The sequence below is a fragment of the Triturus cristatus genome, chromosome 1_2, assembly GCF_964204655.1.
Source record: "Triturus cristatus chromosome 1_2, aTriCri1.1, whole genome shotgun sequence".
NCBI classification, from domain to species: domain Eukaryota; kingdom Metazoa; phylum Chordata; class Amphibia; order Caudata; family Salamandridae; genus Triturus; species Triturus cristatus.
This window is the reverse complement of record NC_140580.1, coordinates 838,732,511-838,804,599: the sequence shown is the minus strand read 5'-3', so window position 1 is coordinate 838,804,599 and position 72,089 is coordinate 838,732,511.

Here is a 72,089-nt window from a genome sequence, read left to right as displayed (position 1 = left end):
GAGACATTACCTACTTCTAGTCCGTTTTCTCCCTCTATGCCTTCTCAGCCTCTTTAAAATCTCTGTAACGCAGGCACCCATGTCAATACCGGGTCCTAGGAGGCAGAGTCAGCACTGGTCACATACCGACGCCTAAGAGGTAACAGGAAGAAGAGAACACCATTGAAACCGTAACGTATTCCTTGTAGGCGCTTCTTTATGAACTTTCTTCTCTTTCCTCTTTATTATTGAAAGAGCGTGAAGCGACCCCCCTAGAGTACCCGCTGTAGCCCACAACCAGGGATACCAGGTATGGGTGTTTTTCCTTTCGCTGCCCGAGCAGACTTTGCTTTTTACATAACGCGGCTCTGCCTTTAAACAGCCATTAGTGCGTACTTCAATCCTTCCTTGGATATGCCTCAACTCTTCCCTGTGCATGCCTTATTTTCCACGCAATGCGCCCTTTAGCAGCTTCCTATGTACTTTCTAAAGAATCAACAGTAAAAGCTTCATTTACATTCTGAAACTCCTAGAAGACACGAGACACGAGACCTTCTAACTGCTCTAATACCTATGAGTTTCCATTTGTGAGTCTAACGCGCTTGTTGTCTTTTATTTAATTAATTTTTTCAGGACTAACACTGCACATTTACGCTAACGTAGCGCGCTTTGTCCGGAATGTTGCACCTGATTTTAAATGATTATATATAAAAATAAGAATTGATCAGATTGCACACTCTACTTTTTCGGGGCTAGCCACAAGCACGTATAATGAATTATGCTAATAACCATACAAATTGACGTTCTCTAATGACAATACCTTGGGGTAACACACGCACCATTGTGCACGTCTTGGTTCCTCCCCTTTTTTTGACTGTATCCCATTGAGTTGGTTTGAGAGATATATTTGAAATATATGACAAAATGGATTGTGTGTTGGTCGAGTTTTTGCTGGAAGGAGGGACGAATTTTGCCATAATGAGTGACTTTCTAGAAATTACTATCCACTCCAAAAGAATTGCCATTTTTTAGCTGTTATAATGTTTGATGCTATGATTACAATCTGTTTATACATAACAGATACTTATATCTAACATGGTTTGTCTTCTGTCATTTTCCCTCCCCCTTCCCCAACAAATTCTATTTGATTGACTAATATAGGTTCAAGTTGAACACACATACATGGGAAACATAATCATCCCATCCTGATTTCTTTCACCAGAGACCCCTTGAAATTAAGGGTACTCTACACTACTCTTCACTACGCTAGGTCCTGAAGAAAGCCCGCTTGACCCTTCGGGGCTAAAAGGGCTGAAACATGTCGACCTTTTTTATGGACACTTTTTTATAGTGCACTAGACCATAGCAAGTCTTAAACGTGCACACTTACAATATAATTTTTTTTAAAAAAACAATCTCGAACCCAGCTCTATTAAAAGACATTCGCTGGTTTTACGAGATTTTTATCAAGTACTCTTTCACCACACGTCACTTCACTTTTTTATTCACGATCACTACTGAGACTACCAGTGGTACAACCTCCGGGTGGAGGAAGCATTGGATTAACCCAATGATGATGCTGTCACATTTATAACAATTGAGCGGAGAATCAAGATATACCGCCTTATTCGATCTTTGCTAAACGTGAATGAGGGTTTCTTAAACAGTACCAAGTACTGACCTTGCATACCCTGGTTCTTTCAGGACTAGTGAGCCACTCTCCAATTGATTTTTGCTATAAATATACATATCAATAAATATGTATACACATATATAAAAAAAAGCAGATATATACATATCAAAAAGCATTAACAAAAAAATAAACCACCTTCAAAAACATAAAATACATTTGCTTTGCTATACAATACCATTAGCAAAGCAAATGGCTTTAATTAAAAGAGAGACCTATTGCATTTTCAATGCTTGTTCCTCTTTGTTTCTCTCCTTTATTCTTCATTTTGTTAGGACATGGGGAAGGCTCGCAATGAATTATTTTTAAGTTCTCAACATTGTACCCTGAGATTGCGATCACAGCAGAAGGAATTCACTTAAGGATCAAGAGGTAAAAGCCCATTCAGGGCGCAATGGATCAAGTATCAATAATTATGTATCAATACCTTAGGTATAGGCCCATCCAGGGCTTAAATGTGCTGTGTTACTAGTAGTGCACGGATGTCAACCCCATCTAGGGCGGAATATTAACATATGCATTTATCTTTGCCGTGAAACACTATGGATGAAATAATTGATTTTATTTGCAACATGAATTTAAATCTGTATTGATATTGATGCTGTATTATTCAAATCAGTTATTGTTAACAATGGGGACAAGTTGGAACCGATAGAATGCACACCATGCCAAGGTGGCGCTGATGTTCTTGAAGAGTCACTTATTTATGACTGCAATCGTGTCCACAAGACGTTCATGTCCATTTCCGGCACGCCTGATGATCTTGACGAAGGCCATAGCTGAAACATGTCTGTTTTCTGCAAGAGTTTAGATAATAAATTCTATTAACTCACCCCTGCGAATGCTTCTGATGTGCGCATTTGGTACGGAAATACTGAGCTATTATTTGTAATGTGCGTACACCCCCGCGAGAACCGCCCGCGAGTGCACGGGCAAAGGTGATCAGGAGCTTAAAAAAATATATATATATATATATATATATATATATATATATATATATATATATATATATATATATATATCCCACCAAATGCTGCAGCATTTGGTAGGATTCGTTGGGACTCGTGTCATCCAAGAGGCTCAGGTAATCTTGTATTGATATATATGTATATATCAATACAAGGTTACCCTCTCAAGGCTATCCTCCCAGAAAGTTAGCTTCAACTAATGAGGACCACAGCCAAATCAGGTTTGACACTTTTAATCCAAGTTCATCGGCTCAACGCGTTTCGAACAGGTCGTTCTTGATCACGAGCCCAGGACAAATGCAGCCTTAGTAGAAACACATGCTGATTAATATTTATAGTCCTGCCCCAGTGGGCGTGTCTTGACTTTGATAGGCGTGCCACTTAGCTTCTTGCCGCTTGGCATTCTGGTCACAGCAGTTTCTACAAACATTCTCAAGTGGTTTGCAACAGTGTCCTGCAATTAAAATAATAAAATCCAAGTGGAGTGATTCAAAGTTCAAAGAAACTGATTGCGCTGCTATTCATCGTCTCCCAATGTTGAACTTTCTGTTCCAACACGGCGCCTTTCTTTGAAGCGCCGCAGATCCGCTGTGTAGTGGCGGGCCGTCCTCGCGGCCGGGCATGGCCGCTTGCATCAATCAATACAAGGTTACCCTATCAAGGATGTCCTCCCAGAAAGTTAGCTTCAACTAATGAGGACCACAGCCAAATCCGGTTTGACACTTTTAATCCTAGTTGAACTTTATGTTCCAACACGGCGCCTTTGTTTGAAGCGCCGCAGTGGTGGTCCGTCCTGATTTAGCTGTGGTCCTCATTAGTTGAAGCTAACTTTCTGGGAGGACGTCCTCGAGAGGGTAACCTTGTATTGATTGATGTGAGCGGCCATGCCCGGCTGCGAGGACGGCCAGCCAAAGAACAGTGGATCTGCGGCGCTTCAAACAAATGCGCCGTGTTGGAACAGAAAGTTCAACTGAACATATATCGGAATATATTGATATGTTTCTAGCACCATTTGTTAAAACACTCGTGTCTTATATTAAATTCACCAAGGATTTTCTGCGACAAATGAGGAATATAAACTGGGAAGAAGGAATGATTTTAGTAACTATGCACGTTAATAGTCTATATACCAGTATCAAACATGACAAAGGGATTGAAGCTGTAAAATATTTTTTGTACACTAAGTCAGCCAGCTATCTACAGCATTCAAATATGTTATTAGATCTTTTAAACCTGGTTCTTACAAATAATGTCTTCTATTACAGAGATGACTTGTTCCACCAAATAACAGGAACAGCGATGGGGGCGAAATTCGCACCATCATATGCTAATTTATTTATGGGCCACTATGAAAGAGAAGATGCTTGGAGATTGGGTGAAATTTATGAGGAAAACATTATCTACTGGGGTAGATTTATTGACGACATGTTCATGATTTGGAAGGGTAGTGAAGACAAATTAAAACTTTTTCACAATCATCTAAATACTAATAACTATAACATAACCCTTACTCTAGAATATAGTTTGGAAACTGTTGTTTTTCTAGATGTGGAAATGTATGTCACACATGGACACATAGAGTCAAGACTCTTTAGGAAGTCAACATCAACAAATTCGATACTGCATGCCAGATCAGGACATCTAAAAAGGCAGATAGATAATATTCCCTATGGGGAATTTTTAAGAGCTAAAAGAAACTGTAGTGAAGATAAGGAATATGAGATTGCTAGCAAAGATATAACTGAGAGATTTCTTAGAAGAGGATATGACTAAATAATTGTAGATAAAGCTAGAATTAGAGCTCAGAAGGTGACAAGATATGAACTATTGAGCGATAGATATCGACCTAGAGAGAATCAAAAAGAAGTGATTAGATATATCACTACATACAGTGAAGGAAACAATAGAGTTTTCAAATCACTTTGCAAATATTGGGATATACTAACTTTAGACAAAGATATTGCACAATTTCTAGATAACAAATCGAAAATGGTTTATAAAAAGGCATCAACGTTCAGAAATCTATTAAGTTCCAGTGATACATGCGCATATGTAGTGCAGAATAAAGGCAATGAAAAATTTGTATGGATAAGAAACACACTATCGCCAGGATGCTATAGATGCAATCAATGTATCTTTTCCAAATATGTTGCAGACAAAATACAGATATTTCACGATCATACACATACGAACACATATAGAATCAATTCCTTTATTAATTGCAACACAAGTCATTTTGTATATACAATGACGTTCATTTGTGGTAAAATATATGTGGGCTTGTCAATGAGAAAACTGAAGATTAGATGGATGGAACATCTTAGCGCTATCAAAAACTGTGATCCTAAATATCCTATGGCAGTACATTTTAAGAAAACACACAAACTGACTGAAATAGGAGACATCCAATTTATGGGTAGAGAACAAATCAGTATTGACAGAAGAGGTGGAGATTTAGAAGCGAAACTAAGATGTAGAGAGAATTATTGGATAAATAGACTACAGGCAGTACAATATGGGTTGAATATTGACCGCGAAATATATACATTGTTAGGTTAATTTGTATCCAAGTAATATCTTTAAGAAGAAGGATACATATATCATTTATTGGAAATAACTAATCATAATTCTTATAACGACTATGGGTGACTTACGCTGGAGAAATTATCAAATATACTTACATACATATAATATTAATCTGATAACATATCGATCTCAAACTCTTGAATAACTTTAGTAGTTAGAGTTAGAGACAAGGGCACATTGTTTCCAGTTCAATCAAGGGAATAGGAATGCTAGTTTGGAAAATAATCCAAAAAATCAGTAACTATCTGAGCTCATTAAATTTCTGGTTGTACCTTCATATATCAAGTCGATTGACTATGAATAAGTATCTACTGGGTTTTGTACAAGGAAGAACGGTGATTTACTACTTAGATGGAACTAGGAACCAATAAGTTATAAGATACAGTACAAGAGAAGTAGAAAATGCAGTAGTTTTGCACACTAAACATATCATTTGGTATGACTGGATGTGCAGGTTTGAGACAGACCTATAGGTACTGGTTCAATTTTGTAAATATACACAGACCTATTCCTCCTGAGGCGAAATAGCCGGGAGACGCTTCATATTTTAAAATAATTGTATATTTGTGTGCACCTGTGTTGTGTTCCTTTTTAAAAGCACTTCACTCGCGTTGACCCAGCACCTCGCACAGCTGATTGGAAGCTGTCGCGGAGGGAGGGACGCCCACCCTACAGGCCACGCCCCCTTCGACCTCTACAAAAGCGCGCGCTGATTGAAAGCGGCGCTTAGACAGACATAATCCTCCTGAGGCGAAATAGCCGGGAGACGCTTCATATTTTAAAATAATTGTATATTTGTGTGCACCTGTGTTGTGTTCCTTTTTAAAAGCACTTCACTCGCGTTGACCCAGCACCTCGCACAGCTGATTGGAAGCTGTCGCGGAGGGAGGGACGCCCACCCTACAGGCCACGCCCCCTTCGACCTCTACAAAAGCGCGCGCTGATTGAAAGCGGCGCTTAGACAGACATAATCCTCCTGAGGCGAAATAGCCGGGAGACGCTTCATATTTTAAAATAATTGTATATTTGTGTGCACCTGTGTTGTGTTCCTTTTTAACCCCTTCGGTGCTCATGACGGAACGGTTCCGTCATGAGCCACGGTTGAGCTGTGCTCATGACGGAACCGTTCCGTCATGACCACGCCCGCGCAAGATTCCGTCAGCACAGCGGCGGAATCTGCGCAGCATGGAAGGGGTTAAAAGCACTTCACTCGCGTTGACCCAGCACCTCGCACAGCTGATTGGAAGCTGTCGCGGAGGGAGGGACGCCCACCCTACAGGCCACGCCCCCTTCGACCTCTACAAAAGCGCGCGCTGATTGAAAGCGGCGCTTAGACAGACATAATCCTCCTGAGGCGAAATAGCCGGGAGACGCTTCATATTTTAAAATAATTGTATATTTGTGTGCACCTGTGTTGTGTTCCTTTTTAAAAGCACTTCACTCGCGTTGACCCAGCACCTCGCACAGCTGATTGGAAGCTGTCGCGGAGGGAGGGACGCCCACCCTACAGGCCACACCCCCTTCGACTCCTCCTCTCCTCTATAGATATGTGCAACCATAGGACGCGCAGCGGACGAGCGCAGCGGGCGCGCCGATTGCGCGCCGAAGGCGCGCTTAAGGCAGGCTCGTCTGCGCTCGTCCGCGCCTGGCCGGGCCCAGGGGCCACGCCCTCTGGTTTCCCCAGAGGCGACAGACTGGTATACAGCCGAGACCTTTTATGCCAGCTACGGCCACCTATCTCTCCTAAATGCGCTATCCCATTACACCCTTTGGAGATTCCTCGACGCTGTAAGTACTGTAATCTACACCTATGCACTCCAACCACCAAACCATCAGGCGAGCTAATGACCTACTCCATGTTTCTTCTAAACTGCAGGTCCCTCGTAAAACATTGTCTAGAGATCTCCCTATTACTAGAGGAATACTCCCCAGATGCTATGTTCCTGACTGAGACTTGGCTGAACCAAGACTCTCAGCCAGACCTGGCACAAGCTATCATCCCAGGGTACCAGATAGCACGCGCAGACCGACCTAAGGGCAGAGGTGGCGGCCTCGCAATTATATACAAAGAAAGCTTCATCTGTCGTCACTTATCGGAAGATATTGAGGACTGCGAAAACCTCTCTTTTGCCATCGAATTCTCTCCCAATGCCTGCTTCACCGGCATTCTCATTTACCGCCCTCCCGGTCCTATAGGACAATTCAATACTTCCTTGCTCTCTGTGACCTCTCAGTCGGTTGTCTCCCCGTCCAACTTCTCCCTACTTGGAGATTTTAATATTCACTTTGACAACTCACTAGACCTGTCGGCACAAGAGACCAAGTCAAGCCTGGCTGCATATCAACTCGAGCAACGAGTTCCATCTGCCACACATGAAAAAGGACATCTGCTGGATCCTATTTTCAGCAACTGTGACCAGCTTGAAGTGGGAAATATAACCAGACTCCCCTGGTCAGACCACTTCTTAATAGCCTTCAACTGGACCACAAGCAAACTACCCTCCTCCTCATTTACTATTAGGAAAACCCGTAACTGGTCCAAACTCCCCATTGACAACTGGGTACAAGCTCTAGGCACCATGAAACCCTCCCTTTCCCAAGACCCAACTGTTAATAACAAAAAATATGAAGAATGGATAACCACCTCTCTGGACCAGGTCCTCCCAGAACACGCACCCAAATCTAAGAGACATAGTAAAACAGCTCCCTGGTACACAGAAGAGCTCAGGAACCACAAACGTCTCTGCAAAAAACAGGAGAGAAAGTGGCGCACCTCATACAACCCTGAAGTAAAGGCCACATACAGGGAAATGATCAGGAACTATAAACTGGCTATTAAATCCTCGCAAGCTGCCTTCTACAACTTTAAAATAACCACGGCAAAATCTAAATCCAAAGAAATCTACTGCATAGTTAACTCCCTGATCAAACCCCCGCCCCCAGTCACAGATAACAACAACTCACCAACCAAATGCAATGATCTGGCGGAATTCTTCTTCCAAAAAATTAATAAAATCTATCTTTCCTTCCCCAATCCCCCATCTGACTCCCCTGGCCAGAACCTGCACCTGACTTTCAATTCACCCAAGTGCCTAGAGTCTTTCCCCTTGATAACTTTGGAAACCGTACAGACACTGGCACAAAAAATAAAATCCGGCTCCCCGTGCGACCCTGCCCCCCCAGGCTCACTGAATCTTGCCAGCACTGCTATTCTCCCCACGCTCCTGGAGCTCACGAACTCCTCCATAATCAGTGGGATAGTCCCTCCAACATGGAAGCATGCTATGGTGCGGGCCCTGCTGAAAAAGCCTTCTTTAGACCCAGCTAATCCTAGTAATTATCGTCCGATCTCGTTACTCCCCTGGGCATCGAAAATTCTGGAGAAACATGTCAATACCACTCTGACATTGTTTTTTGAAGAAAACCATCTCCTCGACTCCTCCCAAACAGGTTTCCGTACCAAACATGGGACTGAGACGGCCTTACTGGCTGTGACTGAGGAGGCAAGACGGCTCCTGGATCGAGGAGGATCAGTGGCAGTGATCCTCCTCGACCTAAGTGCCGCATTTGACACGGTGCATCACAAGATCTTGCTAACTCGTCTTGCCAACCTAGGAGTGACCGGAGATGCCCTGACATGGTTCAACTCTTTTTTGTCCAACAGAACCTTTCAGGTCTTCGATGGCACATCACGCTCATCCATTCGTCCCTTGGGATGTGGAGTCCCCCAGGGCTCCTCCTTAAGCCCTACGCTCTTCAACGCTTACATGAGGCCACTGGCTGAGGTTGTCCGTCCGCATGGTGTAAAGATCATTTCCTATGCGGACGACACCCAGCTGGTGGTCTCCCTGGCAGAGAAGAGCGGCCTCCAGGCACCACCAGACCTAGCGGCTTGTCTGGAGGACGTAAAGAAGTGGATGATGAGCTCCTGCCTAAAGTTGAATGACGACAAAACTGAGCTGATGATCCTGGGCACAGCCTCCCCCGTCTCCATAGAGCCGAGCTGGCCATCAAGCATGGGAGTGGCCCCACCCTCCAGAGACAACATCAAAAGCTTAGGGGTCTGGCTCGACAAGTCTCTGAGCTTTAACACACAAGCCACTAAGATCTCAGCCACCTGTTTTGGCCTCCTCAGAGTGATCAAGAAAGTCCTTCCCCTCCTCTGCTTCGAGGCCAAACAGATAATTATACAGGGCCTTATCCAATCCCGTTTGGATTTTAATAACGCCCTATACCTGGGAGCCCCGGATTACACCCTACAGAAGCTCCAACGCACCCAAAACTGTGCTGCCAGAGCACTGTTGGGCATCCCCCGGAGGACCTCAGTGAGAACCAGCTTGAGGACCTTGCACTGGCTACCTATCAGGGACAGAGTAAGATTCAAATCGCTCTGCATTGCCCACCAGACTTTCTGGGAAACGGGCCCAGACATCAATCGACCCTTGATTTCTCCCTATAGGCCGAATAAATCCCTCCGCTCTTCTACAGCATTCCTGGCCGAGATCCCCAGAACTCGTAGAGCTAGAGCAGGAGGACGCTCCTTCTCGTATAACGTTTCCAGACTCTGGAACTCACTCCCTTTGCAGCTAAGAAACAACCCCAACCTGACCACTTTTCGTAAACAGCTAAAAACCTTGCTGTTTAATGCCTAGCTAGTAACCTCAAGAGGGCTCCATCTGTTTCCAGCGCCTGGACGCCTCAGGGCAACTGTAGCGCTTTATAAGTCACATTTTCATTTCATTTCAATGTATATAATATGGCAGCCAATCAAATTTAAAATCTAACATTAGGCAGAAGATTTGAGCAGTAAAAGGGAATACTCATGAATAATAAAAGGGCCTATCAATACAATAAATTCAACATAGAGAAGGAATAGGGGCGAGTGTGCTTTGCAGGAAACACTGTATTATAGATCTTTTGAATGCAATATCTAACACATAAGTAAGATAGCACAACACATAAGAAAGTGAAACTAGAAAGAATAAGAGTTTCCCTACAGCGAAAGTCTCAAATTATCTTTTTTGTCCACAATAGCCCCATTTTGGCCTACCTGGGGTGGAGTATTCAAAGCGGGTGTAGCTAATAGTACACTACCCTGCAGAAAACATTGGACTATAAACCTTTCCAGCAACAGTATTTATCATGCAAGAAAGATAGCACAACGCTTAAGAATGCGTAGGTTACAATGATCAGGCACCGGGGGTTCGATCCCGATCTGGGAAAGTATATAAAAAATAACATTTATTTTATGAAACATAATTGTACTTTGAAAACTGTTTTCCGTTTTAATACCTTCAAGACGTTAAATCTTTGTTTAATTTATAATTTATACAATGTGACTTTGTAGAGATATTGAAATACCTGAGAAATATGCAATGAAAATAGAAGCAATACGATACTCTTTACGGCAGAAGGCTCCAATTATTTTTCCCGCCAACAACAGCCTAATTAGACCTATTAGGGGTGGAGTATATAAAGCGGAAGTAGCCAACAATGCACTATCCGCTCTATTTTGATGGTGAAACGGTCGGACGAACGCTGAAATGCCTAGCGGTAAGGAGATTGCCTAAGAACTAGGATACTTAACTCGGTTAGAATAGTTCACCGTATTTGGTGCTTGATTCTTCTGTTTAAAAATATGGATAGATATTCTTTTATCTATGGGGCACTCGCTATGGGCTCTGACAGCCAATGAGTGTCCAAATTGTGATTGCTCAAAAAATGTGTCTTTGTACTCGATCTTTAACTCTACATATCAGTACCTTTAATGCAGATAGATAGCGTGAGGAATTCATGAACAAATCCAAATTTTGGGGTCAGGAGCATAAGACTATTGACTTGAAAAACAGGTATCCAGCAAATATTAAGGGCTTTGTTTTTCTCATCTTTCTGGTTACTTTAGATCGTATCAAGGAGCGCTAGACCAAGGATATACTATGAACAAACACATATTCTGAAGATTCGTTTTGCATCTAGTAATATAACTGTAATAACTGGTAAGGTGATAATACAATCTAAATACTAATAGTAAAAACCTTTAAAAAACTAGCTAAAGCAATATGGTTAAAATTGGTGTGTGTTATTTTAGGAACCTAGGACTACAAATGAGATTCAACAATTTTATGGAAGATTTTCTTAAAGATATATTTCAAGAACTGGGATAAGCGAGTGATTAGAGGTAAAAAATGCTCCAGCGGTAATAATAATTGTGATTTCAATTTGAGGCACAAGTGTGAAAAAATAGAAGGGGTATAATAACCAATTATTCTTCATATTACAATAATGTTGCTTTCTTTGTTTAACAAGATGATATCTGTATTAACTTGCAGTGGTTATGAGGAGCCTAAGTTTGGTGATAATAGCCAGTAACATAATAGTAGTATTCATCAATGTAACTATATTAATTTGTTGATTTTTTTTTTTTTTCTGATTCTAAAGTGTACTAATTTTGTTTATGTAACAGCCCTGAAGAAGCACAGTGTGCGCGAAACATGTGTTGGCATTTCTGTGTAATTTTGACTTCAAAGAAAAAGAGAATAAAACTTCTAAAAAGAAATGGAAAAAGAAGACTCACTTCATTATTAATGGCTAGAATACGATAATGTGGATATCTCAGTTTTGTTTGTGTTATATATATATATATATTTATGATCCCGTTCCCCCAAGCAAATTCCGGAGGAGAAAGGGACAGCACAAATAAAAGTCTTTTTGTGCTGTTTCCTGGTGTGCTGTCCCTTTCTCCTCCGGAATTTGCTTGGGGGAACGGGATCATAATTATTTGAAGTGGTTACTGCTACCACTGACGGCACCAGCGTCGCAGGCCTGGGGGAAGCTTTGGCAGTAAGATGATGAAAAATATATATATATATATATATATTCAGTGAAAAAACCATAGGTTTCACACATGTTATAGTTAGCTGGACATTTTACTGATAAAAAACCAATGAAATTCCCCCGTTATAGTTAGTGCAGGCAACTATAACTCACGCGACCGCAATCCTCTGCTGATGCTAATACTGTATTTAGACACTTATTACATCACTCATGACATGGTCAGTGACATTACTCATGACATCACTGATGACATCTCAAATGACATCACTGATGACATCATCCAGTGAATGTGTGTTTTTCTGAAAATTACATATGTTTTATATATGTATATCTCAAGGTCGATGGAAGAATAAATGGGTATATAAGTGTCTAAATGGATGATTTGTTTTTGAAAAATTGAATAACTGACTGATTAAGTGTATCTTAGTGAATACATGGCTTAGTGAGTAATGTTTAAATGTGTAAATATCTGTATCAGTCTCTCACTTTGTGTATAAGTGGCTGCATGGGTTGGTGAGTAGCTACATGAGTGTCTATATAGGTTATTAGTTGGTTTTTTGAGTATCAGTCTGAGTGTCTGAGTGTCTGTATGGTTCGGTGGGGGGTATTACGTAGTGCATAGGTGTATGAATGAGTGACTCACTGTTTGTATGTGTTGAAGACAGCATGTGTGCAGGACTGTATGGGTGGATGAGTGTGTGCATGGGTGTGTTAGTGAGTTATAGACTGTCTCAATAGTGTCTTTATGAGTAACTACATATGTTTTAAACTAGTATATGTGACTATTGGTGTATATAAGTGAGTATATGTGAGAGTGAGAGATTGGAAGAGTTCCTGTATGAATAAGTATGTGTTTCTATAAGTGATTGTTTAAAAGACTAAGTATGTGTAAGTTTCTGTAGAAGTAAGTGTGGTGGTGTGTGTATAACTGCATATGCAAGTAAATGGATGTTTGATTCTTTATTAGCATGATTGACTATGTGTGTGAGTACCTCTATGGATGAGTGGTGTTGTGTAACAGGATGTATAGGTGTGTGAGTACATATGATGAGTGAGTACATGTATGAGTGACTGTATAGGACTGTTGGTGAATGAGTGGATGTCTATGTGGATCTTAGAATTACTGAATAGGTTGTTGTAACTGGTATTGGTACGTCCATTGTTTTGAACATTGTAGTTTCTATTTTTGAATGTGTGTATCAAAGGTTATATTAGGGGAAAAGGAGGTCTGCCACTCTATCACAAGGATGATGTCATCAGTGATGTCATCAGTGATGTCATTTGAGATGTCATCAGTGATGTCATGAGTGATGTCACTGACCATGTCATGAGTGATGTAATATGTGACGTCATCAGCAGTGCATTGCGGGCGCGCGAGTTATAGTTAGCTGACCTAATTATAACGGGGGAATTTCAATGGTTTTGTACAAGTGAAAAGTCCAGCTAACTATAACGCCCCTGAAACCTATGTTTTTTGCAGTGAATTTCTAAGGTTTTTTAAATGCTAATTCCTAACTATAACATGCCTGAAACCTATGGTTTTTTCAGTGAATTCCAAAGGTTTTTTAAATGCTAATTTCTAACTATGCCTACAGAGATAGGACATGTGAAGAAAGAAAAAAAAACGCACAGAAAGAAAAAAAAGAAATGCAGAAAGAAGCAACAGAAGTCCTCAAAGACGAAGAAAAGTGCAGGGAGAAGGATAACGTGCAGAAAGAACAAACAGAAGAGCAGAAAGAAGCCTTGTTGCAAAATCATCCTGTACCCTCAACTTTTTCAGACGGATACTGGTGGTAACTGAGTCTGACTAACCAGTCCTAGAGCCAGTGCTATGTTAAAAGACACTCAGAATACAGTGAAAACACCTACATACACTAGGGAACACTATGCGTTGGGGTCCCCCTGTGATCAGCATGACCTCCTCTGTAAGCCCCTAGTATATAATAGGGCAGGGGATTAAAACTACCTCTTAAAACGCGCCACAGGGCGTGTTTGCACACGTCACCTCAGGCCCCATCTCCTCACTTCCCCACTGTGTAAACACGCCCTATGGCCGTTTTAAGTTGGGAGATTAAGTCGCCTTGAATCCTGAGGGTCCCTAGGGTCCAACTAGACCACTAGGTACCTCCAGTAAGCACCACAGAGCTGCGTTGCAGAGAGATGTAATAAGGGGCACGGCCTAGACCACCTCTCTGCAACGCAGCGGAGTGGTGCTTACTGGAAGCACTTGGTGGGCTAGTTGGCCCCCAAGGTCCCTCAGGATTGATGGGGAATTATTTCCCCAACTTAAAACGCGCCATGGGGCTTGTTTGCACACGTTAACTCAGGCCCCGTCCCCTCCCTTCACCACTGTGTTAACACGCCCTGTGGCCATTTTTAGTTGGGAGATTAAGTTAATTTGAATCCTGAGGGTCCCTAGGGTCCAACTAGCCCCCTAGGTACCTCCAGTATGCGCCACAGAGCTGCGTTGCAGAGAGGTGTAAAAAGTGGCACGGCCTGGACCACCTCTCTGCAACGCAGCTCAGTGGCTCTTACTGGAAGCACCTGGTGGGCTAGTTAGCCCCCAGGGGCCCTCAGGATTCAAGGGGAATTATTTCCCCAACTTAAAACGCGCCATAGGGCGTGTTTGCACACGTCACCTCAGGCCCCGTCCCCTTCCTTCCCCACTGTGTAAACATGCCCTGTGGCCGTTTTTTAAGTTGGGAGATTAAGTCCCCTTGAATCCCGAGGATCCCTAGGGGCAAAATAGCCCACTAGGTACGTCCAGTAAGCACCATTGCAGAGAGGTGTAAAAAGGGGCACGGCCTCCACCACCTCTCTGCAACGCAGAGCAGTGGCACTTACTGGAAGCACCTGGTGGGCTAGTTGGCCCCCAGGGTCCCTCAGGATTGAAAGGGAATTATTGCCCCAACTTAAAACGCGCCACAGGGCGTGTTTGTACACGTCACCTCAGGCCCCGTCCCCTCCCTTCACCACTCTGTAAACGCGCCCTGTGGCCGTTCTAAGTTGAAAGATTAAGTCCCCTTGAATCCTAAGGGTCCCTAGGGTCAAACTAGCCCACTAGGTACCTCCAGTAAGCGCCACAGAGCTGCGTTGCATAGAGGTGTAAAAAGGGGCGTGGCCTCAGAACACCTGTCTGCAACGCAGCTCCCTGTCGCACACTGGAGATACCTGTTGGGCTAGTTGGCCCTCAGGGACCCTCAGTATTGAAGGGGAATTAATTCCCCAACTTAAAACTGGCCAGGGGGCGCGTTTGCAGAGTGCTGCAAGGAGGGGGCGTGGCCTCCAGCACGATGCCGGTCTTTTTTTTTTTTTTAAGAAAGAGGGCTGTGTGGCCCCCCCTTCTTTTTCTAATTTACTGGCCCTGGGGACCCCATTCCCCAGGGCCTGCACCCTAATTTTTTTTGTTGAAAAAAATAAATTTGGCCCTCCCAAGGCCTTAATCGGCCCCGGGGACCCCAACCCCCGGGTCATGGCCTTTTTTTAATTTACATTCTTTAGGAGGGGGCTGCGTTGCCCCCCTCCTCAGGCCACTTATGGCTCCAGGGACCCCATCCCCCGGGGCCGGCCTTTGTTTTTTAATATTTTAAAAATATATATATTTATAGAAACACCTAGGACATGCTGGACAAACCGTATGTACCTATCACCATGATGATTTGCGTGATATTCATTAAAAGGCGACTATGCATAGAATGAATCCACATGGAATGTATTTACACCGCTAGTGAAGCTCTGACGTGTCTGACGCCCTACCGTGCCTAATCCCGGCGCCCCCGCCGGTGGGTACTCTCCAAGTAGACACCCTTGTCGTTTATTTATACAAACATGGGTAGCTATTGACGGGCACATTTTATATACACGCACACCAAGCCATTCAAAGGGGATTCGACAAAAATTCGACCAAACTATGCAAGAAACCCACCTCACGGTTAATAAAAAACACATCCACCGCCGGATGTGTAATACTTTTTATTTTATTCTCTGGAAAGGAGACGAACCTCACTTGAGAGTCACAGCGTGCTCCTGGCTGAGCCCAATGCTGTGTTACACCCACCAGTGCCCGCCGATTGCCTCACACCTCTGTGTTGTATTCCACCAGCTAGTGCGTATGCTATGACACTATCTAACCCATGTGCACTGTAACACCACCCCGTGAATATGTCATGCCACACTTGCCTTCGCACGGGTTATATTGCCCCATCTAACGTGCCTTCCTCGATGTGTATGTTATAACGCACAGCGCTATGCCATACATATTACAATCTGGGATCCACATCTTTGTCACAGTGCATATGCAATGTTACACTCCCCAGCACGTATTTTATATTACAACTTTAGAGACTAGTTATTTTACACAACACTGCCCTGTGCATATTACACTCCAAGGCGCATATCGCATAGCACGCGCTAGTGCCTGTGCTATCTCGCGCTCTCCAATGAATCTGTCATTGCGCACAATGTATTGCATATTATATTTCACGCCCCGGTTCATCTTATATCACACTTTTTGGTGCATAGTTTATACCATATACTACATCTAGTTTTCATTTTCAATCGTGCTCTCAGGACTATGTTCTATATAACACTGCGTCCACCTACCCTTTTCACGGGCATTACATTTTGCGATGGGGGTGGAGGGTCAGGGGGTGTTTCTGCCAAGTGAGCCCGGAGTCACAGTCACAAACGTTCTCTTCTTCCTGAATAAAAGTGAGATTATGCTGCATACTTGTTCATATTTTAAGTAGTTCACACAGACACACATTTTAAAAACAATAAAGTTCCTAATACCCACCTTCTCTGAACAGTTAGCTTGTTGCCCCATCCACCTCCTCCCTATCCTCTGTTGTCTGAATCCATGGACTAGCCTCCTCCCTCCTGCCATGCATGGTCTGATGTGCTGCCACTGCCCTCCATTTAGCATGATGTACCAGTCCACTCCTCCTGCCCTCCATTGCCCAATTCTATGGCCCATCATTGACCTCCTGCTTAGCCTCTGTGCTTGGCTAGCTGCCCCTATTCTCCTTCCCCCTGCCCTCCGATGTCTTTGTGCATGCCCCTGCTCCATCCTTTTTGCCCACCATGTTCCATGGACCTGCCACTCCTATCTACTCTGAGTATTCTGTTGAGCTGCCACTCCCCTCCCACCTGCCTAGCATTGTCAGATGACTGTAAACTGTCCCTGCCACCTCCACCCTGCCTGTTCACATGCCATGCCCCTATCCCTTTCCTCCTGTCATCCATGGTCCATTCTACTGCCACACCCTTCTGCCCTCCCTGATCTGTTGTGCTGCAACTGCTCCTCCTGCCTGCCCGCACGGTCTGTTGTGAGGCCCCTTCCCCTGAACTCTCTTGTCTGTGCCCAGGTCCTGACCCTCCCTTCTATCCTCCATGGTCCTTTGTGCATGCCCCTGCACCCTCCTTCTTGCCCATCATAGCCATTGTGCTGCCACTAACCCTTCCGCTTGCCATGCATGGTCTTCTGTGCTGCCATGGCCCCTCCCACCTTCCCTGTGTGGTCAGCTAGCTGCCCCTGACCCCCTCCCACCTTCCCTCCATGGTCTGTGTCTATGCCATCACAGTCTCACTGTTGCTCTTTATGGTGTGTCTTGCTTCTAGTGCCCATCCTGCCTGACCTCCATGGTCATCTTGCTGCTCCTGCCCTGCCACCTTGCCCCCAGCCCTCTGTTTCCATGTGCAGACCCCCTATTCCCTCCCTCCTGGCTTGTCTGTTCCATTGTAATGCCCCTGATCCGTCCCTCCTGCCCTTTATGGTCTGTTATGCTGCAGCTTTCTCTCCTGTCTGTCCATTATGGTCAGCTAGCTACCATTGCCTCCCATCTGTTCTCTGTTGTCCATGTGCATGGTCCTGTCCCCTCCCTATTGCTTTCTATGGATTGTTGTGCTGCACTCCCGTCCCGCATGCGATGTGTGGTGTATTGTGCTGCTGCAAACCCTGATGCCTGCCCTGTAGGGTCAGTTTGGTGCACCTCTCCATGTCCCTCCTGTCCTCTGTTATCCGAGTCCATGTCCCTACCCCAATTCCTCCTGCCTACCATGATTCAATGTACCATACTTGCGAACATTTTGAACTTGGTAATAGGGAGATTTTGAAAAAAAACTGGGGTATTGATTTTCCCCTTTGAGTTACATTGAAAAAGAGGAGATTGTAGACAGGAGACAGATCAAATAAAGCCCATTTGAGCTTAAAAACATTGGACGTTTCCTGGCTGAAACGGGTCTGTTGGCATGTATGGTTGTACTACCACTGCCTCTTCCTTCTGCCCACAATGGTCTATTATATTGCCACAGCCTCTCTTGCCAGTCCTGCATTGTTGGTTTGTTGCCCCTGCCCCCCTTTCCACTGCCCTCCATAGTCTGTTGTGCTGCCACTGCCCTTCCTGCCTGCCCAGTGTGGTCAAATTGTTGCCTCTGCACTCTCCTACCTGCCTTCAATTTTCAGAGTCTGTGCCCCTGGCCTCTGCCTCTCAACAGTATCCCAATGAACAACTAGATTGCTAACGTTCTATATTTATTACAAAAGTGTGGAACGCCTGACGTCATCTTGATGTAATCAAAACTGTAATACCTAGAGTATTTCCTTTAGAAATTACATATATGAGAGGGTCTTATTTGCATCAAAATTATGGTTAGTGCTCTAAAAAACTAAAATGAGGACATATTTTCTGAGTTTTCAAATAGCGACAAAGAACTTTTAAATTATTTGTAATCTTTATGTTTTTTTATCCAGTTGACCACTTGATCAAATGTTGCACCTTGGCGAGAGGATGTGGTGTTACTTCCAGAGCTGCAGACTTTGCAACTGGGGAACCATGTTGGAATTTCTGCTTCAGCTCAACATTCTGTGATTGTGGTCAAATCACTTAATCTCCCTATGTCTACAACCAAAATGAATTTGATCTTGTGTGATGTAACCAATGCTCATGTAAAGCATTCCAATACCTGACAAGTCTGCACTATCTAAAACTGCAAATACACAAAAAATAAGTGTTTTGCACACTTCTGTCATTGGGCTACATGTGGGCTGCATCTGGGTGATATTTGTGCTGCATTTAGGCTCTTTTGTGTCTGGTGGCCATCTTGGGAGATTTATTTGTTATGAAATTTCCTCATTTACTGCAGTCTCCTCAGTAGGAAATGCTTTCTGTTTTTTACTTTGATTCCATCAAGAAGGTATTCAGATATGTCACACATTTGCCATAAATTCTGAATGTTAGCACTCTAGTTGCTCATTAGATCACTGTAGTAAAGCTACTGCTCACCACGGAAGTCTGCTGCTGGTATTAAAAGTGCATGTTTCAGTCTGCATATCAGAATTTTTTAATGAAATAGAAGAGGATTTGAGAAGTCACTCAAAATGTGCCCTAATTTTTCTTTCTTCAGTACTAATCATAATTTATATGGCAAAATGAACCCCCTCATTGTGTTCCTTTTTAAATTAAATGTTTTAAGTGTTACCAGTTTATTCCAATCAAGATGGCTTCAAGTTTGCCATATTTTTGTCATAAGTAAGACAGTAAGCGCTCTAGTTGTTCTTAAGAACACTCTGGGACATTCTGTCATTAGGCTATACTTGGGCTACATCTGTGTGATATTTGGGCTACATTTGGGCTCTTTTGTCTCTGGTGGCCATCTTGGGAGATTTATTTGTTATGAAGTTTCCTAATTTCCTCATTTACTGCAGTCTCCTCAGTGGGAATACTTTCAGTTTTTTATTTTGGTTCCATCAAGAAGGCATTCAGATGTGTCACACATTTGCCATAAATTCTGAATGTTAGCACTCTAGTTGCTCATTAGATCACTGTAGTAAAACTACTGCTCACCAGGGAAGTCTGCTGCTGGTATTCAAAGTAGAGTAGAGAGTGAGTAGTAGAGAATAGTAGAGAGTTAGTAGAGAGAGTAGTAGAGAGTAGTAGAGTAGTAGAGAGTAAGTAGTAGAGAGTGAGTAGTAGAGAGCAAGTAGTAGAGAGTGAGTAGTGGAGAGTGAGTAGTAGAGACTAGTAGAGAGCGAGTAGTAGAGAGTGAATAGTAGAGAGTGAGTAGTAGAGAGAGAGTAGTAGAGAGTGAGTAGTCAAGTGGGTAGTAGTGAGTGAGTAGTAGAGAGAGAGTAGTGGAGAGTGAGTAGTAGAGAGTGAGTGGTAGAGAGTAGTAGAGAGTAGTAGAGAGTAGTAGAGAGAGAGTAATAGAGAGTAGTAGCAAGTGAGTAGTAGAGAGTAGTAAAGAGTAGTAGAGTGAGTAGTAGAGAGTGAGTAGTAGAGAGTAGTAGAGTAGTAGAGAGTGAGTAGTAGAGAGAGAGTAGTAGAGAGTGAGTAGTAATATAGCAGAGAGTGAGTGGTAGAGAGTAGTACAGAGTGAGTAGTAGAGAGTAGTAGAGAGTGAGGAGTAGAGAGTGAGTAGTATAGAGTAGTAGAGAGTAGTAGAGAGAGTAGCAGAGAGTGAGTAGTAGAGAGTAGTAGAGTGAGTAGTAGAGAGTGAGTAGTAGAGAGTGAATAGTAGAAAGTAGTAGTAGAGAGTAGTAGTAGAGAGTAGTAGCAAGTGAGTAGTAGAGTGAGTAGTAGAGAGTAGTAGAGAGAGAGTAGTAGAGAGTGAGTAGTAGACTGAGTAGTAAAGAGTGAGCAGTAGAGTGAGTAGTAGAGAGTGAGTAGTAGAGAGTAGTAGAGAGAGAGAGTAGAGAGTGAGTAGTAGAGAGTGAGTAGTAGAGAGTGAATAGTAGAGAGAGAGTAGTAGAGTAGTAGAGAGTGAATAGTAGAGAGAGAGAGAGCAGTAGAGAGTAGTGGAGTAGTAGAGAGTGAGTAGTAGATAGTAGTAGAGAGTGAGTAGTAGAGTGCATACTAGAGAGTGTAGTAGAGAGTGAGTAGTAGAGAGCAAGTAGTAGAGAGTGTGTAGCAGAGAGTGAGTAGTAGAGAGAGCAGTAGAGAGTGAGAAGTAGAGAGAGTAAGAGAAAGTAGTAGAGTAGTAGAGAGTGAGTAGTAGGGAAAGAGTAGTAGAAAGAGAGTAGTAGAGAGTGAGTAGTAGAGAGCAGTAGAGAGTGAGTGGTAGAGTAGTAGAGAGTGAGTGGTAGAGAGTATTAGAGAGTAGTAGAGTGAGTAGAAGAGAATAGTAGAGAGTGAGTAGTAGAGAGAGTAGTAGAGAGTAGTAGAGTAGTAGAGAGTGAGTAGTAGAGAGTGAGTAGTAGAGAGAGTATTAGAGAGTAGTAGAGTAGTAGAGAGTGAGTAGTGGAGAGTGAGTAGTGGAGAGTGAGTAGTAGAGAGTAGTAGAGAGCGAGTAGTAGAGAGTGAATACTAGAGAGTGAGTTGTAGAGAGTAGTAGAGAGCGAGTAGTATAGAGTGAATAGTAGAGAGTGAGTAGTAGAGAGAGAGTAGTAGAAAGTGAGTAGTAGAGAGTAGTAGAGTGAGTAGTAGAGAGAGAGTAGTAGAGAGTAGTAGAGAGTGAGTAGTAGAGAATAGTAGAGAGTGAGTAGTAGAGAGAGTAGTAGAGACTAAGTAGTAGAGAGTGAGTAGTTGAGAGAGTATTAGAGAGTGAGTAGTACAGAGTGAGTAGTAGAGAGCAAGTAGTAGAGAGTGAGTAGAGGAGAGTGAGTAGTAGAGAGCGAGTAGTAAAGAGTGAATAGTAGAGTGAGTAGTAGTGAGTGAGTAGTAGAGAGTGAGTAGTAGAGAGTAGTAGAGTGAGTAGTAGAGAGTGAGTAGTAGAGAGAGAGTAGTAGAGAGTAGTAGAGAGTGAGTAGTAGAGAGTGAGTGGTAGAGAGTAGTAGAGTGAGTAGTAGAGAGTAGTAGAGAGTGAGTAGTAGAGAGTGAATAGTAGAGAGTAGTAGAGAGAGAGTAGTAGAGAGTAGTAGCAAGTGAGTAGTAGAGAATGAGTAGTAGAGAGTAGTAAAGAGTAGTAGAGAGTGAGTAGTAGAGAGTAGTAGAGTAGTAGAGAGTGAGTAGTAGAGAGAGAGTAGTAGAGATTAGTAGACAGTGAGTAGTAGAGTAGTAGAGAGTGAGTGGTAGAGAGTAGTAGAGAGTGAGTAGTAGATAGAGAGTAGTAGAGAGTGAGTAGTAGAGAGTAGTCAGTCAGTCAGTGTCAGTCAGTCAGTGTCAGTCAGTCAGTGTCAGTCAATCAGTGTCAGTCAGTGTCAGTCAGTCAGTGCCAGCTAGAGCGGCTCTGCTGACCTGGTTCTCTGGCTCTAAAGTAGCTCTGCTGACCTGGTTCTCTCCCTCTAAAGCAGCTCTGCTGACCCGGTTTCTCTGGCTCTACAGCAGGTCTGCTGACCTGATTCTCTGGCTCTAGACCAGCTCTACTGACCTAGTTCTTAGGCTACAGAGCGGCTCTGCTGATCTGGTTCTCTGGCTCTACAACAGCTCTGCTGACCGGGTTCTATTGCTCTAAAGCAGTTCTGCTGACATGGTTCTCTGGCTCTAGAGCAGCTCTGCTGACCTGGTTCTCTCCCTCTAGAGCAGCTCTACTGACCTAGTTCTTAGGTTACAGAGCAGCTCTACTAACCTGGTTTCTCTGGCTCTAAAGCAGCTCTACTGACCTGGTTCTCTGGCTCTAGAGCAGCTCTGCCGACCTGGTTCTTAGGCTCTAGAGCAGCTCTGCTGACCTGGTTATTTGGCTCTAAAGCAGCTCTGCTGACCTGGTTCTATGGCTCTAAAGCAGCTCTGCTGACCTGGTTCTCTGGCTCTAAAGCAGCTCTGCTGACCTGGTGTTCTGGCTCTAAAGCAGCTCTGCTGGCCTGGTTCTCTGGCTCTAAAGCAGCTCTGCTGACCTGGTTCTCTCCCTCTAAAGCAGCTCTGCTGAACTGGTTTCTCTGGCTCTACAGTAGCTCTGCTGACCTGGTTCTCTGGCTCTAGAGCAGCGCTGCTGACCTGGTTCTCTGGCTCTAAAGCAGCTCTGCTGACCTGGTTCTATGGCTCTAAAGCAGCTCTGCTGACCTGGCTCTCTGGCTCTAGAGCAGCTCTGCTGACCTGGTTCTATCGCTCTAAAGCAGCTCTGCTGACTTGGTTCTCTGGCTCTAGAGCAGCTCTGCTGACCTGGTTCTCTGGCTCTAGAGCAGTTCTGCTGACCTGGTTCTCTCCCTCTAAAGCAGCTCTGCTGACCTGGTTTCTCTGGCTGTTCAGCAGCTCTGCTGACCTGGTTCTCGGCCTCTAGAGCAGCTCTGCTGACCTGGGTTTCTGGTTCTAGAGCAGCTCTGCTGACCTGCTTCTTAGGCTCTAGAGCAGCTCTGCTGACCTGATTCTCTGGCTCTACAACAGCTCTGCTGACCTGGTTCTCTGCACTCACGATGCACGCACCCGACGTCGCGAAAATATATTTAAAAATAATATAAGTTTATTATAAGTACAAATATATTATTTTTATGAATATCTTAGATAATCTCTTGCCCTAATATGTATATTAAAGACACATAGATATCATTTTGGAACATAATTTTTTTTTGTGGGAGTCGCGCACCCAGCGCGCCCCAGCACGTATATGACGTCACGCGGGACCCGCAACCGCGCTAGCATCTCGTACCGTAATGCACATGTTCACGAATGCGCGGGAGCAGGAGTCGCAGACTGGTCGCATACCAATCGCGCACATCACGTAATATTAAATGTATATGATGTAACTGAAAAACACGCAGCCATCGCACAGCGTAAGCAGATCCTTCACGACTTTTCTAAAATGGAGGCTAGAATGCGCGCACCCACCGTGATGTGTACGCTTTGAGTGCGTGACTTCAAAAATAAATTGGATTTTTTTTTAAAGAAAAAAATATAAATATATTCCAATTAAAAATGAAAACAAGAAAATTAATCAATATTTCAGTTTGAATTTAAAAATTATTATTTTTTTGCAATTTTCAGAAAGATATATAATGTTATTTAATGAATAAAATATTTATAAATAAACTGTTAAAAACTGTAGAAAATCAGTACAAAAAAATAGGTATAACTACTATCATACTTAAAAATTAGCATTTAAAAAACCTTGGAAATTCACTTTAAAAAAACATAGGTTTCAGAGACGTTATAGTTAGAAATTAGCATTTAAAAAAGCTTTGAAATTCACTGAAAAAACCATAGGTTTCAGAGACGTTATAGTTAGAAATTAGCATTTAAAAAACCTTAGAAATTCACAGAAAAAACCATAGGTTTCAGGGGCGTTATAGTTAGCTGGCCATTTCACTCGTACAAAACCATAGAAATTTCTCCGTTATAGTTAGTTCTGCTAGCTATAACTCGCGCGCCCGTAATGCACTGCTGATGATGTCACATATTGCATCATTCATGACATGGTCAGTGACATCACTGATGACATCTCAAATGACATCATCCACGTAACAATCTGATACACCTCATCATACACTAGTATAACCTTTCATCACTCACTGTAAAATACAGAGTACCATATTTGAAACCATTGACACACCAATACCAGTTACTACATACCCACTCACTGATTCCTAAGTCTACACACACAACTACACATTCAACAACAGAATCATTTATACATGCAGTCACTAATTAATAGAACACTATCAAATGCACTTATACACATATATAGACATTGACACATCAGCAGTCATCTTAGTCGGTTATGCAGTCATCCTGATCACTCATGAAAAAAATTAATCACACTTACATTTACTCACTTACACAATTATCCAACAACACCTCATTTATTCAAACACAAGTAACTCATAGTTAATATTAAAAAATCACCATTACAATTATACACTCATTCATATAGTTTCTCTCACAATCACTGACTCTTACACATACTTATTTATATACACCAACTCTAACATACAATGCCTTTTATTTTTTTACTTTGTTGAAGATGTACAACTAAAACATATATTCGCGTTTCCGGTGTGTTGTCCATGATGCCATTCCCGTGATCAAGGGCGGACAACACGCCAGAAACGCGTAGGGGAACTTTTAGCCGAATCTTCTTTGCCCATGAAGTTGTTTTCTGTGCTGCCTGGCGGAATAAAGAATTGTGTATGCTGTGCGTGGGCCTCCAACTGTGGGTGTTTTCTTTTGGAATTTGTAGCGGCCGTACCCGGGTCGCGGAGTGCCCCCCCTGCGGATGAGCAGGTTCAGCGCCGGCACTTTTCCGACGCATTGGAAACATCGTACAATTCCCCCAGGGTGAGAAGAAAAGCATGGCAGCAATGTAAATGGGACAGAGAAACCCACTGGGTATTTTAAATCTATATTAGGAGCATGGCGGCATAACCTACTAAAGGAGTATATTGGACTAAAACTTCAAGTACCATGCTGCACTATGCAGACACGCCCTGTAGGCGGGACTTTGCTACAGCGATTAAAACTCACCTGAAATGCCGCTTCTCCATGATGCCATTCCCGTGATCAAGGGCGGACAACATGCCAGTAACGTGTAGAGGAACTTTTGGGCGAATCTTCTTTGCCTATGAAGTTGTTTTCTGTGCTACCTGGTGGAATAAAGAATTGTGTACGCTGTGCGTGGGCCTTCAACTGTGGGTCTTTTCTTTTGGAATTTGTAGCGGCCGTACCCGGGTCGCGGAGTGCCCCCCTTGCGGATGAGCAGGTTCAGCGCCGGCACTTTTCTGATGCATTGGAAACATCGTACAATTCCCCCAGGGTGAGAAGAAAAGCATGGCAGCAATGTAAATGGGACAGAGAAACCCACTTGGTATTTTAAAACTATATTAGGAGCATGGCGGCATAACCTACTAAAGGAGTATATTGGACTAAAACTTCAAGTACCATGCTGCACTATGCAGACACGCCCTGTAGGCGGGACTTTGCTACAGCGATTAAAACTCACCTGAAATGCCGCTTCTCCATGATGCCATTCCCGTGATCAAGGGCGGACAACACGCCAGAAACGCGTAGGGGAACTGTTGGACGAATCTTCTTTGCCCATGAAGTTGTTTTCTGTGCTGCCTGGCGGAATAAAGAATTGTGTACGCTGTGCGTGGGCCTCCAACTGTGGGTCTTTTCTTTTGGAATTTGTAGCGGCCGTACCCGGGTCGCGGAGTGCCCCCCCTGCGGATGAGCAGGTTCAGCCCCGGCACTTTTCCGACACATTGGAAACATCGTACAATTCCCCCAGGGTGAGATGAAAAGCATGGCAGCAATGTAAATGGGACAGAGAAACCCACTGGGTATTTTAAAACTATATTAGGAGCATGGCGGCATAACCTACTAAAGGAGTATATTGGACTAAAACTTCAAGTACCATGCTGCACTATGCAGACACGCCCTGTAGGCGGGACTTTGCTACAGCGATTAAAACTCACCTGAAATGCCGCTTCTCCATGATGCCATTCCCGTGATCAAGGGCGGACAACACGCCAGAAACGCGTAGGGGAACTGTTGGACGAATCTTCTTTGCCCATGTAGTTGTTTTCTGTGCTGCCTGGTGGAATAAAGATTTGTGTACGCTGTGCGTGGGCCTCCAACTGTGGGTCTTTTCTTTTGGAATTTGTAGCGGCCGTACCCGGATCGCGGAGTGCCCCCCCTGCGGATGAGCAGGTTCAGCGCCGGCACTTTTCCGACTCATTGGAAACATCGTACAATTCCCCCAGGGTAAGAGTAAAAGCATGGCAGCAATGTAAATGGTACAGAGAAACCCACTGGGTATTTTAAAACTATATTAGGAGCATGGCGGCATAACCTACTAAAGGAGTATATTGGACTAAAACTTCAAGTACCATGCTGCACTATGCAGACACGCCCTGTAGGCGGGACTTTGCTACAGCGATTAAAACTCACCTGAAATGCCGCTTCTCCATGATGCCATTCCCGTGATCAAGGGCGGACAACACGCCAGAAACGCGTAGGGGAGCTTTTGGCCGAATCTTCTTTGCCCATGAAGTTGTTTTCTGTGCTGCCTGGCGGAATAAAGAATTGTGTACGCTGTGCGTGGGCCTCCAACTGTGGGTCTTTTCTTTTGGAATTTGTAGCGGCCGTACCCGGGTCGCGGAGTGCCCCCCCTGCGGATGAGCAGGTTCAGCGCCGGCACTTTTCTGACGCATTGGAAACATCATACAATTCCCCCAGGGTGAGAAGAAAAGCATGGCAGCAATGTAAATGGGACAGAGAAACCCACTAGGTATTTTAAAACTATATTAGGAGCATGGCGGCTTAACCTACTAAAGGAGTATATTGGACTAAAACTTCAAGTAGCATGCTGCACTATGCAGACACGCCCTGTAGGCGGGACTTTGCTACAGCGATTAAAACTCACCTGAAATGCCGCTTCTCCATGATGCCATTCCCGTGATCAAGGGCGGACAACACGCCAGAAACGCGTAGGGGAACTTTTGGCCGAATCTTCTTTGCCCATGAAGTTGTTTTCTGTGCTGCCTGGCGGAATAAAGAATTGTGTACGCTGTGCGTGGGCCTCCAACTGTGGGTCTTTTCTTTTGGAATTTGTAGCGGCCGTACCCGGATCGCGGAGTGCCCCCCCTGCGGATGAGCAGGTTCAGCGCCGGCACTTTTCCGACTCATTGGAAACATCGTACAATTCCCCCAGGGTAAGAGTAAAAGCATGGCAGCAATGTAAATGGTACAGAGAAACCCACTGGGTATTTTAAAACTATATTAGGAGCATGGCGGCATAACCTACTAAAGGAGTATATTGGACTAAAACTTCAAGTACCATGCTGCACTATGCAGACACGCCCTGTAGGCGGGACTTTGCTACAGCGATTAAAACTCACCTGAAATGCCGCTTCTCCATGATGCCATTCCCGTGATCAAGGGCGGACAACACGCCAGAAACGCGTAGGGGAGCTTTTGGCCGAATCTTCTTTGCCCATGAAGTTGTTTTCTGTGCTGCCTGGCGGAATAAAGAATTGTGTACACTGTGCGTGGGCCTCCAACTGTGGGTCTTTTCTTTTGGAATTTGTAGCGGCCGTACCCGGGTCGCGGAGTGCCCCCCCTGCGGATGAGCAGGTTCAGCGCCGGCACTTTTCTGACGCATTGGAAACATCATACAATTCCCCCAGGGTGAGAAGAAAAGCATGGCAGCAATGTAAATGGGACAGAGAAACCCACTAGGTATTTTAAAACTATATTAGGAGCATGGCGGCTTAACCTACTAAAGGAGTATATTGGACTAAAACTTCAAGTAGCATGCTGCACTATGCAGACACGCCCTGTAGGCGGGACTTTGCTACAGCGATTAAAACTCACCTGAAATGCCGCTTCTCCATGATGCCATTCCCGTGATCAAGGGCGGACAACACGCCAGAAACGCGTAGGGGAACTTTTGGCCGAATCTTCTTTGCCCATGAAGTTGTTTTCTGTGCTGCCTGGCGGAATAAAGAATTGTGTATGCTGTGCATGGGCCTCCAACTGTGGGTCTTTTCTTTTGGAATATATATATATATATATATATTTATATATATATAACCTACTGGTGTTCTCCAGTAGGTAGTTATAGTTAGGACCTATTTTCCATAGGAAACTCGTTTTTTGTTTTCCCAATAACTTTGGCGCCGGTTGATGAATCTTTATGAAATTTTCAAAACGTATGGCCCGCTCCGGTCAGCTCCTATCCTGAAAGTTTCGGGGTGATTCGCCAAGTGGGGGCTGAGAAAAAAGGGTGGTCCCAAAACGCGTTTTCCCCATGTTAATTCCCGTAGGAAACTTTAGACACGACTACAGCCCGAACTGCTGAACGGAATTACACCAAATTTGGCAAAAAGGTAGCTCTTCGATATCTATGGCCGCGGATGATCCGCGGACCCTCCCGTTCACGAGCTTCATTCTAATTGGCTGTCAACACTCCAAACCAGGAAGTGTTGGCAGCCATCTTGTGCCTCGGTCTCGGTGTCTTACAAACACAGCAGAATGCGTGCTGGGTGCGCGGATACGGAGGAATTTTTTTTAAAAAAAGGAAGCAAGGGCTTCCTCGCTTCGTTACTTTTAACCCCCTGGGTGGGCCAGGTCCCGGGGGGATTTGTGTAATGTAAGGTGGTGGCCCGCGGAGGCCCCCGCTGCCCCGGGGACCGCCACCTCCCAGGGCTCTATTTTTTAATTTAAAAAAAAGTGTGAGGGGGCTGCAGCCCCACCCACATGCCCCGGGGACCACCACCTCCCCAGGGAATTATCTGTTAAAATGCAGGGGTCCTTTTTGGACCCCCGTGCCCTGGGGATAACCAACTCCCCGGAGCTTTGGAATTGTTGTGAGGGGGGCTGCGCGGCCCCTGTCCTGGAGCCTGTGATGGCCCTGGGGACCGCCACCCGCCGGGCCGGCTCCTACAGTGTCCCGGGGTGCTCACCCCTGGGACACTGTTGTTTGCTATGGTAGGGTGGGAGCATGGTCTCCCGCCCTATCGTAGCAAACTCTGGTTTGGATTTTGGAAGAGAGAGCAGGGAAACCTGCTTTCTCTTCTAAAATCCAAAGCAGAATTGCTTTTCCACACGGGGAGCTGCATGTCAGCAGCTCCCCATGTGGAAAAGCAATGCCGGCTCCCGTAGGATGCGTGGAGCAGGCGGGACCGTGGGGGCATTGGGGCTCCCCCCACAGTCTCCAATGAAGTGCATAGGCCCAGGGGGACGGGGTCCCCGGGGAGAATATAAATTACTGGTAGGAGTCGGTTTTTCTTTTCTGAAAAATTTGCGGCCCTAGAACGTGTGAACGTGAGGGGTGCGTAACTCCCAGCGCGGCCCCCTGGTGTGAACGTGAGGGATACGTGACTCCCAGCACGGCCCTCTGTTGAGAACGTGAGTGGTGCGCGACTCCCAGCGTTGCCCCTGGTGTGAACGCGAGGGGTGCGCGACTCCTGGCCGCGCTGGGTGCGCGACTCCCAGGAAAAAAAACTGTAAGATTTTTTTATGATACATCTAGGGTGTATGTTTGGATCTTGGGTGGCTCTAAAAAGACCCCTTGTGTTTATTGTGAGAAGATGGTGGCTACATGTAAGTGCCGATGCAGAATCTGAAGTTGTTGAGAAAGACTCTGTTTCCCTCATCTGTGAAATGTACACCATCTCTCCTGTATATGCCATCCATATTAAAACGCAGATTGTTGTTGTATATGGACCCCATACTATGGTTGCTGAGATAAGCAGAAACAGCTTTATTGACATTTTTTCTAGCTTTCTCAATCTGTGGACAAAATTGATTGGACCACTTCCTTTTCTGTCTTTGGCACATGTTAGAGTAGACAAAGGCAGTTTGGAGGAAAATCAGCTCTGCAAAGGCGTCCTTCATTAGCATTTCCAGACCTACCCCAGTCAATGTGCCTAGGTCATTGCCACCACAGTGCACAATCATGAGGTCAGGAGGTTGGAGGTGCATAAAGGTTTTAGCCAATGGCATCAATTGGTGCCACTTCAATCCTCTCTGTCCAATCCATTTAATATCTACATTTTGCAAAGCTAGGTCTTTGTCACTACCTCTGCTTTCAGCGTACCTTTTGCACCAAAAAACATAGCTGTGCCCAACAATCCACACTGGAAGCATCGTGACGGGATCTCTGTAGGTAATCAGAAGATGTCTGTAGCTGAGGTAGGCAGGTGGTAGAATGAAATCTATCTAAAATGGTGGACAACATGCTGTTTTTAAGAAAGTAGAGATTTGATTGGCTGTTTAAGAACACTCTACTTTCAGATATAGGGTGCATTTTACTGTGTTTAGAAAGCATGTTCCCTATTGGTTATTAAGAAAAGTTTGAAAGGTACAGCAGAAAGGATAAGGGCATGCTTAGCAAAGCCAACCACACCTGCTGTTGTCATTTGCAACATTGTGTGGTGAACTTGTGGCCTGGCAGCTAAGTTGAATGTTGCATGACCTGTTGCTATGGAAACTGATATTAAGGACAAGGGGTGAAGATGTCAGTTGAAAAGTAATATTCTGTATGACCAATGGAAATTCGTTTTTCAATTTCATAAACACTGGGAAGCAATGTTATTTGTGGGTTATGTGTATATGTATGGAAAATTAGAGGGAAAGTTTGCCATTACTGGTTTTACATTGGAGAGTGTGCTCATCTACATTCTCTGTGTGAAAAAGAAAATCCTGACTGGACTGAGTGTGTGAGAATTTTCATTCAACAGATTTAATTAAAAGGTGAGTTATATTTTTAAGAGAGTTATGTAATATAGCTTTGACATTTTTATGAAACTCTGCTGGTTAAATTAATTTATTAAATGTACAGATATATATTGGGATAATTTCTATTGTATTTGAACTTTGTTTAAAAAATAGTATGTGCACTAATATATATATTATTAAGTGTCTTCAAAGGTATAGTTGAATGATGCTTCTTATTTATTATTAATTGGTTAAATATGCACGAAGAATGTGTATTTTCAAAAATATTTATTTAAGGTGCTGTTTATTAGGCATGCATACATATTTCTTCTCAGTAAAAAGGTATAGTTTAATAAAATGGCATTATTATATATAGTTTGGTGAAATGAGGTACAACTGTGCTGTTTGCAAGATGATCATATTAGGTGTTAATGATTACAATTCTGTTATTTGTGTGGTTTTAGAAATCCTCATAAAAAAGGTGTTGTTGATTACTCTTCTTAATTAAGTCTGTTGAGAGGTACAGTTTGATGATGTTGCATATTTCTAGATTTAATTGGCAATATGTAGTTCAAAAGAAAACCACTGCATTTTACTCTTTCTGGTATGTAGTAATTGTCTCCTTAAGTAGATAGTATGTCATGAGTCATATATTTGTTTAGATTGTATTTATATAATTGTATCTATATTTACTGAATTAATGAGAGGTACCTGATAGATTACAGGATTGCAAAGGTAGTGAATATGTGATTTTATAAGTGCATGAGAAGTTTTTTTGTGGTTCTATAATGTCTAATTTCGTACTTAGTATGTAGGTAAATGTGCACAATCTATACGGTCCCATAACCCCCTGCAGTCTACTGATTCACTCCTGCAAAAATCCAAGTAGTAGCAATGCACTTCAGTAATCACAGTGTCAGTCTCTGCCCACTCCTCCTATCATCCAGACAGAAATATATCCTTATGTAATCTCTGTGCCAAAACAGAAGCACTTAGAAACTCACCCTGCTGTCAACTACCAGCACTCTATCTACCCAGTCACTGTCGATGCACTTGTACAATAACTCAGGCATTAAGACACACAGTGCTACAGCCAAATGTGCACAATCTATGCGGTCCCCTAACCCCCTGCAGACTACTGATTCACTCCTGAAATAATCCAGATAGTACTCATGCAGTGCCCCAATCACACTGTCACTCTCTGTCCACTTTTGCAATCATCCACACAGAACCATGTCCTTATCTAATCTCTGTGCCGAAACACAAGCACTTATAAAGTCATCCTGCTGTGAACTACCAGCACTCTATCTACCCAGTCACTGTCTATGCACTTGTAGAATAACTCAGGCATGAAGAGACACCGTGCTACAGTCAAATGTGCACAATCTATGCAGGCCCCTAACCTCCTGTGGACTACTGATTCTGTCCTGTAATAATCTAGGTAGTACTCATGCAGTGCCCCAATCACACTATCCGTCTCTGACCACTCTTGCAATCATGCTGACAGAAGCATGTCCTTATCTAATCTCTGTGCTGACACACAAGCACTGATAAACTCACCCTGCTGTCAACTACCAGCACTCTACCTATCAAGTCCCTGTCCATGCACTTGTACAATGACTCAGGCATTAACACACACAGTGCTACAGTCACGTGCACAATCTATGCGGTCCCTTAACCCCCTGCAGACTACAGATTCTATCCTGCAATAATCCAGATAGTACTTATGCACTGCCACAATCACACTGTCACTCTCTGTTCAGTCTTGAAATCATTCTGACAGAACCATGTCCTTATCTAATCTCTGTGCCAAAACACTAGCACTTATAAAGTCACCCTGCTGTGAACTACCAGCACTCTATCTACCCAGTCACTGTCCATGCACTTGTACAATGACTCAGGGGACGCGTTTGAAGGGGGCCTGAGACCGGATTTCTCCCTGGCGCCGTGAGGGCAACGGCAGCTGATCCCAGAAGGGCTCCAACAGCAGGGAGCACTCACCTGCTAACAGACCTCCAGGTCCGCCGTGAGGGCAACGGCTCCTCAAGAACTACAACCCCCAGGTTCTCCAGATCGGCGCTAGCAGGTGATGTCAGTGGCAGGCGTCACCTGCCTACATCTACGCTGTATGCCTCCCGCAGCGCGGGACGTGTTTGAAGGGGGCCTGAGACCGGATTTCTCCCTGGCACCGTGAGGGCAACGGCAGCTTCGCAACTGATCCCAGAAGGGCTCCAACAGCAGGGAGCACTCACCTGCTAACAGACCTCCAGGTCCGCCGTGAGGGCAACAGCTCCTCAAGAACTATAACCCCCAGGTTCTCCAGATCGGCTCTAGCAGGTGATGTCAGTGGCAGGCGTCACCTGCCTACATCTACGCTGTACGCCTCCCGCAGCGCGGGACGCGTTTGAAGGGGGCCTGAGACCGGATTTCTCCCTGGCACCGTGAGGGCAACGGCAGCTTCGCAACTGATCCCAGAAGGGCTCCAACAGCAGGGAGCACTCACCTGCTAACAGACCTCCAGGTCCGCCGTGAGGGCAACGGCTCCTCAAGAACTACAACCCCCAGGTTCTCCAATGGGCGCTAGCAGGTGACGTCAGTGGCAGGCGTCACCTGCCTACATCTATGCTGTACGCCTCCCACAGCGCGGGACGCGCACGGGCGGCGCACGGGCGAAGCCCGGGCCAAGGGCGGGCCCGTCCTTGCCCGTCATCACCAGGAAGAGGCAGGGCTGGGCCGCCCCCTTAACGTTGACCCCGTGCCAGCGACCATAAGGACAAGTGGAGTCTGCTCATTTTCTCTGTGAGTAAGCACTGATTTGAAAATTACTCTGTGAATAGAACAGCACTAGCAGCAAGTGCATAAGGATTGAAGTCCACCTATGACTATTTGGGGTTACACGACTGTAGTATGAACTAGTCGTAAGGAGTTCGGACTGGCCCCCTTCTATGTTCAGCTATTGAGGTTTGGACTAAAGGAGAATTGTGATTGTGGTCGGAGCAACCCTGCAGGTGTGGGAGATATTGAGGGAGGTGGTGATCAACAGGGGTGTTGAAGACTTACACGGGTGCCACGGGAAATCCTGTAGGGGTCTGTCGAAGGATCGGTGGGAGTATAAGGTGCCACATACTGCCTGGAGATTTGAGGTTAAGTCAGGGATAGTATGGCAGGCACAGTTAGAACATGCTCAACCAAATCCAGGTTAGGGCTACCCACACCGTTAAAGCCGACCTCAATGGAAGACGGCATATTGCCCCTACAGGTTCAACCCACGGCAATTGACCGTATGTTACAAAAAGCTATTGGGGCGGTCTCTAGTGAAATCGAACGAACAGAGAGACGCCTATCCCTCACCCCATTACTCGAACAATCGATCCCAACACAGGCGATAGACTGCGAGAGGGGGGAAATTTCCCCTCCCCAAACTCAAGAGTCTAGTGTCCTGGACCTTCCATGTGCCCAGCAGATCCTTGAGGGGGATACGGGGGATCAAATCACGGGTATATTAACAGAGGCATGCAGGAAACGTAAAGCCGGCCCAATGAAAGTCAGATCAAAGAGACCCAAAATTGGCAACGCCCCGCCTACAACGAAAATTAAATCTGGGGCAGGGAGGGAGGTTGAACCTAAACAATATGCAATCCCACCCATCTGGATGTCGCAAATAGTGGCTGACTTACAAGCACAACTGGAAACTTTTATAGCCAGTCAGATTAAACCACTTGTAAGCAGACTGGACAAAATAATTAATGAAATAAAAACCAGGGATAGGGCATATAAGTCAGTGACTGATACCACCATTATTACCAACGTCACCGGCCCCAATCAAGCACCTGTGGAAGAGGGACATACCAGTAACTCAGAGGAGGGACAAGCACAAGCTATACAGACATCAGTACGAGAGGCTCATACAATGCAGCAGACTAAGCCTATTAGCCAAAAGGGGAAGGATCAGCAAAAGGGAGCGAAAGGGCAGGGTTTACGTGCTACACCAAGGGATCAATTAAGCCCCCAGAATACAGTTCAAATAAATCAAGTAACCTGTCAATTGACGAGTGCGCCTAGGTTAGCACCTATAGCCTCCCTCCCAACGATTAATCTACCCCCAGAGGCGTGCCCATTAGTGGTGATTCTTGCAGGGGTCCCAGAACTTAAGGGCGATCAGATGGAGTCCCATCAGGAATTAAAAAATAAGGTCATGTACTGGTTGAGTTGTAATAAACCTTTACCACAGGGAAAAGATGGGGAGATCCTTTTTGTCAGAAGGGTGAACTGGCTTGGCAACAGGCACAAAGACATTACAGGAAACTGCATCATTATTAACTTAGGGACAGTAGTGTAGTTAAACATATTTTAAGAGAGGACATAGCAAAATATAGTAGGAACATAAAACCTCTGCCCCTGGAGTATTTTTATCCCCACCAACTTGCCCAAAAGGAGGAAAGACGTTATGAGGGAGGACAAAGGGAGATAATTCGCACAAATCCTCACATAACTCAGGGATGCTATGGAGAAAGGCTGGGGATGTGGGAAGAAGGCTCGGCTAGGTGGGAAAATAGGTTCACCCCCTCACGTCCCTAGAGGATAATGACTGACTCACCGATTCTTCTACCACAATGCCACTCCATAGAAATGAAGGGAAACTTAAAAATGTGGTGGATGAGATGGATGGTCAGCTGAGTACGCTACAGGATGTCTCCCCCTTAGTCAAGTGGCAAATGAATAAGACAGACCTGTTAGCATCATCATGGGAATTAAGAGAGGCAGAACCCGCTGATCAGCTAATTGCACCTAGTGGAGACACATCATGTCCCTATAGAGTGGAAAGTGAGATAGAGGAAGGCGGAACACCTCAGGGTTACGAGGGTATAAGAGGGGAGTCAAGGGCGACAGGAGGCTCAGGCGGGGTACAAGACACTATCCAAAGCATGGGCCAGGCAAGGAAGTTAGAGGGTGGTCTAAATATTATCTCCTGGAACACGGCTGGATTGGCAAGTAAATTTCATAACCAGGAGTGGAGGGAAATGATCACAAAATTCGAGGTAATAGGCCTCCAGGAAACCTGGGTGACTGATAATAGCTCTTTTCATATACAGGGTTTTAAATGTTTTTTTATTCCAGCCCTAAAATCCAGCTCAGGTAGAGCTATGGGGGGCTTGTCCCTATATGTGGACTTAAGGGTGCAAGGCAAGTGGTCAAATATACTAAGCCCATCCCGTAATGTACAGGTCGTAAGGTTTGAGGGGAAGGGACTTGGCCTGATGTTATATAATATATATAACTTAGTAGATGGTAGCGAGGAAAACTACACCCTGGGAGTATTAGATTCTAGACTGAGCAAGGACTATCCATACATAAATGGAGCAATGCACCCATTTAACATAATTATGGGCGACTTAAATACCCATTTATGCCCATTTTTGCTTCCAATAAGCTCAGACTGGTCACGCTGCCCATCTAAAAAAGGTCCCCATTTTGTCCATACACCAGAAGGAAGAGATCTGAACAAGCTCTTGATTAGCCACAATATGGAACACACAATAGATATGATGACTATGGAAAGTGACGGCACCCTCCCCCGACTTTTAAAGGGAGAGGGTGCCCGTCAACCATTGACTATTTTTTAGTCTCTAGGCCTCTCAAGCACTGGATTATAGCGGTTGGAATTGAGTGGAGCCCATTCAGTGATCACAATCCCCTAATAATGAAATTACAGTATCAGGTTTCATCCAGAATATTTACAGTGGGGGGCATCATTGAGAGGGCGACAGACCAAGGAAGGCGACTTAAGTGGGCCAAGATTGAGTGCACAGCATTTTACAGAGCCCTGATCGAGCAAGGGAAACAGCCCATTGAAGAATGTCTTGATCCAGTAACCGATGGGCCACAACTATTAAACGCATTTGGGAGGTTGACCAGTTTGGTTGATGGTCTTTTAACAACGCGAATTGCAAAAAGAACTCTAATTCAACCAAGATGGTTTAATAGTGATTGCTCACGGGCCCTCAGAGAGTTAAAAAGTTGCCTAAAACAGAAGCCCCGGAACACTGACAGGGTTATCCAGTGCAGAGCAAAATATAAGGCCGAGGTCAAAAGAAGGAAATTAGTTCTTCAGGGGGAAGTGTGGGCCGATCTAAGGGAGGCAGCAGAAAGAAGGGATCTCTCAAAATTCTGGAGTATAATTAACAAACCCTGCTTTCATGATAGCTGTACTCCGGAGGTTGGTGTAAATATCCTCCCGGAGCAGTGGGTCTCACACTTCAAGAGTTTGTACAATCATGGTAAGGTGATTGTCGCCCCGGAGGAAGGTGCTACCCCGCAGGAACAGTTGGTCGAGTTCACCCTAGCTGAAGTATCTTTGGGAATTGAGGGTTTATCTAAAAATAAGGCACCAGGTCCTGACGGGGTACCACCCGACTTGTTCATTAGTAATGTGGAGTTATGGGCCCCATTAATGACTAGGGTATTAAATGCAGCAATCATGTTCGGCCTGCCGCGATCCTGGTCAACTGCCATTATCGTTACTATTTTTAAGAAGGGTAATAGGGATAACCCTCAGTGCTATCGGCCCATCTCACTGATTGATGTCTCTGCTAAAATCCTGGGAAGGGTAATTCTTAACAGATTAATTGAATGGTCCGAGGATAATAACATCATCTCGGACATTCAATATGGATTTAGATCAGGGAGATCAACCAGTGATCAATGTTTGAACCTATATATGTTAGTCGCCAAGTATACCAAGACAAGTAATGAATCCATTTATTTAGGGTTCATGGACTTGGCGGCTGCCTTTGATCACGTAAATAGGGACAAATTGTGGCTAATGATGAGTCAACTTGGTATTGACCAGGGCCTGATTACAATTCTTAGGGAATTACATAGGGACACCACAGCCAGGGTACGTTACAATACCAAGGGAGGCCTCACTGAAGCCTTTGGGTGCTCTAGCGGGGTGAGACAGGGGTGCATCCTTGCGCCCTTTTTATTCTCTCTTTATATTAACAATATAGAGCAGACCCTGATTGCTTTAAATACCGACTGCCCGAGAGTCGGTATGCGTCAAATCCCAGTTCTGCTTTATGCAGACGACGCAGTCTTGTTAGCCCGTACCCTGAAAAGCCTACAGATTTTAATTAATGGTTTCGTGAAGTTCATGGGAACCTTAGACCTTTCCGTAAATCTTGGCAAATCATTTGTAATGATGGCAGGCAATAAATCCCGGTCTAAGTTCATACACAGAATTGGGACTCATAAACTGAAAAAAGTGCAGACTTTCTCCTATCTAGGGATGTTGTTCGATGAGAGGTTAAAATTCACATCCCTGGTAGAAGAGAGATGTGGAAAGCTAATATCTTCAAATGGCGCAGTAACTAGTTATGGGCGAAGGTTAGGGCGATGGTCTCCAGAGCAAGTAATGAATTTGTATAGCTCCATCTGTTGCTCTAAAGCTCTGTATGGAGCGGAAGTCTGGGGTTTTGTAGACACAAAACAACTGCAGCGGGAGGAAAACAAAATGTTTAGGTCCGTATTAAAAATCCCCCGGAGTACCCCAGCTGTCATTGCCCATAGAGAGCTAGGGAGGCCATATATTGAAGACATGGCCAAGTATAGACCCATTTTAGCGTGACTCAATAGTTGGACAAATCCAGAAGCCGAGATAAGTAGGCTAATATTGAGTGACTGCTTAGGGAGAGAAAGATGTATGAATATACCTTGGATCAAGTACGTTAAGACTATTCTGGAGAGTCTGGGCCATATAGAATTCTTTATCAATCCGTCAGTAATTAGAGCTCAGGATAAACTCATGTTAAAAAGATTGTTCCTGGACCAAAGAAATACAAGTAGAGCACTGGAAGAAGGGACTAAGGGGTCAGTGAATGCACATAGCCTCATCAAGACCACTGTGGGAATGGAACCTTATCTTTACCTAATGTACAACGCACAGGACAGATTTTTAATATCCCGTTTTAGGCTCAATCTTTTACCATATTTATTAGCTGATCCATTAGGCTATACTGTTTCGATTGAGCAGAAGGGTGCCTGCGGCTGCGACAATTTGTCTCCGCAGGACACCCTTCATTTTGTATTTTTTGCGCTTTTTATTCCATTCCAAGGCGAAGATTTTTATTCAACATTTTGAAAAAGGCCAATCTGACTCAAGTTAAACCAGCGCTACTTTTTTTTATAAAGGGCAACTGACTGACTGACTGTGACTGTGCTGTATATTGAATTTTATTAAAGTCGCATTGAGATTAAGATCAGCTAAAGGATAGGCTTAAACTGTGATTCCCAAGAGTCTATGTATTCCCCATGTGATATGTATTCCTTTTTTTCCATCAAGAGTTCTTATGATGTCGATTTAATTGTTTTTTAAAATATTGTATTGTGTATATATGCCCTTTTATGGTGTTCTTAACAACCGAATAAAGAACTATTGAATTGAATTGAATTGACTCAGGCATTAACACACGTAGTGCTACAGCCAAATGTGCACAATCTATGCAGGTGTCTAACGCCCTGCAGACTACTGATTCACTCCTGCAAAAATCCAGGTAGTAGCCATGCAGATCAGCAATCACAGTGTCACTCTCTGTCCACTCCTCCTATCATCCTGACAGAACCATGACTTTATCTAATCACTATGCAGAAACACAAGCACTTATAAACTCACCCTGCTGTCAACTACCAGCATTCTACCTTCCAAGTCACTGTCCATGCACTTGTACAATGACTCAGGCATTAAGAGACACAGTGCTACAGTCACATGTGCACAATCTATGTGGTCCCCTAACCTCCTGCAGAGTACTGATTCACTTCTGTAATTACCCAAGTAGTAGCCATGTAGAACGTTATACACAATGTGTTTCTTTAGTAATACAATAGTATATTTTATAAATTATTTTAATAATGTCATATATTCATTTTTTTTTTACAGGTATTGTTCATCATCGTTAAAAATATTTACCATGACTAGAATAACACAAAAGAGGAAACAACAAAAAAGGAGTATTATTTGAAGAAAACAGAACAGCAAAAATTAGATGTACTACAACATGTGGGAAAAAAGAAAAAGTCTTCTGGTAAGAGAACAAAAGAATTTATTTAAAAAACTTTCAAAAGCCAAAAACAGTGTGCACAATGTGGAATGTACAAAAATGCCGCAACAACAAAGAAGAATAAAATGAAAAGTTAATGGAGAAATGCATTCTGAAGAATCAATGTATGTTAAAAGGAGAAAGTATCAGTTTGAAGAATTTAGAAAGAGAATGTTTTACAATAGGGTTGTTTTTAATTTGTTGAAAGATGTGAAGAAATATAAAAAAGATCAGCATTTTATAAAAAAGAAGAAACAGATTGAAACTATTGTTGAGAAGGATTTTGAATTAAAAATGAAATTATTCATTTTAGTTTTAAACAGAATTCGATCACTTGATAAGCCAATACATTTTATGAAGGCCAAAAGTAAGAAGAAGAGAGTAATTAACAGAAGTAACTTTTGTGATTTTTTTTTGGGGTGAATGGAAACACAGTTACAGTTCAGAGCCTTTTTTTAATGAAGAGAGTTATTTTCAAACAAATACATTATTGCTTGCAGTTGATACCAATGGTCAAGCTTATGAGGTTAGAAATGATTGTCCAATTGAGAAAGAGAAGATGGTTCCCAGAAATGTAGAAGAAGTGATAGCTGATGAAGTTCTGGGAAGACGTTCTAAAGCTCCAGTGTATACTTGGGATTGTAGTAGTATATGTAGTATACAACAAGAATCTTTTGACATTTTACGCAATTTCTTATGAGTCTATAGTAAAAAAAAAGTCTTAAGATAAAGATGTTGCAAGGACTAGATCCTTGCAGAGTGAGAAAAAATACTGGTTTGCAAGGTCATTCTCTGGCTTGTCTTTCTAGAAAAGTATGTCAAAGTGTTTTTCATCATTTTAGAATGTTAGCAGTACATCATTCTCAAATGCGGAAGTTAGTCAGAAGATTGTATAACGCAAACAGTGCTCTTTTGCATGGCTCAGTATCAGAAGTAAAAAAGGTTTGTGATGAAATAGAGTTTCATTACTTTGGTCCTGAAGAAGAGAGTGGACAAAGTGAGACATTGATAGAAGTAGGTGTTGAAGAAAATGTGGAAAATAGTAGTACAGAGAAGTTTGAAGAATAAATTACAAAGTATAAGGTAATTTCGTGTGAGAGGCCAAATTATACTTGTATTTGTTGTCGACGAACTCACTATAAAAATCAGACTAGGATTGTTGATCTGTATTTAAAAAGTGAAACAGAAAATAATGATAAGTGGAAGGAATTGGCAACTTATTTGTTGGTAGAGGATTGCTTTGATTTGGGTACTGATCAGCATATTTGTAAATATTGTTATAACAAATTAGACGATAATAAAATGCCTGCTAGAGTTGTCCATATAATCTAGAGTTGGTAACTATTCCTCCAGAACTGATAGATTTAAACACATATGAGTCTATTCTGATTCAATGTGTGCACCCATTTCAGGCTATTGTTCGTATGGAGCCTAAAACAAGTAAATTGCCTCCTACAGATTTACAGAGAGGATTAAAAGGTAGAGTTGTATATTTACCTCTAGATTTAAAGAAAAATATTGAAACTATTGGTGTAGAGAATGTAGAAAGGGAACCACTAGTTATTCTAGTCAATGGTGTTCCTACTAAGAGTAAGAAAATCTGGCAGGAATTAGTGGATGTCAGGAAAGTGCAAAAGGCCACATTATATCTTAGAAAAAACAATGATTACTACAAAAATATGTATGTGGAAGAAGAAGAAATACTTTTAGGAGATGATAGTGAAACGTCAAGTGGTCAAATTGAGAAAGTGGACATGTCTAAAAGTGAAGAAATGTATGAACATTACAGTGCACATCCACTTCATTCAAAAGAAGTGATGGGGAATACTATTGAATTATTCCAAATGAAGAAAGCGAAGGTACTAATGAGTATTGGTATCGTCGTCATGGAGAACTTAAATGTATGCTAAGGAACTTAGGAACTCCTACGTGGTTTGTTACCCTAAGCTGTGCTGAATACGCTTGGGATGATTTACTTGAATTTCTTCGGGAAGCAAATTCAAATATTAAAAATATTGAATACAAGACACCAGGAGAATTGTGTTCTTTGAATCCTGTAAATGTTTGCAGATATTTCAACCATAGGTTCGATGCTATGATGTCTTTTATCTGCAATAAAAAGAATCCTCATCTTGGAGAAGTTATTGATTTCTTTTGGAGAAAGGAGTATCAAGCTAGAGGTGCTCCTCATATACATATGCTGTTATGGATCAAGGATGCACCCAAATTTGGAACTGATTCGGATGACACTCTTTTATCTTGTATACAAGATTATGTTACATGTGTTATACCAAAAAGAACAGAAGAAAACACTTTAAGGCAACAAGTGTTACGATTCCAATGTAATCGATGTGGCAAATATTGTCGACGGAAATACAAGTCGAAGGAAAAGTTTTATACTAAATGTTGTTTTGGATTTCCACGTCCAGTAATATCCAAAGGAAGAGTAAACAGTTTCATGTCAGCAGTGAGACATACCATCACTAGAAAATCTCCCAAAAATATGTACGATTTGAGAAGAAGTGAAGAATCAAAGTATATCAATGATTATAATCCAGTTATTCTCTCAATGTGGAATGCTAATATGGATATCCAGTATGTTGCGGACAATTCCATTGCTGTTGTTCAGTATGTAACATCAAACATAACAAAATCAGAAAAGACAGAGATGAAAGAAATGTGGGAAGAAATTTCCCACGAGAAGAGTCTTAGTAAGAAATTGTACAGTTTAAGTTTGAAGATGTTATCCAATCGAGAGATTGGAGCATACGAATGCTCGGATCGGTTGTCATCTGCAAGTTTATATTCAAAGTCAAGAGGGATCATTTGGGTGAGTCTAGGTCTTGCTGCAACGCGAAATCGAGTACTTAAACCTATACAAGAAATCGAATATTTAGCAGTAAATGAACTGGGAAGTACAGATATTGTCAAAACAAACATGTTGGATAAATACTATCCAAATAGAAGTCATCATCTTGAGAACATATGTCTCTATGAAGTGCTGCAATTTTACAGTTTTAAGAAAAATACTACAGAAAACATAAATGAAGAAAAATATGCAGTGATTGGTTCAAAAGGATGTTTGGTGAAACATAGTAAAGGAAATCTGATTAATCACAGGAAACTGAGTTGTGATACTGCTGATAAAAGAGAATTTTACTATCTAGCACTTTTGCAACTGTTCAAGCCTTGGCGTACGCAATTGGAATTACTTGGAGATTTTCAGTTCTATGAAGATTCTTTCAGTGCATGTAAATATAGCATTGAATACCCAGTTTTTGCAAATTATCTCAAAATGTTGAATGAAGAAATTGATTAAGAAGCCACTATTGCAGCTGAGATTGCTAGAGACAGTTCTTAAGACAGTCAAAGTTCTTCTGCTCTGAGTCAGGATCCACTAGGACAACCAATTCTTGAAAATGAAGCAGCAATTGCCATGAATGAAGTGGAAACAGCAATACATCAAGCTCAAGAAGATATTATGGACTTAGAAAACTTGGAAGAACAACTAAATATTGAACAGAAAGAAATATATCAGCAAGTTAAACAACAGATTGACCATGGTTTTCTTCATGAAAAGAAAGAATGTACATGCACATCATTGCAACCTCACCGAATGTATATCAGTGGTCCAACTGGTACAGGAAAAAGTTTCTTGATTAAAGTTTTGACCACTTATCTACGGAAAATAACTGACTCACATTTGTCTTGTGTTGTAACTGCTTCAACTGGATTGGCAGCACACAACATTAAAGGAATTACAGTACATTGTTTACTAATGCTACCTGTGGAACATGAAAATAAATTGGAATATCAGAAGCTATCTGGAGAAGCTTGTTATGAAGTTTCAAGAGTGCTAAATAAAATGAAACTTCTGATTATTGATGAGGTGAGCATGGTATCAAACTTAATGCTTGCCTTTGTGCATTTCAGACTGCAGCAAATTGTAAAAACAGAATACGATGTCTTATTTGGAGGAAAACATGTGATAGTTTTTGGTGATCTACTGCAACTTACTCCTGTAAAAGGGAAACCAGTATTTAAAACGCTTGTGCATGAAGACACCAGAAAGTCTTTGGGAAGTCTTGGAAACGTTGACATTTGGTCGTATTTTGAGTACAAAGAACTCATTAAAAATATGCGACAAGCAAGTGATGAAGATTATTGAACCATTCTTCAAGATATAAGAATAGGATTATTGACAGAACATGGCAAACAAGCTTTGCAAAGTCGGCTACTTACAAACTTGTTTCCAAATGAAAATATAGTTCCTGCAAAAATATACAAAAAAATTGCAGAAAATAAATCTATAATCTGCCTCATGCCGACACTGCGAGAGTGTTGTACATTCAATGAAGAACTTTTAAAGCTGGAAAATGAACAAATAATAAAAATGGAAGCCATTGATAAAATAGAGCCTGAAGGAATTACTATTTTTTTGACAGAAAAACTGTAACCAAATTGGATTCTTTAGAAAAATCTATATCTAAAACTGCTGGTTTAGAAAAGAATTTATATGTATGCGTAAACTGTCGGGTTATTTTACGGCGTAATTTGGATGTGGAAAAAGGTTTAGTAAATGGAGCAATGGGAAAAGTTGTTGATTTTGTTAATTATGAAATTGCTCTTTGTTCTGCTCATTTCTTGCTTGTTAAAGATTTGTATGTTTGTAGAAAACAGTTTCCTCTTTCTTTGGCATATGCGGTGACTATTAATAAATCTCAAGGTTTAAGTGTAGACAGTGCTTTGGTAAATATTGGAAGTACCATATTTAAAGAGGGTATGGCATATGTTGCTTTGTCCCGAGTCAGAACTTTATCTGGATTGCATTTGATTGATATTGATGAGAGAAAGATTAGTGCAGATGTAAATTGTGTAAGAGAGTATAATCGGTTAAGGAGACTGTATGCTCCCAATTTAGGTGAATATCCTGTGTATGAAAAGCGTGTAGTAGGTCGAAAAAGAAGGTATGAGAATATCTGTAGTGAAGTTAAATAGAAGAAAAAAAATCAGGATAATGTTGAAATTCCAAGCAAAAAGAAAAAGGACACTATTGAAGAGATTGTCGGATATCAGTTAGAAAATAGTTCAGGTATCAACTGCTATGCCAATGTAGTGGTAAATGTTGTAGTTTTTTCTAGAATATCTGCAACAGCAAATTATGGAGAATCATTAAAAAAGGTGTTGTTTCTTGTTGCGTTCTATTTTTGCAAATTGTTTCAGTTCTTTCATATTGTAGTAACAAAATTCTCTTACAAAGAAGCATTTTATATATGTGTTATTTGTTTTATATGCTATGTTATTTTTATGCAATGTGCAGAGATAGTTCACTATGTTGAAAATATTTTTGACACAGATTTGTTTTTCTTTTAAACCATCTCATTGATTGGTTTTTTGCCCGCTGTAACGTGATGAGTAACATTGAAATCACTATTTATAGTGAAATTCAATATATTCTGAGAACAGCAAAAAAGGCAAACAAAATAATTTATATTATGCTTAAATTATGTTGTATTTATAAAATGATAATATTATAACTGTATTTTTCTTCTCTTTTACAGATCATTATTCTAAAGTTAAAAAGTTTTTAAACTTTAAAATATAACAAACAACTGCAAAAAATGTTTACAATATTTTGATAACTATTACTGTAAAGGTAAGTTTAAGTAATCCAAACACTATCCATCCACTACTACATTCATCCAGGCACTATTCATACACACCTTTAAACACCTACTCACAGCTTATTAATGTCTAAAATACCTCCGGTACTAACCATACAGTCCACTAATCACTATGTTACTGATAATGCAGTTTTTAAGTCATTTACTACTAGCATGTACTAATTCAATACCTCTCTCAGTACCCAAGCAGTTATGCATTTTCTCAGGTGATCTCCTTGCAATACTCTAATCATTTAGTAGAACTATGTCCTTATCTAATCACTGTACCAAAACACAAGCACTTATAAACTCTGCTGCCAACTACCAGCACTCTAACTATGTAGTCTAGGTATTCTCCTGTCTATCCCATTCACTTCTCCAATCACTTATCCACCACTATCTTCCTATCCTATCACTCCGCCAATACCTCAGCACTCATAAATTGACCATGTATTCTATTTGCAGCACTGTAATCATTCCAATTACTAGTAATGTACTTATAGAGTGGCCTAGCCACTAACACAAGTACACCTCCAATATTCTGTACAGTATGCATGCAGACTTCCAACCAGGTATATACTATTTATACCTTCATGCAAATTGCAACTTACTACCCATGCAGCCTAGGAATCCTCCTGTTACTCCCATGCACTTCCTAAATCACCCATCCAGCACTATGTTCTTATCCTATCACTCTTCCAATACCTAAGCACTTTTAAATTCACCAGGCACTCGCTTTGCAGCACTGTAATCATTCCAATTATTAGTCATGTACTTATGGAGTGGCCTAGCCAGTAACACAACTACACCTACAATATTCTCTGCACAATGCATGGAGACCTTTAACCAGCGACATAGTATTGGTACACTTCTCTAAATATCTAGTTAATTATTATGCAGTGTAGGAATCCTCCTATCAGTCCCATACATTTCTGCAATCACCCATCCAGCACTATCTACTTATCCTATCACTTCACCAATACCTAAGCACTTATAAATTCACCATGCACTCTGTTTGCGCCACTGTGATCATTCTAGTTACTAGTCATGTACTTATGGAATGGCCTAGTCAATAACACAAGTACAGGTATAATATTCTGTACAATATACATACAGAGGAGTAACCACATATATACTATTGATACACTCTTGCAAACACCTAGTTAGTACCCATGCAGGCTAAGAATCCTCCTGTCTGTCCCATGTACTTCTCTTATAACCCGTCTAGCACTATCTACTTATCCTATCACTCCGCCAATACATAAGCACTTACAAATTCACCATGCACTCTCTTTGCAGCACTGTAATCATTCCCAGTTACTAATCATGTACTTATGGAATGGCCTAGCTACTAACACAAGTACAGGTACAATATTCTGTGTAGTATACATACAGAACTGTAACCACATCCATACTATTGATACACTCTTACAAACACCCAGTTACTACCCATGCAGGCTAGGAATCCTCCTGTCAGTCCAATGCACTTCTCCAATAACCCATCCACCACTATCAACTTATACTATCACTTTGCCAATTTTTATCCACTTACAAATTCTTCACGCACTCTGTTTGTAGTAGTGTAATCATTCCACTTACTGGTCATGTACTTATAGAATGGCATAGCCTCTAACACAAGTACTGTTGCAGGGATTCTGCTGATACACAGAACTATGCGAAGAACCCCAGGACCTCAGTGAATTGTGGTGTACCAGAAACTCACCTCAGAACCCAGAACCCAGTATCCGGCTAGCATAAGTGTCCCATTCGTTATCCGAGATTTAGCTCGGCGGTCCCAATGAATAGACAACCCAGAACAAGCGACTCAGTACATACTCAGGAATGGTGGGAATCGGAAATACCTGTTCGTATATTATTCTCACATCAGTCCACAACAATAATCAACAGAGACACGTTGTAAATAAAAGGGATTTATTTTTATAGACCACGTGTCCTAAGATGCAGTACTTTGGCTAATACAAGCAGACAAATGATTAATATCAAAACCAGCAACATAGTTACAATACCATAGAATATAAAAGGGGTGATCATATTATAATGACAGTGGATACTACCACCTTCCCTTTACTAAGAAGCTAATATTATTATTATGCTAATAGAAGGTCTCTTAGGCTTGAATAGGGGACCCCCTACCTCAAAGATCAGCTTAGTGAAATCACATCACAGGAGCATCAGGAGTCTTCTCGCAGGAAGGCTCGTCTTCGGTCTGAATGCTAAACATGATGTCTGTGATACTAAAAGCACTAATTTTCAGGCATTTGCAGCTGCGCATGTGTTATGGCTAAATAGTGGGCCGATCAACCTAGAGTGAAAAACATGCATTGTGTAATAACCCAGACTGTTTGTCACACCATGTACAGACCAAGGTCGCTGCGCAGAGCTTGGGATAGTAACAACAGATCGCGCTTGTGTGAAGCAAGTCTCGAGTCAGCAGTTTGTTTTAAGAAATAACATGTAAACGCAGTGCCGTGTGCAAAAGCAAAAAGATGGCTTTCTAACATCTAACGTGGTTATGCTAACTTAACAATGCCTGTACGTATTCAGAGAGAACTCACTACACGCCCCCTTGATCGAAGCACTATTTAGTAGGCAAGAAAAGAGAGAACGCAGAGTTCAGTTTCGTCAGAGCAGAACAAGGCGTAACCAATCCAAAGGTTCAGAATGAATTAAAGTCTGAAACGAAAAAAATTGAAAAGCAAAAGGGGAAACTGTGGTGTCCGGAAAAAAAATATAATCAATTAAAAAAACTCAAAACAACCATCAGGGAGAAAGCAAAAAAAAAAAAAAGGTAAATGCCGCGGCAGGGAGCTGTCCAGGAGCGACAGGCGCCAAGGACGATAGTTCAGTCAATCCATGAATGTATAGGCAGCATATGTGGCAACCGCTTCCAACAAAAAATCATTTGCAGGGCCAGCGAAAGTCTCAGCCATCCAATCCATCAACGAAAAGGAACACACGTGTTCTTCAATCAGCGGAGCTTCCAGCACGATCAGAGGGCACCCGGAATGTTCCTCCAAATAGCTCATAGCCAAGAAGTTGTAGGCAGCTGTAGAGATGTCCCAATTACCCAGGATCCCATGTGCTGCTCCACAAGCCATTATCCGGACACCAGAACAGGTCAACTCGTGAGACACTAAGGGCCTCATTAGTCGATCGAAATCCGGCACCGGAGACACCAGGCTGGTCAAGCACAAATCCAAAGGCCATTCAAAGGGACAATCCAGGCAGTGAAGCACAGGCTGCACGCAGGTGAAGTAGCAATATCGGAAAGACAATCCATATGCCAGGCTTAAGGTCGCCAATGGCAGAGTTCCATAAAAGTCAAGCATCCTATCCCGAAGAAGATGCAGGCGGGACAGGTGCACGTGTGGCACAGAAGGAGCAGCCATTCCGTAGTATGAAAAGGAAAAGCAGCACACCCGCCACTAGTGCCAGAAGCAGCGGAACACCTCCAAAGATGCTCGAGAAAAGTGAATGAAAAAAGCCCGGAACCACACCAAAAATAGTTTGGAAAGAGGTCACGAGACCCGAGCCCACAAGTTTAAAAAAATGAGCCAGGCCGGTCGTGGACGAGGCATTGAAAATAGTTTGGATCAAAGAGCCGAAATGCAGGGGGAGGTCAGTATTCAGAAGCGCCTGTACCTCAGTGCGCGTATTAGCAACGTGAAGGTCGAATGTTTCACGTGAGGAAGTCAAAGACACCTCTTTTTGGGACAATAAGGCTCTTATTCTGCTCAACTTGTTGAACTCTGCTTTCAAGGTTGGAATCGAAGGCCAGATGGAAGCATCCAGCCGCCCATGCGGGGGTGGAAAGAGAACATTATTGCAGCAGACCACTTTCTGCGAGACAGTTACAATATACGGGATTCCCACTAACATCCCACAGCAAGCTTCACTATTCAAAATCAAATAACTACCGTTAGCAAGCAGTGTGAAAGAAGGCGTAATCACAGGCACTGGGACACCCCGTAAGATGCATGCTAAGTTCGGTGCTTGTACATTGCATGCGCCGTGTAATTGAATGTGCCTACATACCAAGGAATGGTCAGGTGACGTGGTACATTCCTCGCCCTTCAAATAAACCTCAGTCCCGTCCCTAGTACATCTATACGTAAAGGGGAGTGACCAAACCTCATGTATGAAAGCGGTGCCCAGCGGTTCATATCTACCCAAAGCATAATGTTTCATACAAGACGTAAACTTAAAAAGTGCAAACGGGAGAGTTATCAATCCGTGGATTAACCACGTAGCTGAATTGATCTCCGCTACAGAAAAAGGCAATGGTTCCAATTTTTCAATATGTAACAATGAAAATGTAGCATCCTTCATGGACATAAATCGCTGCTTGTCAGTAAGGTTAAAGGGAAGGAATAACGATGTAGTGTTAAGATAGTCCCAAGGGACTCTCCCTGCCTTTAAAGTCTGTAATGTCCATGCAAACTGCATAACAGAACGCAACTGGTTTTGACCATGATATAACACAGACATATCATCATGCACAATATCAACAACTGATGAAACAATATTATCTAATGTATAAATCCTAGAAGAGAGAGTGCTAATGCTATTATCTATAACGGCCAAAACCTTCTCCATGTTTGCTTGGTCAATAGCTCGCAATCTGGAAGCCGCCTCAATCTGTGACAACTTCCAGACTTCGTTGTAAATAGCATACGCCCACCTCTTGGTTCTGCCACCCACAGGACCCTTAACAAAATCATTCAAATCTATTTTGTCATGTAATTGTGATAAATGAACTTTGACAGACGCCAAAGTGGAATGTCGCAGCCAAGATTGACATAACTTGCCCACAGAGTATGTAGTGACAGTATGTGACGACTCAAACCGAGGGTCTACGCGTTCTTGAGTATACCCCGGTGTCAGCCCCAGAAAACGTCGTTGACAGATATCTGAACTGCTTTGCCAAATTAACCAACCCTCACTATTAACTTTCGAAATATTGAAAGATGTATTTGAAACTAAGGATTGCAAAGCAGCAAGGGACAGATCTGTGTGGTTATCCCAATTGGGATAAGCGCCCAGATCTGGCACAGAAGGTGACTTTAATTGTTTAGAAGTAGCCAATCCAAAACAGGTGGTTTGGAAGATGGATGAATTTAAAAATAAAATATGATTTGGTATAAGACAGGCACGATGTAAAGCCTCTGTACCCTGTACCTGCCACGGCTTGGAACCCCAAACCGACTTTAGATCAATAGTAGCCTTCCATACATCATAACCTTTGATTGACAACTCGTCCATAAAGGACTTAGAATAAAGTAGCTTCGTGTGTGTCAGTCTAACCTTTGCGGCAGACTCAGGCAGCACCTTAAAATAAAACGCTGCCGGGTTGGAAACACTGAAATCGGTAAAATATGAATACTTGTTAACTAGTGTTTGTGAACTTCCGAATTCGGGAGTAGGACAGTGTTCCCATTGGGTAAAATTTACAAAATTTCTAAATGTATTTGCTTTATGCAGGAAATGATTGCCATAATGTTGAAAACAATACTGTTCCGCATAATTAGCCGCATTATCGTATAAATCTTCAGCATCAAAAGCGGCATAATATTTCAAATCAGAAAACAGTGATTCAATGGCGTGTACATCCCAATCATCAGAACGTATGTTCTGCCTAACCACATCACCCATAGAAACACGAAATACATTAGGTACATTAATGACCTCTGTAGGCCCATGAATTTGGAATTTAACAGCATCCCATGCGATTCCATCCAAGACGGGCCAGGCAGTAATATTCACAAAAGTCTGGTCCCTCTTCATGATGTGGGACGAGGAGTGGGGGGCCAAAGTTCCATTGATAAGTCTAATTGTCGATCTCTCACTCAGATAGTGGCCATCCACAAGACGGAAAAAAACTATCACAAATCCAATGGACATAAACAAAAAAACACTGAAAAGCAACAGCCAAATGTATGTCCAAGGGGCAATCAAAAAATGTCTCTTAAACCAGCTGAAAAAAACTGCAATGTTCGATGGGAGGCTTGAGGGCAATGAGTTAGAGTCAAAGGAGAAACGGGACTGTCCAAGCGCCGTAGATTGTAAAACAGGCGAGGGACCACATGTAGGATAAGCATACTCAGTCTCTTCGGGCAAACCACCAGCCGATGGTATCAACAAGGGATCAGTAACCGATTGCATCTCGATGGCAACATCAGGCAAGGTGTTAGAAGCAAGAGTCAACATTGAATTTCTTTGCATCGTCTGGCATGAAACTGCTGGAGTCATGCTAAGAAGTATCGGCCACTCGCTGAAGTTTGACATTGTCAATAGAGATGTACCTGTTTTCTTTGCGACCAGGAAGTGGAGGTAAAATGACTGTTCTTGTACCCTGCCCTCCAAGCACTGGAACTGGTGCACGATAAGAGGGGCCGAACTCCTTCTTGTTCTCCACCTTCTCACGGACCAGATCTCCAACTCGGGGTAGCCAGCCGACTACCGGAACCTGAACTTCAACTTCAGATGTGGAGGGCAAGTGTTCCTTCGATAGAGTGTCTCTGGCTTCTTGTAGAGTCTGTAAAACAGCACAGTGATCATCTACGTCAAAGGGTGCGGTCGACGCCGCCATGTCTAGACCATCAAGGTCTGGTACAAACATTCTGATTCCGAAGAGCATCATGTACGGGGTCCGCCCACCCAGAGACCTTCTAGGGAGATTATTAAGTGCACGTTGGACGTTATACAAATGTGCTAGCCAGTTCCGGCCTGTGCCTAAAACACGGGCTGTCAATGATTGCTTTAAGTCACGGTTCATTCGCTCCACCACACTATTACCCTCAGGTCGGTAGGGGGACGAAAATTTGACTAGGACCCCCAAATTTCTCATAGCCTCCTTGTAAGCCTTAGAGGCAAACGCAGGGCCCTGATCAGAATGGAAGGTACCACACGCAAAAGTTCCCACAAAGACACGCAAATCTCTGATGACAGTCCGCGAGTCAGCACTCCTTTGTGGCCATACCCACAGAAAACGTGTGCACGAATCCACTGCAACCAAGATGTACTTGTACGCAGTATCAGAAGAAAAAGGACCGCAGTGATCCAAATAAACACAACCAAATGGTTTATTGGATATGTACAACTGTGTTTGTGATGGGCGCGCAACAGTAGAAGGTTTAATCTGTTGGCAAATGTCACAATCGAGAACATAAGCGCGCGCTTGTTTATATAAACCGAACCACCAGTAACGTTGTTGTAGCAGAGATATAGTGGCTGACACTCCGGCGTGGGCTGACGCCAACCCCTCATGAGCAGCCAGAATCAGTGCGGGTCTGCAGTCCGCGTTGGGAATAATTCTGTCACCAACGTCGTTAATCCTCACTAATGGGACATTATCAGGACTTAAATGGTAAATGTAACGAGAAGGAAAACCCTTCGGGTAATCGCCTCCCTTTTCTGTAGCAGCAATAGCTGCCAAGATGTCATCATCAATCTTACTCTTTGATCTGGTTACTGCTGCCACTAAGTATGTAGCCACTGCAGTTTTTGCTGCCTCGTCAGCCAAGCTGTTGCCGACAGCATGGACACCAAGTCGTTGGTGACCAAGAGTGTGAATTACATTCACGAGTGGGAGACGTTCTTTAAAGTCCGCCACTCGAACCCAAAGCGTTTTATGCTTAATTGTGCCACCTTTTGTGTCTCGATAATCATTCTGAGACCAGAAGTGTAAATTGTCATTATAGGATTGGACACAGTAAAAAGAATCACTCACTATTAGAGTAGTGACTCGGGGATCAGCAAACTCCAGTGCAAGCACTAGAGCCCGAAGCTCCGCCAATTGCGCGGTACAATCGCCCAATGACTGCGTATGCACCGCATCAGATTGGAATTCACCATTTACGAAAGTACCTACGACAATTGCGCAAGCCGCTGAGTAGGCGTGCTTTGATCCAATTGCGGGCTGCGCAGACCCGTCAGTGTATATGACACAATGGTATTCTTCGAGCGGGCGCAAAGACAGAGGAGCCGGATGAACGAATTCATACTGCAAGAACTCTTGAGTCTGTAATGAGGCATCAAAGATGTAGGTGACGTCTGGCGACGTCAGTGTCGTGGCCCATTGTATCCACCGGGGATGCAAAGCTTTAGAATTTGGTACACTTGCCTTTGTCACCGCTTCTAAGGCGGGATAGGGTGTTACAACCAGAATCTGTTTCCCATGTGACAGTGCGCGTTCTTTAAGGATCGCCATCTGTACAGCAGTCAGAACTTTTTCGACCGCGGAAAAACGTAATTCAGCAGAGGTGTACAAGTGGGATTTGTACGCAATGGGGACTGTATCGCCCTCATTAAACGTCAAATACGTGAAACCCACGGCTCCTGGCACTATTCTTATTACCAGGTTGGTGCGGTTATCACGTGTCAGCAAATATTGTGAAGCAAGAAGGTCAGCCTGTAAAGACTGTAAAATTTTAGAATGTTCCAGCTGCCAGCTAGACTTCGAAAATGTGGGTTGTACCAAGGCGTAAAGCGGCTTGATACGCTGGGCATAATCAGGAATGTAGGTACGGCCGAAATTCAGAAAGCCCAGCAGAGATTGTAATTTCTTTAGTGTCGTTGGCGCACTCAAGCATGCGCACTTCTCCAGAAAGTGGGGAGCTAATCCCTTTCCTTCATTATTGAGCTCGTAGCCCAAAAACAACACTGTATATTCCGCGATGTGAGACTTCGCAAAATTGAATTTGTAGCCATAGTCAGCAAAACTCACTACAATATTGTCGACTCGAGACAGATGCGGCAACAGCTCGTCATCCGTGAGGTAGATATCGTCAACATAGGAGTATGCCTCGGGGTCTATTCTTTCTAAGAGAGAAACCACGCGAGCGGAAAAGACGCCAGGGCTATTTTTGTAGCCCATGGCTAATCTCGTAAACTGTTTTTGTTTACCGCCCGAAGTAAACGCTGTCCACTGGCTACTCAGTGTGGACAGGTTATGGCTAAAAAAGCCATTGGAAATGTCAAGTGTCGTTTTAAACCGTTTACGCACGAGACAGTTGACTAGAGCCGAGCTATGTGTATTTTGTACCGCGCAGGTCCGGCAATGAGAGTTTAGGTGCCGGTAATCCAAAACTAAACGGTACGAGCCGTCAGGCTTCGTCACAGTGAATAAAGGGTTATTCATAGGGGACACACATGTTTCAATTACACCCTGATATTCCAATTGTTCAAGGATCGCCGCGACGTGAGGTCTAGCTTCACGACGCATGGGATATTGGGGCTGTGGCTGGGGCATAGACCGCAATGGAATCTCATGGCAGGGGGACAACCGGTCCCAACCCACCTGAGTACGATACACCGCTGGCGCAAGTGCCAGCGCCCACTCACCAGCGTACATTTCAGCTTGGTCCTTAGGCACCGTGTGCGCAAAGGACGGGAGGATTTTCTCCTCCCCTCTAGGAGCTTCCAAAATGAAGGCCGGGGGCCAATCTGCCTCCGCTAGGAGGATATCATAGGTGGTGGTCAGATTATCCCAAAAAATCCCTTTTATAGTACGTTGTATGTCACCCTCTATTAATAAGACTATCTCAAAAAGTCTATCAGGGGGAGCCACTCTGGTGTCAGCTGTTTCAACAGTAACCAACACATCAGTTGCTGTCGCCGCCAGAAATGGACGCAGTGCTTGACGGACTATGGTAATTTCTGCCGCGCTGTCCAGTAGCGTCAGCGCCCATGTCCGGTTCTGAAGCTGTGTCCGCACTATCTGAGGCATATTTTGCCGTCAGAGCCGCCACTTTCTTCTTCTGAAACGGGGGTCTTTGTCGAGCAAACTCGTCCTGCTTGCCTTTACCCTCAGTCTGTCGGGGTTGGTCACGCTGTTGTGGAGCACCCCGACCTTTGCCACCGCCTCCGCCACCAGACTGTGTAGCCGATGTTTCCTGTGAAGAACGAGGAGAACGCGGTTCAGAAACCTGAAATCTATCAGGAGACTTAATAGTAGCACGATCTCGCAGATCATAAGTGCGTTCACTACTTGACTGTACGGGAGAGGCAGGCCGAGAGCCCTGTTTCTGCTGCTGCTTGCCCTGTTGTTTAAACGGCCACTTTTGTTTTGGAAAAAAGGGTCGTTCATCCTTACCAGAAGTTCCTGCCTTACCCTGCTGCTTAGAATCGGGATTCTTGATCACAGGCTTAACTCCTAAAGAGCTACGACCCAAATCACGATATGCTTCTGCGATTATTTTAGCAAATTCCTGCGGCTTGTCCTCTTCAGCAACTTTCTTCAGTTCATTACGAACCTGAAAGTGCAACGCATCACCCTTAAGGTTTCCCATTATCATGGTAGCCACCAGGCCAAAATCTCCGAGGAGCCGCATCCCCAATTCTATCGCAGACTCCGCTCCATGGTCCTCTTGAACCTGTTTAATGATGGAGGGCAGCTGTAACATAGACGGAGTGCCGAAGCACTGCGCGTACGTCGCAGCAAAAATCTTACCCCAGGATACACAGTCATCTATATGGGGAACTAAGTCTTTAGGCAAACTAATGGTGAGGATCCTGTGTTTTTCCACAGGAGTTGTATGCGGATAAACCGCCTCTATTTGGTCAAATTTTTCAGCAAGCCAAAAAGGATAATCATCCCTTGTGAGGGGGCGCTTGCCGACAACAGAATTGACCATAACAGGACTAATGACCACCGCGTGACGATCACTAGGTTGTCCCGCACTAACAGGCGCCCCCGCCTGTACAGTGCGCGACACATACTGCACTAACGCCCTATATACTGTTATAAGGGCAGTGTGTAGTACACGCAATTCATCCACCGTCACCGTGAGGTAACGGGGATGAGGCGTAAATCCGGCTAGTACCGGCCAAGTGGCCCCCGCAATTGATAAAGGGCCCATTCTCGGCGGTATAACCACATGGGGGAGGGCGCCATTAAACCAAATCTGATGTTGCCAAGCAGATATTGGTATCTCCTGTGTCCTATAAGGTGCATAGGCGGCAGGCACGGCAGTGGCAGTGTAAGAATGAAATGTATTATCATTACCACTGACTGCCGGAATCGTCACCCAAGAGTAGAACAACTCAAAGGGGTGAGCCGCATCGGCTCCCACCACAAAGATGACGTCCATGCCCGCGTCCGGCACCCCATACTGCGTCAAGTGACGTTTCAGGGCCGCACGGCTATGCGCCGCAATATTAATTGCCATAAGGACAAGCTATACTTCAAGTATTCAGTAGCACAAGGGTTCAATAACCTTTTTAATAATCAAGCTTGAAGGAACCTATATCAATAGAACTAGGTAGGTTTAAAATCCGTCAGACTTGTTATCCGGAAACAAGAATGATGGTGCTGTGGACTAAATGTAAGCACTACTAAGGCGTTTCAACTCATAGACCAAACGTTAGGTGCGCCATGTTGCAGGGATTCTGCTGATACACAGAACTATGCGAAGAACCCCAGGACCTCAGTGAATTGTGGTGTACCAGAAACTCACCTCAGATCCCAGAACCCAGTATCCGGCTAGCATAAGTGTCCCATTCGTTATCCGAGATTTAGCTCGGCGGTCCCAATGAATAGACAACCCAGAACAAGCGACTCAGTACATACTCAGGAATGGTGGGAATCGGAAATACCTGTTCGTATATTATTCTCACATCAGTCCACAACAATAATCAACAGAGACACGTTGTAAATAAAAGGGATTTATTTTTATAGACCACGTGTCCTAAGATGCAGTACTTTGGCTAATACAAGCAGACAAATGATTAATATCAAAACCAGCAACATAGTTACAATACCATAGAATATAAAAGGGGTGATCATATTATAATGACAGTGGATACTACCACCTTCCCTTTACTAAGAAGCTAATATTATTATTATGCTAATAGAAGGTCTCTTAGGCTTGAATAGGGGACCCCCTACCTCAAAGATCAGCTTAGTGAAATCACATCACAGGAGCATCAGGAGTCTTCTCGCAGGAAGGCTCGTCTTCGGTCTGAATGCTAAACATGATGTCTGTGATACTAAAAGCACTAATTTTCAGGCATTTGCAGCTGCGCATGTGTTATGGCTAAATAGTGGGCCGATCAACCTAGAGTGAAAAACATGCATTGTGTAATAACCCAGACTGTTTGTCACACCATGTACAGACCAAGGTCGCTGCGCAGAGCTTGGGATAGTAACAACAGATCGCGCTTGTGTGAAGCAAGTCTCGAGTCAGCAGTTTGTTTTAAGAAATAACATGTAAACGCAGTGCCGTGTGCAAAAGCAAAAAGATGGCTTTCTAACATCTAACGTGGTTATGCTAACTTAACAATGCCTGTACGTATTCAGAGAGAACTCACTACAGTACACCTACAGTATTCTGTGCACAATGCCTACAAACCTCTAACCACAGACATACTATTGGTACACCCCACTAAATACTGAAGTAGTACCCATGCAGCCTAGGATTCCTCCTGTTAGTCTCATGCATTTCCTCAAACATCCATCCAGCAATATTTTCTTATCCTCTCACTCCATCAATACCTAAGCACTTCTAAATTGACCATCCACTCTATTTACAGCACTGTGATAATTCAAATTAATAATGATGTTCTTATGGAATGGCCTAGGCACTAACACAAGTACACCTACAATATTCTGTGCACAATCCCAACAAACATCTAATCATATACATACTATTGGTACACTCCACTAAATACTGAAGTAGTACCTATATAGTCTAGGATTCCTCCTGTCAGTCTCATGCACTTCCTCAATCACCCGTCCAGCACTATGTACTTACTGTATTACTCTGCCAATACGTAAGCACTTATGGAGCAGATTTACAAGCCCCCTGTGCCACTAGTACATCACTTTTTGTGACGTAGTGGTTGTGCTGGGGGCATCTCCCTATTTACAAGGAGAGGAAAAGCCACCCTGCATGTCTTTTCCTCTCCTTGTAAATACGGCCCCTTCATACGCAGCACTTTGTGTTGAAGGGGCGTTCCATGGGTGTTGCTGTGTATGTTCCCACACAACACCCATGGAACAAGACACATCTCTAGATTTACAAGAAATCATAAATCTGGACATGTGTGTGAATGCTGCACCACCCTAGAGGTGGCGTAGCAAGCCGCAATGAGGAGAAATGTTTTCATTTCTCCTCACTTTTTCCTCTTTCAATGCGTGCTGCATTCTACACCACGCATTGAAGGAGGAAAATGCCTTTGGTGATTGTTTTTGTGCATGAAGGAACACCTTCCTATACAAAAACAATCTGCCCACGATGCAGGCATCCTTGCACCATTGTGCAAGGGTGCCAGTGCTAGCACATGACTACAGTTTGTGCGCCACTGCAGAGGGAAGCACAGAGATGCGACATATTCATGTAAATATGTTGCATCCCTGTGCTTCAGAAGTGCTGCAGCGCAGTGCAGCATAAGGGCTTGCAGTACCACACTACAGCACTTCCTCATACATCTGCCCCTATAAATTCACCATACACTACTAATGCATTCTTTCAGTCAATCATGCTCTACACATATATTCAACCAAACTTTCAGACATTACCATGCAATTATAGTTCTTTTTTTTAACCAGATAAGGTAGTTCTGAACTTTTTTCTTCTTCTTTTTTCTTTTGTATTTTTTTTAACAATTTTGTATATTTTTGGTGTTTTTTCAAAAACTGAACAAAAAAAGGAGCAAAGTAAACAGGTAACTTTTGGAATTAGTTATCATTCCAAAAACAAAACAAAAAAAAAATTAACAGCAGTGGTTGCGTTGGGCAGCACAAACAGCATCCACCGACTGCTCGCCATAGCAGATGATTTTTTGCACTTCACACGGTGCTGTTCCAAAAACGCAAATTCTCCCTTATGTCCATAGGAGGTGTAGGTTGTGACGCTCCTGAGGTGCTAGCAACTGCTGTTGGTGGATTTTCCGCAGCTCGCCTCATTTCCTCCCGAGCAAGATTCTGGGGGTGAATGGTGCGCAAATGCTTATACATACTCGCTGTTCCACAGGAGTATTTCTTCTCACTGCCTCACGACAGGACCCTGCCACACAGCAAGCATGTCACCTTTGTAGCATTCACCTTCTTTTGTCCATCTAGAAAAGTGAAGAACTTCCAGACAATAGACTCTGGTCTCTTTTTGAGTGGGTCTTCCTCCAACGCTTCTTCTTCTGAAAACAGTTGCACCTGCTGCTCCTCTCCAGATGCCATTTTTGTTTAGAGTTGACAAAAAACACCAAGAAAAAAAAAACAGATTCAAGTTGGAGAAGAGATGCTTCTCTGAAGATGGTCCAAGAAGAATGATTAAAATGGGTGGGGTCCTTCAATAGTTAGAGTGGGAAATGTTATGAAGCAATCAAATAATTTTTTTAAGGTCACATGGGAGTCGCGCACCCTGCGCTCACGAAGAACGCACCTGACGCGACTCTGCGAAAATATATTTAAAAATAATATTAGTTTATTACAGGTAGAAATATATTATTTTTATGAATTCCTTAGATAATCTCTTGCCCTGATAGTACATTAAAGACACATACATATAATTTTAATATATAAATACTTTCGCGGGAACCGTGCACCCAGCGCGCCCTACATTTGACATCACGCGGGGCCGCCACCGCGCAAGCGTCGCGTACCGTAATGCGCATGTGTCGCAAATATGCGGGAGCAGGAGTCACGCATCGGTCACATACCTATCGCGCACACCACGTAAAATAATACGTATATCACGTAACTGGAAAACACGCACCCGTCGCACACCATACGCGGATCCTTCACGACTTTTCCAAAATGGCGGCTTCAATACACGCACCCGTCGTGTTGGGTATGCTTTGGGTGCACGACTCCAGAATTTTAAAAATAAAAATAAATATTAATATAAATATATTAAACAAAAAAAATTATAGTATATTTCAGTTGTAATTTTTGTACTTTTTTTTCAATTTTCAGAAAAGTATATAATATTGTTTAATAAATAATATACTTATAAATTAACAGTTAAAAAAAATTCAGTACAAAAAACATAGGTATAACTACTATTATACTTAAAAATTACCATTTAAAAAACCTTTGAAATTCACTGAAAAAACCATACCTTTCAGGCACGTTATAGTTAGAAATTAGCATTTAAAAAACCTTTGAAATTCACTGAAAAAACCATAGGTTTCAGGCACATTATAGTTAGAAATTAGCATTTAAAAAACCTTAGAAATTCACTGAAAAAACTATAGGTTTTAGGGAAAGTTATAGTTAGTTGGATATTTCACTCGTACAAACCCAGTGAAATGCCCCCATTATAGTTAGTTTAGCTAACTATAACTCACGCCCCCGCAATGCTCTGCTGATGATGTTACATATTACATCACTCATGACATGGTCAGTAACATCACTAACTATAACGGGGGAATTTCACTAGTTTTGTACGGGTGAAATGTCCAACTAACTATAACTTTCCCTAAAACCTATGGTTTTTTCAGTGAATATATATATATCTATATATATATTCACTTAAAAAACCATAGGTTTCACACAGGTTATAGTTAGGTGGACATTTCACTCGTAAAAAACCAATGAAATTCCCCCGTTATAGTTAGTTCAGATAACTATAACTCGCACGCCCGCAATACACTGCTCATGACGTCACACATTACATCACTCATGACATGGTCAATGGCATCACTCATGACATCACTGATGACATCATCCTTGTGATAGAGTGGCGGTCGCGCGAGTTATAGTTATCTGAACTAACTATAACGGGGGAATTTCATTGTTTTTTTACGAGTGAAATGTCCACCTAACTATAACCTGTGTGAAACCTATTGTTTTTTTAATGAATTTGCGAGGTTTTTTAAATGCTAATTCCTATCTATTACGTGTGTGAAACCTATGGTTTTTTAAATGAATTTGTACGTTTTTTTAAATGCTAAGTTATGTATTTATAATTTTTTTTTTTTTCAAGGTTTTTCACCGTGCGCGCAACGTGCGCGGGCTTTGGGCGCACGGTGCGCTGCACGCTCCGTGCGCGCACCCCGCAATTTTTCGAAAATAATAAAATGTTTTTTACACCCTTGGGGTTCCTTCTGTGACCCCCTGACAACCGCTAGGGGGTCAGGAACTCTCTTCCCTGCCCCCTTTTCACGTTTTCCACCTTTTTTCCACCTTTCCTTTTCAGTGCGACAGACAAAATGGCGGCCGACACTTCCTGATTTCGACCGGTTCAAATGTTTACTGACATCTATCAACCAATCAGAATTTCGCTCGCGCACGGCGCGCGCGTATAGATATATATATATATATATTATCTACTGGCGGTCGCCAGTAGATAGTTATAGTTACAACCTAGTTTCCATAGGAAATCTCAAAATTCAATTTTGAACAACTTTGGCGCCGGTTGACGAATCCTCGCGAAATTTTCAAAACTAATGGGGCGCGCCGTTCAGCTCCTACCCTGAAAGTCTCGTGGTGATTCATCAAGCGGGGGGCGAGTAAAAAGGGGGGTCCCAAAACGCGTTTTCCCCATGCATTTTTCCATAGGACCTTTAGACACAGTTACAGCCAGAACGGCTGAACAGAATTACTTGAAATTTGGCAAAGAGGTAGTCCTCAGGTCAGGCATGTGCCTTTTGCATATATGGTGTAAATCCGTTCAGTAGTTCCTGAGAAAATCAAAAGTAAAATCATATACATATCTGGGCGGAGCCTAACCACACATCTCATTGTGAGATCTGATTGGCTGTCAGCACTTCATCCAAGAAGTGTTGGCAGCCATCTTGGGACCAATATACATGATAGCACCTCATTAACCCCTTCGACGCTCATGACGGAACGGTTCCGTCATGAGCGTCGGTTGAGCTGTGCTCATGACGGAACCGTTCCGTCATGACCACGCCCGCGCAAGCAGCGCTCAGCACAGTGGGGGAATCCGCCCCGCATGGAAGGGGTTAAAAAGCATTGCAGTTAATAGAAGGTTTTAAGACTTTAGTTACATTATAAATCATTTGTTGATGGTACCATACTCATTTTAGGAATTGTAGTATGTTCTAAGGTGATTTTACCATGTGAAAAAGCCTTCTGCTGGGATATCATGAATCATGTTTGAGAGAAAACTATTTTCACATGCTTTTCCCACAGAGGTTTGGAAGGTGATCTATAAGCTAAACTGAGAGCATATTTTCTGTAAATTCACATTATCTTTCTCAGTCATGTGAGAATGAAGTCTGACATTCTCAGTAAAACATGTACATCCAACAAGGGCAGAGACTGTCAGTTGATTCCTTTGTGTTCTACTGCAGCTTCCCAGTGTGTTCCAAAGGACAACTAGAGTGCTAACAGTCTTACTTATGACAAAGGTATGGCACACCTGAAGCCATCTTGATAGGAATAAAGTGGTAACATTTAAAACATTTAATTTAAAAAGGAACAAAATGAGAGGGTTCATTTTGCCATAGAATGTATGATTAGTGCTGCAGAAAGAAAAATTAGGGCACATTTTGAGTGACTTCTCAAATCCTCTTCTATTTCATTAAAGAATTCTGACATGCAGACTGAAACATGCACTTTCAATACCAGCAGCAGACTTCCCTGGTGAGCAGTAGCTTTACTACAGTGATCTAATGAGCAACTAGAGTGCTAACATTCTGAATTTATGGCAAATGTGTGACACATCTGAATGCCTTCTTCATTGAATCAAAGTAAAAAACTGACAGTATGCCTACTGAGGAGACTGCAGTAAATGAGGACATTAGGAAACTTCATAACAAGTCTCCCATGATGGCCACCAGAGACAAAAGAGCCCAAATGTAGCACAAATATCACCGAGATGTAGCCCAAGTATAGCCCAATGACAGAAATCCCAGAGTGTTTTAAAGAACAACTAGAGTGCTAACAGTCTTACTTATGACAAAGGTATGGCACACCTGCAGCCATCTTGATTGGAATAAAGTGGTAACATTTAAAACATTTAATTTGCAAAGGAACAAAATGAGGGGGTTCATTTTGCCATAGAAATTATGACTAGTGCTGCAGAAAGAAAACTTAGGGCACATTTTGACTTCTCAAATCCTCTTCTATTTCATTAAAAAGTTCTGACATGCAGACTGAAACATGCACTTTGAATACCAGCAGCAGACTTCCCTGGTGAGCAGTAGCTTTACTACAGTGATCTAATGAGGAACTAGAGTGCTACCATTCAGAATTTATGGCAAATGTGTCACATCTGAATGCCTTCTTGATGGAACCAAAGTAAACAAGCATTGAAAATGCAATAGGTCTCGCCCTCGTTTAAGTTAAAGCAATTCTGTTTGTAATTAGGTGGCTTTTTAGCTTTGCTTTTATTAGTGTTTTTCAAAATTTCATGTAAATAACATGCATATCTGTATATGTATGCATGCATTTATATTTGTATTTATATAGATTCACTGAAAAAACCATAGGTTTCAGGGGTGTTATAGTTAGCTGGACTTTTCACTTGTACAAAACCATTGAAATTCCCCCGTTATAGTTAGTTCAGCTAACTATAACTCGCGCGCCCGCAATGCACTGCTGATGACGTCACATATTACATCACTCATGACATGGTCAGTGACATCACTCATGGCATCACTGATGACATCTCAAAAGCTGAACTAACTATAACGGGGGAATTTTACTGGTTTTGTACAAGTGAAAAGTCCAGCTAACTATAACACCCCTGAAACCTATGGTTTTTTCAGTGAATTTCTGAGGTTTTTTAAATGCTAATTCCTATCTATAACGTGCCTGAAACCTATGTTTTTTTCTGTGAATTTCAAAGGTTTTTTAAATGCTAATTTCTAACTATGCCTACAGAGATAGGACATGTGAAGAAAGAAGAAAAAATGCACAGAAAGAAACAAAAGAAGTGCAGAAAGAAGCAACAGAAGTCCTCAAATACGAAGATAAGTGCAGGAAGAAGGATAACGTGCAGAAAGAACAAAAAGAAGAGCAGAAAGAAGCCTTGTTGCAAAATCATCCTGTACCCTCAACTTTTTCAGACGGATACTGGTGGTAACTGAGTCTGACTAACCAGTCCTAGAGCCAGTGCTATGTTAAAAGACACTTAGAATACAGTGAAAACACCTACATACACTAGGGAACATTATGCGTTGGGGTCCCCCTGTGATTAGCATGACCTCCTCTGTAAGCCCCTAGTATATAATAGGGCATGGGGATTAAAACTACCTCTTAAAACAGGCCACAGGGTGTTTTTGCACACGTTAACTCACGCCCCGTCCCCTCCCTTCACCACTGTGTAAACACGCCCTGTGTCCATTTTTAGTTGGGAGATTAAGTTCATTTGAATCCTCAGGGTCCCTAGGGTCCAACTAGCCCACTAGGTACCTCCAGTAAGTGCCACAGAGCTGCGTTGCAGAGAGGTGTAAAAAGTGGCATGGCCTGGACCACCTCTCTGCAATGCAGCTCAGTGGCGCTTACTGGAAGCACTTGGTGGGCTAGTTAGCCCCCAGGGGCCCTCAGTATTGAAGGGAAATTATATCCCCAATTTAAAACGTGCCATAGTGCGTGTTTGCACACGTCACCTCAGGCCCCGTCCCCTCCCTTCACCACTGTGTAAACGCGCCCTGTGGCTGTTCTAAGTTGAGAGATTAAGTCCCCTTGAATCCTAAGGGTCCCTAGGGTCAAACTAGACCACTAGGTACCTCCAGTAAGCGCCACAGAGATGCGTTGCAGAGAGGTGTAAAAAGGGGCTTGGCCTCAGAACACCTGTCTGCAGCGCAGCTCCCTGGCGCATACTGGAGATGCCTGTTGGGGGCGCGTTTGCAGAGTGCTGCACGGAGGTGGCATGGCCTCCGGCACGATGCCAGTCTTTTATTTATTTTAATTTTTTAAGAAGGGGGCTGTGTGGTTCCCCTTCTTATTCTAATTCATTGGCCCTGATGACCCCATCCCCCAGGGCCTGTCTCCTAATTATATTTTTTTGACCCCAATCCCCAGGGCCGGCCACTGTTTTTTATTATTTTTAAAAAATATATATTTATAGACACACCTAGGACATGCTGGACAAACCGTACGTACCTATCACCATGACGATTTGCGTGATATTCATTAAAAGGCGACTATGCATGCAATGAATCCATGTGGAATGTATTTACACCACTAGTGAAGCTCTGACATGTCTGATGCCCTACCGTGCCTAATCCCGGTAGACACCCTTGTCGTTTATTTATACAAACATGGGTAGCTATTGACGGGCACATTTAATACACATGCACACCAAGCCATTCAAAGGGGATTCGACAAAAATTCGACCAAAACTATGCAAGAAACCCCCCTCACAGTTAATAAAACACACATCCACTGCCGGATGTGTAATACTTTTTATTTTACTCTCTGGAAAGGGGACGAACATCACTTGAGAGTCACAGCGCGCTCCTGACAGAGCCCAATGCTGTGTTACACCCACCATTGCCTGCCGAGTGCCACACACCTCTGTGTTGTATTCCACTAGCTAGTGCATATGCTATGACACTCTCTAGCCCATGTGCACTGTAACACCACCCCGTGAATATGTCATGCCACACTTGTCTTCGCATGGGTTATATTGCCACATCTAATGTGCCTTCCTCGATGCCTATGTTATAACGCACAGTGCTATGCCATACATATTACAATCTGGGATCCATATCTTTTTCACAGTGCATATGCAATGTTACACTCCCCAGCACATATTTTATATTACAACTTTAGAGACTAGTTAGGTTACACAACACTGCCCTGTGCATATTACACTCCAAGGCGCATATCGCATAGCACGCGCTAGTGCCTGTGCTATCTCGCGCTCTCCAATGAATCTGTAATTGCGCACAATGTATTGCATATTATATTTCACGCCTGGTTCATCTTATATCACACTTTTTGGTGCATAGTTTATACCATACACTATATCTAGTTTTCATTTTCAATCGTGCTCTCAGGACTATGTTCTATATAACACTGTGTTCACCTACCCTTTTCACGGGCATTACATTTTGCGATAGGGGGTGGAGGGTCAGGGGGTGTTTCTGCCAAGTGAGCCCGGAGTCACAGTCACAAACTTCCTCTTCTTCCTGAATAAAAGTGAGATTATGCTGCATACTTGTTCATATTTTAAGTAGTTCGCACAGACACAATGTTTTAAAAACAATAAAGTTCCTAATACCCGCCTTCTCTGAACAGTTAGCTTGCTGCCCCATCCCCCTCCTCCCTATCCTCTGTTGTGTGAATCCATGGACTAGCCTCCTCCCTCCTGCCATGCATGGTCTGATGTGCTGCCACTGCCCTCAATTTAGTATGATGTACCAGTCCACTCCTTCTGCCCTCCATTGCCCAATTCTATGCCCCATCATTGACCTCCTGCTTAAACTCTGTGCTTAGCTTGCTGCCCCTATTCTCCTTCCCCCTGCCCTCCGATGTCTTTGTGCATGCCCCTACTCCATCCTTTTTGCCCACCATGTCCCATGGACCTGCCACTCCTATCTACTCTGAGTGTTCTGTTGAGCTGCCACTCCCCTCCCACCTGCCTAGCATTGTCAGATGACTGTAACCTGTCCCTGCCACCTCTACCCTGCCTGTCCACATGCCATGCCCCTATCCTCTTCCTCCTGTCCTACATGGTCCATTGTACTGCCACACCCTTCTGCCCTCCCTGGTCTGTTGTGCTGCAACTGCTCCTCCTGCCTGCCCCGTGTGGTCTGTTGTGAGGTCCCTTCCCCTGAACTTTCTTGTCTGTGCACAGGTCCTGACCCTCCCTTCTATCCTCCATCGTCCTTTGTGCATGCCCCTGCACCCTCCTTCTTGCCCTTCATAGCCATTGTGCTGCCACTAACCCTCCCACTTGCCATGCATGGTCTTCTGTGCTGCCATGGCCCCTCCCACCTTCCCTGTGTGGTCAGTTAGCTGCCCCTGACCCCCTCCCACCTTCCCTCCATGGTCTGTGTGTATGCCATCACAGTCTCACTGTTGCTCTTTATGGTGTGTCTTGCTTCTAGTGCCCATCCTGCCTGACCTCCATGGCTATCTTGCTGCTCCTGCCCTGCCCCCAGCCCTCTGTTTACATGTGCAGACCCCTACTCCCTCCCTCCTGGCTTGTCTGTTCCATTGTAATGCCCCTGATCCGTCCCTCCTGCCCTTTATGGTCTGTTATGCTGCAGCTTTCTCTCCTGTCTGTCCATTATGGTCAGCTAGCTACCATTGCCTCTTGCCCCTCTGTTCTCTGTTGTCCATGTGCATGGTCCTGTCCCCTCCCTCTTGCTTTCTATGGATTGTTGTGCTGCACTCCCATCCTGCATGCCCTGTGTGGTGTATTGTGCTGCTGCAAACCCTGATGCCTGCCCTGCAGGGTCAGTTTGGTGCACCTCTCCATGTCCCTCCTGTCCTCTGTTATCCAAGTCCATGTCCCTATCCCATTTCCTTCCATGATCCAATGTACCATACTTGCGAACATTTTGAACTTGGTAAGAGGGAGATTTTGAAAAAAAACTGGGGTATTGATTTTCCCCTTTGAGTTACATTGAAAAAGAGGATATTGTAGACAGGAGACAGATCAAATAAAGCCCATTTGAGCTTAAAAACATTGGACGTTTCCTGGCTGAATTGATGGAGCAGGGTTTTTACTCTAAACCGAATACCTGTTTCATTTTCGCATGTTATAACTAAAAGTACTACTGATTAATTATTAAGTACTAAAAGTTTGTCAAATGTCGTCTAATCAACCTTATTAACAAGAGAATTACACGTGGGAACGCTATTGCATGGCTAAATAACAAGTGAACTAAGTTGGTGAGCAAACTGACAGAAAACGATGTTGCTTATGTGATGTTATGGTGTTTTGCGCTAATAATTAATATGCATTAATGGCTTTTAATGTCGCAAATGGCTAGATAAATACACACACATAAGGGTATTAGCAGGGGAATAACACTGTATAATCATTTCTATGCAGTAATTCTGTTTTATGTCTATTTTGCTTAAAGTTGTCCATTGTGGCCTGCCATAAAATGGCCACCACCCGCAGCCTGCATTGGAGTTGCTGGAAATTTACAGAAAGGCTTCGCTCTGCCTGTGACCTTGCACCTCCGATGAACTGAAAAGCCATAAGCATGATGACAAGTCTGGGACATCTGCCAAAAGCCCCTGAAAGACGGAAAAGTTGATACGAACTCAATATGAACCCATTTTTGAAACAAATTCACCTAGTAGAGACATCCGTAAAAGTAGCGAATTAGTCATGGACGTTCAATTCTGCTATTCATTATTTGGGAAAATCTATGCGTGAGAACAACCCGTAGAATATCGAAAAAGTACCAAGATGAAATTATTTCCGCCATTCATCCGTTCTGAATAAAGAAATGTTACTTTATAGAATGTAAATTTTAGTATGAATAATAGTAGAATAGAGAGGTCTAGCGCCACTTCTTCCCGAGCTGATGATGCGAGGTCCCTATGCTGACGGAGAGGACGATGACTCTACATGACGACAGAAGACTCTAATTCTTCTACAGAGGACCGGTTCTGACTTAGGATCTGACATTTAGACAGAATAGGTAAATATGAGAGAAATGAAATTTGCATTTAATTGGCTTTTCTTGAAATTTTAGATAAATGAACAATCTGTTTGAATTCCTGTCTCGGGTGGTTATTTCTGGTCATGTTTATTGATTTTATTGTGTATTCTTTGAAATGTATTTTGTTAGATCTATAAGCAACTAGCTGGTCGCATTGACCTCAAAGTACAGACCGATTAGATAGAGCATATGTGAAAGGTGTTTCTCCTTTACAGGGCACAGATAGTGTGATTTAGGGTGAATGTTGGTGTAATGGGCCCCACCAGCGTAGGATGTGTGTATGCGTGTATGACTGTGAAATCATTCCGTCCGTGGAAGTAGAGGGGATTCGGAATCTCTGATCTGCACCAGAATCGGGTCTGTTGGCATGTATGGTTGTACTACCATTGCCTCTTTTTCTTCTGCCCACAATGGTCTATTACATTGCCACAGCCTTGAATGAGGGTAGATTTTGTATCACAGGGGGCCCCTGGCCCGTTCTGTCCACACCTGAAGTATGAGACCCTTGTCCTTGCCCTGCCAGCCGCATTTGTAGGCCGTATTAAATTGACCAACGGGTCCTGTGTTGCTATATAATTATCCTGAGACATCCTTACCACTCAGCCAGCATAAAACCCCTGTGTAGGCCCTTCTGTTGGCCTCTTTGTTAAATTGACCATAGCTCTGCAATTTTAGTGTATAGCAGTCCGAAGGCAGGTCTGCGAGGCCTTATGCTCCAAACTAGTAGCCCCCACCCTACCCGAGTGCTCCGTGCTCGGTATCAAAGTTCAACATCCCCCTGAAGCTGTCGACATACAGTAGGCTGCATCCTGGACTGGTACTTGCTTCCTGGGCAGGTTTCCCGGTTTTAAGGAAGTGGCAACCACAGAGCGTCAAGTTAGGAGAACTGAGGAGATTTTATACATGAATATATTGAATTCCCGTACAATACCCATTATTTTCTGCTTGCTCTATGGAACTTACGATAAGCGATTGGCCTGAGAGACTGACCTTTTCACCCAGTCCATTGTCAGCATTAAGTGGTTAAATGACGAAATGTCTGGTAAAATCTGCAGACGAAGCTTTTGGGTAGCATACGTAGGTAGATGTTTTGTGCAAAGGAGCCCACAAAATGATATAAAAAGGGAGCACCCACAGATATCGACGGACTACCTCGCTGTCTGTATGTAGGTTAACAGGCTGTGCAGGTTTTCCCCAAGAGCTGGGAGCTCTTGTCTTCCTTTGCTTAAAATGTCTTGCTCTGCTTTGCTTTAAGTATCTTATTCTATTTTACCTATATGAAATGTCATGTTATGTTTAACCACTGCTCTCTTTAATTTTGCATTTAAAAGATTTTGTATTGTAATTGCAGGAATGCTTGCTCTAAGAGTAAACGTGAGTGTTCCTAGGTAACATTTTCCTTGGTGTAACTTGTTTCTCATGATGCATTTATAGATGTGTTTTCTCTCTCTCTCTGTCAGTACATTAATTGAGATACAGAGAATATCATGACAGCTGTATGATTATCTGGATTCTGTATTTTGTACTTTATGTCTCTATTCTGCGGTTTCTTTGAAGTTGCATCTTCTCATTAAACTGCCATTGTATTCTGCCTCCAATTCCATGTCTCATATGTCTGTTTTCTTCATTTTTGGAGCAAGCGTCCTAGGCACCCCGGCTCAAATTAAGGTGCCCCTTTTGTCCCTGACTCACTCTCCTGCTCAGTTCTGTGGTGGCTCCCGGGGCTCTGGGGACCGCCCCTAGCTTCCTTGACCCGTAATAGATCTTCCCTCCAACAGCCTCTCTTGCAAGTCCTGTATTGTTGGTTTGTTGCACCTGCCCCCCTTTCCACTGCCCTCCATAGTCTGTTGTGCTTCCACGGCCCTTCCTGCCTGCTCAGTGTGGTTAAATTGTTGCCTTTGCACCCTCCTACCTGCCTTCAATTTTCAGAGTCCGTGCCCCTGGCCTCTGCCTCTCAACATTATCCTAATGAACAACTAGATTGCTAACATTCTATATTTATTACAAAAGTGTGGAACGCCTGACATCATCTTGATGTAATCAAAACTGTAATACCTTGAGCATTTCCTTTAGAAATTACATATATGAGAGGGTCTTATTGGCATCAAAATTATGGTTGGTGCTCTAAAAGACTAAAATAAGGACATATTTTCTGAGTTTTCAAATAGCGACAAAGCACTTTTAAATTATTTGTTATCTTTATGTTTTTTTATCCAGTTGACCACTTGATTAAATGTTGCACTTAGGGGAGAGGATGTGGTGTTACTTCCAGAACTGCAGACTTTGCAACTGGGGAACCAGGTTGAAGTTTCTGCTTCAGCTCGACATTCTGTGATTCTGGTCAAATCACTTAGTCTCCCCATGTCTACAACCAAAATGAATTTGTTCTTGTGTGATGTAACCAATGCTCATGTAAAGCACTCCAATACCTGACAAGTCTGCACTATATAACACTGCAAAAACACAAAATAATAAGTGTTTTGCACACTTCTGTCATTGGGCTATAATTGGGCTACATCTGGGTGATTTTGGGCTACATTTGGGCTCTTTTGTCTCCGGTGGCCATCTTGGGAGATTTATTTGTTATGAAGTTTCCTAATTTCCTCATGTACTGCAGTCTCCTCGGTAGGAAATGCTTTCAGTTTTTTACTTTGATTCCATCATGAAGGTATTCAGATATGTCACAC